Source organism: Cajanus cajan, chromosome 7, assembly GCF_000230855.2.
Source record: "Cajanus cajan strain Asha chromosome 7, NIPB_CcT2T_4, whole genome shotgun sequence".
Classification (NCBI taxonomy): Eukaryota; Viridiplantae; Streptophyta; class Magnoliopsida; order Fabales; family Fabaceae; genus Cajanus; species Cajanus cajan.
Window position 1 is genome coordinate 3386500 of NC_138523.1, and position 72089 is coordinate 3458588.

A 72089-nucleotide genomic window follows, 5' to 3' on the forward strand; every position below is an offset into this window, starting at 1 on the left:
TTTAATTGAATTGCAAAAGGGATCCGTTGATAAATTTTTAAAAATAAACAAAAGAAAAATAGAAAGTCTAGGTGAGTGCTCCTTGAATGAACAAATTAGCAATGTAGATGCAATGAAAATGGAAGTAGAGAAGAAATATTACTTAATGAAATGGGTGAACAAGTTAGCAATGCAGACACAAATGAAAATGAAAATAGAGAAGAAGTATTGCTTAATGAAATGGGTGAACAAATTAACAATGTAGACACAAATAAAAATAAAAAATACAGAAGAAGTATTACTTAATGAAATGGGTGAAAAACTTAGCAAAGTAGACACAAATGAAAATCAAAATAGAGAAGAAGTTTTTCTCAATGAAATGGATGGTATCAGTTCTCAAACTCAAGAAGAAGAAGAAGAAATTAATAAATTAGATGATTCCACTTCTAAAAATATTTATGATCCAAGTCAATGGACAAATATTGATACAAATTTGAGAAATTTATTAGTAGAAAAAAGGTCCTATCAAAGTTACAAATATAGATTTTCCCAAGGGTAAATACTCAATACACTTTTCTTTATCATGCTACATTCAAAATTTGACCAACGGGGAAAAAATATCAAAAAAGATGACTAATTTATTATAAAGACTTGGATAAAGTATTTTATTTTTGTTGTAAGTTGTTTAATACCATTCCTAGTATAAGTAAATTAACTAATGAAGGCAATCTGGATTAGAGAAATCTTAGTGCAAAGTTGAAGAGTCATGAGATAAGTAATGAATATATTACAAACATGAGTTCGTGAATTGATTTAGAAATGAGATTATTAAAAAAATAAAACAATTGATAAGCATGTTTAAGAACGAATAAATAAAGATACAGAACATTGGAGAAATGTATTGTTAAGGATTATTGCAATTGTTAAAACTCTTGGTAATGGAAAATTTTTTGGCCTAATTGAAATGATTGTAGAATTTGATCCAATAATGCAAGAACATATTCGTCAAATTAAAGTTAATGAAATTCATAATCATTATCTTGGACATATAATACAAAAATGAATTGATAAATTTATTAGTGGGTGAAATTAAAACAAAAATTGTCAAAAAAATTATAGAAGCAAAATATTTTTCAATCATACTTGATTGTACACCCAACATAAGTCATCAAGGAAAAATATCTTTTGTATTACGGTGTGTGGATATTTCATCAACTCCAATTCAAGACTGAATATCCTTTAGAATTTTTAAAAGTAGATGATACAACAGGAAAAAGTCTTTTTGATGCTATCATGAATGAAATAAATATTGTTGGACTTGATATTAGAAACCTAAGAGGGCAAGGTGATGATAATGGGTCTAATATGAAAGGAAAACATTAAGGAGTTCAAAAATTTTATAGATATTAATCCTAGATCATTTTATGCTTCATGTGGTTGTCAGTCTTAATTTGGTACTTTGTGATATGGCAAATTCTTGTCCTAAAGCTATATCTTTTTTTTGGAGTGCTACAACGTATATATTCATTATTTTCTTTTTCTACTAAAAGATGGAAAATTTTACAAGATCATATACCTAGCCTAACTCTTAAATCATTGTCACAAACACGTTGGGAAAGTTGTACTAAAAGCGTAAAAGTCCTAAGATTTCAAACTTCACACATTAGAGATTCTTTATTGAAAATAGTTGAAGTTAGTGATGATCCTAAAATTAAAAGTGAAGCTAAATGTTTAGCAACTTATGTACTTGAAAATTTTGAGTTTTTGTTAGGCATGACTATTTAGTATGATATATTATTTGCAGTTAACTCAGTTAGTAAGAATTTTCAATTCAAATATGTATATAGATGTTGTTATATATTAATTAATTAAAAGGTCTTGTTTCATTTTTTGAAAAATATAAGGAAAAAGGATTTGAAGATGTTATGATATATGCTAAAGAAATTGCTATTGAAATGTCTATAGAACCTAAATTTTGTGAAAAATGTATCATTCATAGAAAGAAACAATTTGATGAGATTAATGTTAACGAAGTTGTAAAATCTCCTCAAGAATCATTTAGGATTGTTTATTTCTTATAGATAATAAACCAAACAACTGTTATATTTCAAACTAGATTTGAACAATTTAAATTGTACGAAAATATTTTTGATTTTTTATTTAGTGGTGAAAAATTAAAGTCACTAGACAATGAGATTATGAAAAAAAATTGTCTTAATCTTGAAAAATCAGCAAAACATAATGATTGCTCTGATATTGAAGAATTAGATTTATTTTCAGAATTAAGAATTTTAAAAGAAATTATAAAAGTAAAAAATGACACACCAATTGATATACTTAATTATGTAAAAACACTTGATTATTTTCCAAATGCATATACTACTTATAGAACCATGTTCACAATTCCAGTAACTATTGTTTTAGTGAAAATAAGTTTTTCAAAATTAAAATTAATAAAATCTTATTTAAGATCAACAATGTCCCAAGAAAAATTGAATGGATTAGTTTTATTATCAATTAAAAAAAATGTTAAACAAAATTAATTATAACAATTTAATAAATAATTTTAAATTTCAAAAGACTAAAAAAATAAATTTTAAATAAAATTATAATATTTGAATAGATATTTTTATTAATTTAGGAAATGTCCCATTTGCTTTAAGCCTAGAAAAGTGTTTAGCCGGCTCTAGCTCCCCTTCCTGTTGTTGAGTGCCATAATTAATGGCATGCCTTCGAGAGGAATTATATGCGATGAATGAGTAAGAGAAAGAAATTAATTATGAAAGATAAGAGAATAATAATAAGTAAAATAGGAGAGAGAAATTTTACTTCAAATACCATACTGAATTACCATAATATCTTTAAAATAAATTTATTAAAATAAAGAATGAAATGAGTCTTTTTATCCAAAATACTTTATGTAAATTATTAACATATTCCAACTAAAAATAAAGTGAGAGTATGTTAATAATTCCATATATATATATATATATATAAATAAACTTATTTTTATTTTTAAAGTAAATAAATTTCTTTATATTTATATATTTATATATATATATATATTATGTTAATAGTTACAAAATATTTGTAATCTTTTCCGTCTTGGGATGAGACCACCAAGCAATACCTCTATTATAATTTTTCCCATTGATAAAAAACATAACCAATCCTGAATCTAATTCAGAGTTCACAAAGATGAAGAAGAAAATCTAAATCTGACTGAAAAGAGCTTGCGGGCGAACCATATATATATATAAACAAATTATGTTTCTTACATCTTGGACAAAAGAGAATGGACTCGAATTTCCATGGCAGTTAAAGAGACATAAGTAGTGTGTTGTCGTGGCCGTGGCCCTACTGATACAGGTGGTCGCCATGCAAAGGAGATGTTATTAAGAACCCATTTATTTAGTCAAGCCACTTTCTGTCATGCTGTGTGTTACTTGCAGACACTGACACCAATAAAAGTTGGAGGAAGTTGCATGCAGTTTAATTCACAGTTTACACCTCACCAATACTACATTTCATGCATATATACGCGTACGTATCAATAATTAAGGATATGTTAAGTATAGCAATTGAGGAGAAAAGAGAAATAGATGGATCTAAACACCAAGTAATTAATACAAACAATACTTTTATTTTTCTGCTATATAATAAGAAATTACTCTAGTATTTGTAAATTATATATGATATAAAATGATAAGAAGGTTGATTCTCATGTTTGAATTTTATTAAGTATAATAAACAAGATTATAAAACTTTATTTAGCCGTTTAAAAAACATATTTAAATTGAATTAATTATATTAATGTGACTTTTTTTTATAATTTTTTTGACACCTGATAAAAAAAACTTATTCCATTTCATGCATTGATAATATCATAAATACAAATTAGAATACGAATAATATCATAAAGATATTGTGACTCTTAAATACCGATTATAATATTGAAAATTTCTTTAGAATTATATATATATATATATATATATATACATACATACATATATATATATATATATATATATATATATATATATATATATATATATATATATGTTGATCAAGATCAATTTGACAGGATATATATTTAGATTCTAACTTATATATATATTTTTAAACAGATTGACATGAATGATCGATAGCTGAATATGTATAATTTAATGTTCAACTTAATAGATTTAAATTCTATAATTAAAAAAATACTAAGAAGCTGACGCGTACATACAAAACAAGAATACCGCCTAATTTCGACCATTTAATGTTGTATGAAATCAAGAATGTCAATTAGTTTGCATTATTGTTAAAAGAAGTCACTCAACTTTAACTTATAATATTCACTATATATTGATATTTTAATGGTTAGAATTTGTTACTCTCACACTTTAGTGCTTAACTATATATTTTTTTTTCATTGAAAAAAAATCCTAGCTTTTTTAATTTCTAATTTTAAGAAAATAATTAGCTTTTATAAATTTCTACTTGTTACACTTTTGTGCATTATAAAATTGCTCCTATTTTAAAAGAAATCTAAAATTATATTTAGCCTATTACTTCTCCTTTTGAGAATAGAGAGAGAGAGAGAGAAGACCTAAACAGCAGTTATAATAAACCACTACTACTCTCTTTCAGGTTTAATTTTGTTAAGTTAATTATTGGTGAAAAAGTAATCATCCATTATTAATGAGTATTAAACCATTTGGTTTTGCTGAGTTATGCTTTGTGTGTACTTCAACATAAAAGAATGCTAATAAGTCGCAAAATATTTAATGATTTTCGAATTAAAAACTGAAAATATTCAATACTAATTTTTTTAAAAAATAGTTAAAATTATTTAATTAAACATATTAAATATTTTCTAATTAATGTTTTTGAAAAAAAAAGGCCCATGTATATACCCCTGTTTAATCCATATTTAAGTTTAGACTTAATATTGTTCTTCGTAAATGTTATTAACTATTTATAATCTCAATCAGATGTACTTTGTAATGACACATGTTCAAAAAGGCAATAAATAAACAAGTATAATCTTCAATCGTGTGAATTGTGATATTGTATTTTTTTTGGTACAGTTAATTGTATTTTTTTGTAGTTTTCTAATTAAAGGCTATAGAAAATGTTTTAATTATGAGTTAAAATGTATATTTTTTTTAATCCCTCATCTATCCATTTTAAGATATGGGCCTAACTTAATTTCTTTTTTTTTTTTTAAATTGTATTTTATAATAAGTTTTTAAAAAAAAAATAGGTTAAAGAAAATTTAGACGTCATCAGTTGGATCTTAGACTCTCAGTGCGTTTTTAAATAGACTAACAAATATATAACATCAAAATATCATAATAAAGTACATTATTGTTATAGTCAAACTTATCTACCAGGTATAACTTTTTTAAAATTACTTAGATTTTGACTTTATTTTTCAATTCAATAATTTTTAAAATTAAGAGTTTGTACCTAATAATTTATATAGTAAACAAGTATAATTTATTTTAACTTCGATGTGTTTCTTTCAATTTGTAGGAATTACTATGATAGTAACAGAAATTATTTGGACTTTGTGTTCGATTCAATTAAATCACAAATTTAATTGGTTCTAAAGATCGGTTTGTCATATTTTTATTGCATGAGAAATTGAATTTCTTACTTTCAAAAAGTAATTGATGAAAGTAGTAATTGAATTTACCTCAACCGATAAAAGTCAGTTAAAAAATCAACTATACTATAATTGTTGCCCTAAAAATATTTAGGACATTCGATGAATATTGAACATAATTAAGTTTTACAAATCATCAATCATAAGTATATGATAGATATATCCTTAATTTTATATTTGAAAGATTTGAATCTCGTTTCAAGACATAAAAATCTTTATTTTTTATTTTTAAATTTTTTTAACCAATTTAATCTCATTTTAATATCAAAATAAACTTTTAATATTTTATCTTTTTTAAAAGAAAAATAATAACAATTGTTATATTTCAAAAGCTATGGTGACCAAACTGAAATCGTGAGGGCTAAAATTAAAACATTGTTATATTTTCTTTTATTATGGTGTATGCTGACAATTCGAAGGAATGTACCCAGATTAAACATGAACACTTGCATTAGAAAGAAAGAAACACAACTTCAAATAATAACATTGAATCTTCAAATGGTAGAACTACAAGAATACGGAATTAACAATAACGCCAGTGACATGAATCATCCATGCATGCAGCCTTTATTAACCAAAAACCTCAACCTAAATTATGCAGAAAATATTAACGACAAGAAGCTGAAAATAACATTACATGCAAAACATAATACCAAGATTATCAAACTTAAAACAATATTGGCAGCCCTAGATTCGCAAGAACATCCATGCAATAAAGAACCAGATCACAATGATATCAAGGATCATTACAAGGGTGAATGACACCAACACCAGCACCACAACCCAAAGCCCCCACAACACCACCCCCAGCTCCACCTAATCCACCACCACCACCACCCAAACCACCACCGCCACCACCACCACCACCACCACCACCCAAACCAGCTACACCTCCCACACCACCTACACCTCCAACACCACCCAAGCCTCCAGCACCACCTAAACCTCCCCCACCTCCACCCAAACCTCCAACACCACCAACACCACCTAAACCTCCAACTCCACCACCAGCACCACCTAAACCACCACCAGCACCACCTAAGCCGCCACCACCACCGCCACCACCTCCAACTCCACCCCCAATGCCATGAAATCCACCAACTCCACCACCAATACCATGGAAACCACCAACTCCACCACCAATACCATGGAAACCACCAACTCCAGCACCACCACCAATACCCCCAAACTTTCCAATCCCTCCACCAACCCCACCACCAATACCCCCAAACTTTCCAATCCCTCCACCAATCCCACCACCGACTCCACCAAACTTCCCTATACCCCCAACACCAGCAAAACCACCCATCGCAGCAAAACCACCAGCCCCACCATACAAAAAGTTCTTTTTGTCACCCACACCTTTGCTTAATGACAACTCTTTATGTGGTGCATTTGCATGCACACCCAGCGTTTGTTCTCCATGGTCACCATCCCCAGGAACCTCACGTGCACTTGCATGCACAGTGGCTAGTACAAGCAACACAACCAGGGTACTCCATTTTCCCATCTCTCTCTCACTCACTCACAAATTCACTCACACACTAAGGTTACTTGATGGGTTGGATGGCATGCATGCAAAAGAGGGGTGTCTTATACTAGAAATGGTATAGAGGACAGTTGAGAGTCATAAAAGAATGCAATTGAAAATAGTTATGACTTGTGAGTTCTCGAGAAGGGGAATCTTTAATATTTTGGGATCTGAAGGTTAGGTAGAATCAAAAGAAGTGAAAATTTAAGAAAGTCATGTGCAACGCTGTAGTTATTTCCAAAATGGCATCTTCCAAATGAAAATTGTCAACCAATATTCTGAATACCCCTCTCACCTAGTAAACCGGCCTGTTGAGTCTCATATTCACTGAGTAAAATATTAAAAACTATATTTAATAGATTCTGAATAAAGGTTTAAGTTTTATTTCTACAAATTATGAATCTATAAGGCCATTATTATATTTTTGTGTATACAAATTTTAAGATATTTTATCTTTTATTTATTATAATAATTGTATACTTTTTTATTTTAGTGGAGGATAATTAAGTTATTTTATTTTATTAATTTACATAAAACTTATTTTTTTTAAAAAATAAACTATAACATAATTATTTTGTAACTTTCACATCCCACAATACTAACAAAATATAAAGTGCTTTTTTATTAGTATTAATAATAAAATTATTTAAATTAATATATAATATTTTTATAATATTATATATTATATTTATAATATTATTATTTATTTTAAATATATTTATTTAAAAATATTTTAATTTAAAATTTTGTATATTTTTTATGAGAAAGTAAGAAATAGTATAAAATGTGTTTTCATCCTATATATATCATTTAGCTTTAATGATTATTTATAACAAATTTATTGAGTTTGAGAATATGTTTTCATTTCTAATTAATCTATAAAATAAGAGGATAGATATATGTATTCTAGAAGTAGGTTTATCTAATCTTACTCTATTTAATAACTTATGTTGTACATCAAATTTTAACGGTTTAATTGTTGAATTTAATGCATAAATATGTCTCTCCTATTATTTTTTTATTTAATTTATATATTATTTTACTTTTCGTAAATATCTAACTAATTAATAATCACATTTTTATTTTTTAAATAATAAAAATACATAATAATAAAAACATGTCGGGCCTTAAATAAGAGTTTATACTCTAACTTATCTAAACTCTAACCAAACCTAACTTATTTAATAAAAAGATCATTATGTTTAGGCATTTAAAAAAAAACCTATGTATCTATATAATATAATAAAAAATAATATACATATTATATTATTATCAACATAATTAAATAAATAAATTTAGAATATAAATAATAAAATTATTAATATTTTTGACATTTTTACTAAATTAAATATTTTATATTTTTTATTCATATGAAATCAAGAAATAGAAAATAAAAATTTAGCAGTGACATCTCTATTTGCTCTTTCCCTTCATCTTTATGGTGGTTCATTTAAAATATTTAAAATAGAATATAAAAAATATTTTTAAAGAAAATTGTGGATTAAATCATCTTCTTCCATTAAATTTGTACGTGACTATTAACTGTACATAATATACATTAATTATCCCTTTTAAGTTAATTTTTTATTTTTACTTTAAATTCTAAATTTTAATATTAATAGAATGAACCTTTTTATCAAAAAAGAAACATATGTCTATATAAAAATAGATTTGTTAACTTATATAAAATTAAATTTGATAGTTTATTTAACATTATTAATGTAAAATAGATTTTTAAATAGACTAATAGATCAGATTAAGCTGGGAAAAAAAGTTTGTAATAAATAATAAATCAAACTTAACTTAAATTTTAATTTTATAAAATAAATCTAACTTATATTTTTAAAATCTAGTCTAATAAGATCTATTCTTTTTCCTACACATTGTGACTCTCTCTCACCAGTTGATATAAACCTCATTATTAGTATTTTGCATTGAGTAAACCCAAAATTTTCAAATACTTCACTGACGCATCAAATTTATTTTTATCATATTAACCTACTGCGTCTATTAATAATCTCTTTCCTTATTTGTCTATATCAAATTTATTTTTATCATATTAACCTACTATGTCTATTAATAATCTTCTTATTTGTCTATATCTAGATGTGCAATAAATACTTTCTTTTTACATATTTCATGAAAAAATTTGTTAAAAACTTTTGATGCTAAAAACTTTTTGTGGTTGGGGATTCCGAGGTTATTCTTATTAGGTTAAGATATTCTTTAATTTAATTTCGTATCTTAAGTTTATTATTTTTTGTACTTAATTTTGATAGTTACTTCTTTTCATTAATGAGTATGTAAAATGTAATGATTTTTGTTAATTATTACATTTTAACAATAATTGTTGTTTGTAAGGTGAGATATTGAGAGACTCTAGGAGTTAAGAAGTTTCCGAGGAGTCTTTAGTTGATTTAAAGGATTTCTTTGGGGTAGAGATTCAATTTGACACTGAGAATATAATTAGTATATATATATAAGGTTTCTATTAAGAACTATGTAACATCCCAAAATTTTATTTTTATGTATTGAAATTCTTAGTAGTTATATCATATTTTTATATACATATTTTACTATTTATATACGTATTTTACTATTCATGTATACGTATTTTACTATTTATGTATACGTATTTTACTATTTACGTATACGTATGTATGAATAGTATTTCACTATGCAATTGCACAGTGAAGGGCGGCTGCACGAGGGATGCGGGTTTCAAATTTTTAATAAATTTGAATATAATAATGAATAGTGCATAGTAATTTATAATATTATTTTAATGAATAGTGCATAGTGCATAGTAATTTATAATATTATTTTAATGAATAGTGCATAGTGCATAGTAACTTAAAAAATTCTATAAATAGGGGCCTAAGGTTTTGAAAATTTAGAATTCTAGAGAGAAGGAAATTCTGGAGAAATAGAGAGAGAAAGTAAGAGAGAGAGAAGGAGAAAGAAAAGGAGGTTCTGCTCTAGTGCCTTGTTTAAGGAGAAAGAGGAAGAAATTCTGCCCTAATTCCGATTCCTTTTAAGGAAAGAAGAGAGGAGTTTCTGCCCAAATTTCTGTAAACCCAGGTAAGGGGGGGAGTGAGAAACCTCGCTTGGGGGTGTTGGAGTAATCGTTAAATAGTTGTTTGTTAGATTGGCTCCCGATCTTATGCCTGTTGTTTGTTTGTATGAAATATTGTTATTAATGTGCTTTGCTTTTTGCATTACTTGATTTCTTGTCCGTAGTAAATAATAACTATACTATTTTTATAAAAGAAAAAAATGAATAAATTGTTTATTAATAAAGATATGGAAGGCTAAGCCTCCTATTAATTAATAAATATGTAATTGATGTTAAAAAAAAAAAAATAAGTTTTAGAATAAAAATACCTATGCGAACTTATGAAGATCTTATTATGACTTGAGTATATGAAGTATATATGAGACCTATGCGGACCTATGAGGATATGACTGTATGAAATATGTACTCATGACTTGTGACCTACGATCCATGAATGGACCGTTGAACTATTGAACTATTGAACCGTTGGACTATTGGACTGATTGGACTATTGGACTGTTGGACTATTGGACTATTAAAGTTGGATTAATAAAATAAATCATAATTATGAAATATGAATCTTATATGTGTAATATGTTAAATGTTGAGTCTATGAATGTATGACATGCATCATATGCATATATTATTCCAGGTGTGCCGCTGAGGCCGCATACCAGTGATGCTAACAAGGTGTATGATCACCAGTGATAGGTGTGCCTTCGGGACACCAGTGATGTAACATGCTAACGAGGTGTATGAACACCAGTGATAGGTGTACCTTTGGGTCACCAGTGATAAATTATGAAACTTCCGTATGGCGCCATATGCATACATTAGTGAGTCAAGTCAAGAAAATCATTATACATAAGCATATATGTGAGATTGATTATATATGTGAATTATATTGCGTGTGTGTGTGCTATTTAACTTTTATTTCTATACCTGCAACTAAGTGAGAAGTTTCTCACTCCTCTTGTTATTCTTGTATATGTTTAAATTTATGTTGCAGGTAATCTTAATCATGAGGATGTTGGTAATGAAGTCTAGAGGCTTAAGTGGGCATGCTCTGATAGGATGTGACATCGGGCTTAGCTAGGCTTCTTTCTGGGATAATAATGTTTTATTTTCTTTCTTTTGAAATTTAAATATATTTGTATAAAAAAATTATAAATTGATTCCTAACTAGGAGGCACTGCCACCTTTACTGGGATTAATTTATAATCTTTGTTTTATTATGACTTCTTGAGTTTGGTATAAATGTTAATTACGAATGTGCATCTTCTACCTTATGATATTTATTATTTTATATCACTCTAATATACTTTTTAAATATAGTTAATGTTTATTAAGTAATTGTGTTGGGGTAGAGGGTGTCACATTTAGTGGTATCAGAGCAGGTCGATTCTATCGGCCGTGAGTTATGTGTCTACTATGTTTATTGATTGTAAATATATTATGTTATAGTTGTCTGTGTTTATTAAAAGTTCTATATATCCAGATTATGGCTGGTAGAAATGATCGTGCGATTGCTGATGCTCTCCAAGCATTAGCCCAAGCTATGAACAACAACAATATGGCTGGAGTTGTTCCTAACTGGTTGGAGCAATTTCAGAAGAATAACCCGCCGACCTTTAAAGGAGGATATGACCCAGATGTTGCAATAAATTGGCTAATGGAGATCGAAAAGATCTTCAATGCTATGGAATGTCCCTTTCCTCAGAAAGTGAGGTTGGCTACCTTTATGTTTACTGCTGATGCCCATTTTTTGTGGGAAGGAGCACTTCAAAGGATAATAGATGGAGGAATGCAATTAAATTGGGAAAACTTCAAAAGAGTTTTTCTTGAGAAGTATTTCCCGGATGATGTGAGAAGCCAGAAGGAAGCTGAATTTCTCGAGTTAAAGCAAGGAAATGATACGGTGGCACACTATGCTGAAAAATTTGATGCCGTGGTCTGTTATTGTACCCATTATCATGGTGAGGGTGGCGAACGGGCTAAATGTATTAAGTTTGTGAATGGCCTTCGTCCTGAGATAAAAACCGCAATTAATTATCAAGAGATTTATCACTACCCAACGCTTGTCAACAAGAGTAGAATCTATGACCGTGATAATCGTGCACGTTCTGTCTTTTACAAGGGAGCTGGAGGTCCTATTCGTGCAGTGAATTCAAATACTTCTGGTAAGAGTAAGCCTTATTCTGCTTTTACCAGATCTCAGGGAAATATGGCTGCTGCCAATAGAACTAAATCGTCCACTGTGAACACTACTGGTAGTGTTGGAGGGTCTGTGTCTATTTCTTCAGGAAGATGTGGAAAGTGTGGACGGATCGGTCATATTAAATCAGAGTGTCGTGACAAGGAGGTTACTTGCTTCAACTGCAATGGTAAAGGACACATCAGTACTCAATGTCCTGAACCACCAAGAACACGTGTCATTGGATCAGGATCACAAACCGAACGACCAAAGACTATAGGGAGAGTATTTGCTCTTAGTGGTGTTGAAGCTGCTCGGTCAGAAAATTTGATACAAGGTACTTGTTTCATAGCTGAGACTCCTTTTGTTGTACTATTTGATTCTGGTGCAACTCATTCCTTTATTTCCATCTCTTGTGTCCAAAAACTGAAATTGCCTGTGTCTTTGTTAAATTTTGATTTAGTTGTTGAAACCCCTACTAATGGTCCTGTAACTACATCCCTAGTGTGTTTAAAATGCCCTTTGACAATTTCTGATAAACAGTTTCTAGTTGACTTAATCTGTTTGCCTCTTAGGTAATTAGATGTAATCCTTGGTATGGATTGGCTATCTTCTCACCATGTTCTTTTGAATTGCTTTGATAAATCCATTTCATTTGGTGAATGTAAGAGTACGGAATTTCTTAGTGCTTCTGAGATTAAAACTTGTTTAAAGGAAAATGAAAGGGTATACATGATCTTATCTTCATTGACAATTGAGACTGAGAGTAAGCTAGATGAGATTCCCTTAGTGAGAGAATTTCCTGAAGTATTTCCTAAGGATGTGTCTAGTTTACCACCCGAGAGAGAGATTGAGTTCAGTATAGACTTAGTGCCAGGTACCGCACCTATATCTATAGCACCCTATAGGATGTCTCCTAAAGAGTTAGTTGAGCTTAAGAAACAAATAGAGGAACTACAAGAGAAACAATTCATTAGGCCTAGTGTTTCACCTTGGGGAGCGCCTGTTTTATTGGTCAAAAAGAAAGATGGAAGTATGAGATTGTGTGTGGATTATAGACAATTGAATAAGGTGACCATTAAGAATAAGTATCCCTTGCCTAGAATAGATGATCTTATGGATCAACTAGTTGGAGCTTGTGTGTTTAGTAAGATAGATTTGAGATCAGGTTACCATCAAATCCGAGTGAAATCCGAGGATATCCCAAAGACTGCTTTTAGGACTCGTTATGGGCACTATGAGTATCTAGTTATGCCTTTTGGTGTAACTAATGCACCTGGAGTATTCATGGATTATATGAATAGGATCTTTCATCCTTACTAGGATAAATTTGTAGTAGTCTTCATAGATGATATCCTAGTGTATTCCAAGACCAGGGAGGAGCATGCTGAGCACCTTAGGATTGTCCTTCAAACCCTTAAGGAGAAACAGTTGTATGCTAAATTGGCAAAATGTGAATTTTGGTTGGAGAGTGTAAATTTTCTAAGGCATGTGATATCCAAGGATGGAATAGCTGTAGATCCCTCTAAGGTAGAAGCGGTTCTTGAATGGAAAGCACCTAAGTCAGTTTTTGAGATTAGAAGTTTTCTAGGATTAGCTGGGTATTATAGGAGGTTTATAGAGGGTTTTTCTAGATTAGCTTTACCTTTAACCAAGTTAACTAGGAAGAACCAACCTTTTGTGTGGAACTCTAAGTGTGAAGAGAGTTTTCAAGAACTTAAGAAGAGACTAACTAGTGCACCTGTGTTAGTATTACCTGACCCTAGCAAGACTTTTGAGGTATTTTGTGATGCTTCCAAAATGGGATTAGGTGGAGTACTTATGCAGGAAAGTAGGGTAGTAGCTTATGCGTCTAGACAACTTAAGATCCATGAACAAAACTATCCTACCCATGACCTTGAGTTAGCTGCAATAGTATTCGTGCTTAAGTTGTGGAGGCACTACTTGTTTGGATCTAGATTTGAGGTGTTTAGTGATCACAAAAGCCTTAAGTACTTGTTTGACCAAAAAGAATTAAATATGAGACAGAGAAGATGGTTAGAATTTCTTAAGGACTATGACTTTCAATTGAACTATCACCCCGGCAAAGCTAATGTTGTGGCTGACGCTTTGAGTAGGAAATCTCTGAGAGTGTCTTCCTTGATGATTATGGAATTGCGTATGATTGAAGAATTTAGGGATATGAGTTTAGGGTGTGAACTAACCCCTAAGAGTATTAGGTTGGGAACCTTGAAGGTGACTAATAACTTGATAGATGAAATTAGAAAAGGTCAGAAGATAGACCCTTTCCTATTGAGTCAAGTTGAGAAATTGAATCAAGGTGTGAAAAGTGAATTTAGAATTGGAATAGATGGAGTATTGAGATTTAGGGATAGGTTGTGTATTCCTAGGGTGCCTGAACTTAAGAAAGCAATACTTGAAGAAGGACATAGGAGTAGCCTTAGTATTCATCCAGGAGCCACTAAGATGTACCAAGACCTTAAGAAGATGTTCTGGTGGCCTAAGATGAAAAAGGAAGTGGAGGAATTTGTGTATGCCTGCCTGGTATGTCAGAAAGCTAAGGTAGAACACCAAAAACCTTCAGGTTTCCTGCAACCTTTGGATGTGCCTGTGTGGAAATGGGATAGTATCTCTATGGATTTCGTAGTGGGGTTACCTAAAGCTGCGAAAAACTTAGATGCTATATGGGTCATTGTGGATAGATTGACTAAGTCTGCCCATTTTATTCCAATTAACATTAAATATTCTTTGGAAAGACTAACCAAGTTGTACATAAGTGAGATTGTAAGATTACATGGGGTTCCTACTAGTATAATGTCTGATAGAGATCCTAGATTTACTTCTAGATTTTGGGAGAGTTTGCATAAGGCTTTAGGCACTAAGCTTAGATTGAGTTCAGCCTACCATCCCCAAACAGATGGTCAAACCGAAAGAACTATTCAATCTTTGGAAGACTTGTTGAGAGCTTGCATCTTAGAACATGGGGGTAGTTGGGATAGTTTCCTACCTTTGATAGAGTTTACCTACAACAATAGCTACCATTCCAGTATTGGGATGGCACCTTATGAAGCTCTATATGGTAGGAGATGTAGAACACCTTTGTGTTGGGTAGAACCTGGAGAGAATGCTATCTTAGGACCTGAGATAGTTCAACAAACTACTGAACAAGTTAAGATGATCCAGGATAGAATGAGAGCAACTCAGAGTAGGCAGAAAAGTTACAGTGATAAGAGGAGAAAGGATCTTGAGTTTAATGAAGGTGATCATGTATTCCTTAAAGTTACTCCTTGGACAGGAGTGGGCAGAGCACTGAAGTCCCGTAAACTTACTCCACGTTTTATTGGTCCTTATCAAATCCTTAAAAGAATTGGTGAAGTAGCCTATCAAATTGCCTTACCCCCATCTCTTTCAAATCTTCATAATGTCTTTCATGTTTCCCAACTCAGAAAGTATGTCCATGATCCTTCCCATATCATTGAGTCTGACAACATTCAGTTGAAAGATAATCTTAACTATGAAACAGTTCCTCTAAGAATTGATGATACGAGGGTAAAACAACTAAGAGGAAAGGAAATTCCTTTGGTTAAGGTCGTTTGGGGAGGAAATTTTGAAGAAAGTGCTACTTGGGAATTAGAAAGCAAGATGCGTGAAGCTTATCCATTCCTATTTTCAGGTAAATTTCGAGGACGAAATTTCTAAAAGGAGGGGAGAAATGTAACATCCCAAAATTTTATTTTTATGTATTGAAATTCTTAGTAGTTATATCATATTTTTATATACATATTTTACTATTTATATACGTATTTTACTATTCATGTATACGTATTTTACTATTTATGTATACGTATTTTACTATTTACGTATACGTATGTATGAATAGTATTTCACTATGCAATTGCACAGTGAAGGGCGGCTGCACGAGGGATGCGGGTTTCAAATTTTTAATAAATTTGAATATAATAATGAATAGTGCATAGTAATTTATAATATTATTTTAATGAATAGTGCATAGTGCATAGTAATTTATAATATTATTTTAATGAATAGTGCATAGTGCATAGTAACTTCAAAAACTCTATAAATAGGGGCCTAAGGTTTTGAAAATTTAGAATTCTAGAGAGAAGGAAATTCTGGAGAAATAGAGAGAGAAAGTAAGAGAGAGAGAAGGAGAAAGAAAAGAAGGTTCTGCTCTAGTGCCTTGTTTAAGGAGAAAGAGGAAGAGATTCTGCCCTAATTCCGATTCCTTTTAAGGAAAGAAGAGAGGAGTTTCTGCCCAAATTTCTGTAAACCCAGGTAAGGGGGGGAGTGGGAAACCTCGCTTGGGGGTGTTGGAGTAATCGTTAAATAGTTGTTTGTTAGATTGGCTCCCGATCTTATGCCTGTTGTTTGTTTGTATGAAATATTGTTATTAATGTGCTTTGCTTTTTGCATTACTTGATTTCTTGTCCGTAGTAAATAATAACTATACTATTTTTATAAAAGAAAAAAAATGAATAAATTGTTTATTAATAAAGATATGGAAGGCTAAGCCTCCTATTAATTAATAAATATGTAATTGATGTTAAAAAAAAAAATAAGTTTTAGAATAAAAATACCTATGCGAACTTATAAAGATCTTATTATGACTTGAGTATATGAAGTATATATGAGACCTATGCGGACCTATGAGGATATGACTGTATGAAATATGTACTCATGACTTGTGACCTACGATCCATGAATGGATCGTTGAACTGTTGAACTATTGAACCGTTGGACTATTGGACTGATTGGACTATTGGACTGTTGGACTATTGGACTATTAAAGTTGGATTAATAAAATAAATCATAATTATGAAATATGAATCTTATATGTGTAATATGTTAAATGTTGAGTCTATGAATGTATGACATGCATCATATGCATATATTATTCCAGGTGTGCCGCTGAGGCCGCATACCAGTGATGCTAACAAGGTGTATGATCACCAGTGATAGGTGTGCCTTCGGGACACCAGTGATGTAACATGCTAACGAGGTGTATGAACACCAGTGATAGGTGTACCTTTGGGTCACCAGTGATAAATTATGAAACTTCCGTATGGCGCCATATGCATACATTAGTGAGTCAAGTCAAGAAAATCATTATACATAAGCATATATGTGAGATTGATTATATATGTGAATTATATTGCGTGTGTGTGTGCTATTTAACTTTTATTTCTATACCTGCAACTAAGTGAGAAGTTTCTCACTCCTCTTGTTATTCTTGTATATGTTTAAATTTATGTTGCAGGTAATCTTAATCATGAGGATGTTGGTAATGAAGTCTAGAGGCTTAAGTGGGCATGCTCTGATAGGATGTGACATCGGGCTTAGCTAGGCTTCTTTCTGGGATAATAATGTTTTATTTTCTTTCTTTTGAAATTTAAATATATTTGTATAAAAAAATTATAAATTGATTCCTAACTAGGAGGCACTGCCACCTTTACTGGGATTAATTTATAATCTTTGTTTTATTATGACTTCTTGAGTTTGGTATAAATGTTAATTACGAATGTGCATCTTCTACCTTATGATATTTATTATTTTATATCACTCTAATATACTTTTTAAATATAGTTAATGTTTATTAAGTAATTGTGTTGGGGTAGAGGGTGTCACAAACTAAGTCTCCTGAGTTCATGTTCTTTAGAACCTTAGAGAGAGACTCTGATTACTGATTCTTCTTTTTATTCTTCTAGCTTTCCAAGAGTTCTATAAAGGTGATTCTAGTAGCTAGTTGTTGATTCAAGGTAAATATGTTTGGGTAGCTAAAAGTGTAACAGCCCAAATTTTCGCGGGACTGTGGGCCTAATTCGTTGCCTGGAACGGGCCGTTTCCAAAGTGAAACAGGTCGTTCCGGAATAAAGAATTTGCCTAAAAAACGTAGTTGAGAACGGGCCGTTCCGGTTGGAGAACGGGCCGTTCTGGTTTGGAGCACGGGCCGTTCTGAAAGTAGAACGGGCCGTTCTGCTAGGTTTTGGAACGGGCCGTTCCGGTTTTGGAACGGGCCGTTCCGATTTTGGAACGGGCCGTTCTAGTTGAGATTTTTGCTTGTTTCTGGAGGGTCTAGAACGGCCGTTCCACTTTTGGAACGGGCCGTTCCGGATTAGCTAAGGCGGATTCTTATAAATAGGAGGTCTTACCTCTCATTTTCTCACATCTTTCATTCTCTCTTCCTATTCTCTTCTGTTCTTTCTTCTTCCCCTCTTCTTCTCTCTGAAGACCATGGGGCACTTAGAGGAGGAGACCAAGAGATCCCTGTTGTAGTTTCAACTGCTGTTTATCCAGGTACGGAAAAAAAGGGAATTATTTATATGTAGAGTTACATGAGGGAATTGGATAGAGGAAGAATCCTTTAGGATTATGAGCAATTTTATAATTATTTCTGTTTGGAGAATTATTGGTCTTATTTGATTCTGTATGAATTTAGGATTATGAATATATGATTTATTTGTAAAAATGATGCTCTGGGAAAGAGAACAAAATTATAGAAAAGTGCCTGTAGGCTAGGTTTTGGAAAAATTGAAATATTTCTGTTTGAAGAATTAATGATACCATTAGATTCTGTATGTGTTGAGGATTAGAAATATATATTTAATTTGTAAGAATGATGACCTGAGAGGGAGAACGAAACTGTAGAAAAGTGTCTGTAAGTTAGGTTTTGAAAGAATTAGGGGTTTTATTGTTTATGTTAAAGTTATATGAAATTGATAATTCCATTGTTTATAATATTAATTTATGAATGTTATTATTGTATTGATTGATAAGAATGAATGATCTTGATGTGAATTACTTGAGGGGTGTGTAAACCCTTATTTTGTTGGGCTTATCTGTTGTGTATGTGAGGTGAAATTGTGTACGTGATGTGAATTTGAATTATGAGATGAGATGTTGTATGGATGTGATTATGATTGTGATTGTGGTGCCTCACATCAGTGACTAGGGATGGCACGACCCCTGGGTAAGTGGTGCTACACGGAGGGTGTGACCCTAGCATGGTGTGGGATGAGTAAGACAGTTAACACACACCACTTATGTCGATTATGGCAGCCCTGGCATAGGGTTAACTGCAAGAGACTGTATGGATTGTAATTTGATTGTGGTTCCTCACACTAAAGGATCAAGGATGATACGAACCCTGGTAGTTGATGCTTCAGGGACGAGCGTACTCCTGGATGATCAGGGATGATACGAACCCTAGGTAGTTGATGTTTCAGGGACGAGCGTACTCCCGGATGATCAGGGATGATACGAACCCTGGGTAGGTGATGCTTCAGGGACGAGCGTACTCCTTAATGACTAGGGATGGCACGATCCCTGGGTAAGTGATGCTACAGGGAGGGCGTGACCCTGATTTGGTGTGGGAGGCAATTAACCTGTATCACTTGTGTCAGATGTGGCGAGGTCTTGGCATAGTGTTAAATTGTAAGATTGGTGTGAATTATGGATGTGGAAATGATATTGTTAATTGTAAGATTGACATTGATGGAGGTGAGTAGTAGGAGTGAAACTCAAACTCTTCCTAAACTCCTCCTAGGCTCGGATCTTCTTCAATGGAGATAGAAGCACACTTGAAGAACTCGTGAAGATGAAGAACACTTGCTGAAATGAAAGAAGGAAGCACCCAAGCTCAAGAACTCAAGGGATTGCACACTTCAAAGTGAAGGAAACTAGGTTTTCCTAAGGTTTTTGAAGGCATTCTCTTAGGTTTTCTCTCTTGGATATTTCGGTGACTCTTGAGGGAATTAGCTGAAGGTAATGTTCAGAAATTCTCATATATTCAAAAGTGATTACAATAGGTGAAGGACAAGCTTAAGTAGGCACGGTTTTGAGACACTTAGGCGCCTAAACCAAACTACACAAAATGGCGCCTAAAATTTGAATTCAAATTGGAAATTTGAATTCAAATTTTGATGCACATGGGTGTGGCCGTGAGTTTAGGTGATCCTTTGCATCTAGGTCTGATTTGAGAGTCATTTAGGGTTAATTTGAGTGTCACATGTTCAGCCACCCATTGGTGCAAAACATGTGACTCAAATGTAACTTAAATGGCTTCCAAATTAAACTCAATGTAACCTAGTTAGCCTACTTTAGTTTTTCTTGTATTTTCCTAATCTAATGACCTAAATATAATGGTCAATCAAATACAATGGAAAGGAAAAATTACAAGAATTAAAATGAGCCCAATATTGGGTACTAAAAGCCCAAAGGCCCATGAAGCCCAAAACTAGGCCCAACTAGCCTACAACCTAAAATGCTACTCTATGTGGTCCAAAATACAAGACCAAAATATATTCAAACTATGCTAACAAAATGTAATAAGATTGTTCATAACAAGATAGGCCCATGTTGAAAACTTGGTTTGGGCCTTCAAAGCCCATAGGGCCCATTGGGCCTAGACTGGCCCAATCTTCCATGTCTAGCCCACTCCTCTTGGATCTTTGAGTATGTCACCTCTTGCACTCCAAAGCATGATTCCATCAGACATGAATTATGGATATGGAAATGATGTTGTAAATTGTATAATTGGTGTGGATTATGATGGATTGAGATATGTATGTGAAATGAGATATGTTAAATGTGAATTGAGATGTGAAGATGATGAATGATTGATATATATATATATATATATATATATATATATATATATATATATATATTTTATTAAATAATAAATTATGATGAGATTATATTGTGATGTGTTTGTATGTACTTTGCATATAGATATTTTCTTTTCTCACCATATAAACTGTGGATATTTTAGGTGAAGAAGATCCGGTTACGAGTGGCATCTAGAATGCCAACAGTTAAATTATGGGAATGCTCTGATAGTGTGACATCGGGGCAGAGGATTTCTAGGACAGATTATTTATATGGATTTGGTATTGTAATAAATGATTTTAAAATTGTAAACTCTTAAATTTTACCTTTCAAGTTTTATTTTTCAGTCATTTTCTTATATTGAAGAAAGAACAGTTTTGAAGTTTTATGTGAACCCTTTTACGAACCCTTTGAAAGTTTATTCTTCTTAATTAAATTATATTATATATGTGTTGGGGTAGTAAGGGTGTCACAAAAAGCCAAGGGTTGAGTACTAACATGCAAGGACCCAACACATGGGTACCTAAATTTGGTTCTTAAATGTTGTTGTAGAAACGCTTGAGAGTTAAAAGTTTAATGTGATACTTGCATAGTGATTGCTCAATGAATATGACCGAAGATCCTTCTAAGTTCTCAAGCCTCAAGATGAAGCATGAAAACTTTGCAACTTATGAGGATAACAACAAGGGCAATATACTTGGTTGTTGTAATATTGATAACACTTCTACTCTAATTGAAACTTTTATGCTTATTGAAAGACTTAAACATAATTTGTTAAGTACAAGTCAGTTTGTGTGATAAAAGTTTTAAGATTATGTTTGACAATAATTATTGTTTGATAAGTGATAATTCTACAAATGAATCGGTAGAAGAATAAAAAAATATTTATATGCTTGACTTGGATTTTGCATCTACTACACACACATTAAATGTTTGCTATAGGGAATATAATACATGGTTATGGCATAGGAGGGCTGCACATATACACATGAAACATTTAAACAAACTTGTGAAAAAGGAATTAGTAATCAAGTTCTATAAGGACAAACTATATGATGCTTGTAAAAAAAGGAAAGCAAGTAAAGACTAGTTTTAAAAGTAAAAATATAGTTTTAACCTCAAGGACTTTACAATTAATTCACATGACCTTTTTAAACTATCGATATAGGTGATAACTATTACGGTTTTCTTGGTAATGGTTGATGATTACTCTGGATTCACTTGGATTGTCTTTTAGTCTTAAAGAGTGATGCATTCAATTTAAGAAATTTATTAAAGTTGTTTAAAATGATAAAAACACATAGGTTGCATCTATAAGAAGTGATCATGAAGGAGAATTTCAAAATGACTTGTTTCAAATCTTTTTGTGAAAAACATGACATTGATCATAATTTTTCAACTCCAAGAACCCCCAACAAAGTGGAGTAGTTGAAGGGTAAAATAGATCAATAGAAGAATTGGCTAGAAAAATGTTAAATGAGAACAACTTGCCAAAATATTTTTGGGTTGATAAGGAGTAGTTTAAAATGATAAACACTGCATGTTATGTTTTGAATAAAGTGTTTATGTAAAGAATTTGCTAAAACAATGTAAGGTGAATTTGAAATGTCTATGATGGGAGAATTGACATTCTTTTTGGGACTATAAATAAAACAACTCAACAATGGAATATTTGTAAGTCAGTCTAAGTATTGCATTGAGTTCTTGAAGAAATTTGGTATGGAAAGTTGCAAAGAAGTTGCAACACCAATTTCAACTTCAAGTAATCTTGATTTGGATGAAAAAGGTACAACAATAGACACATCAAAATATAGAGGTATAATTAGATTTCTATTATATTTTACAGCTAGTAAACCCAATATAATGTTTATTATATATTTATGTGCTAGATTTTAAGCTAATCCAAAAGATTCACATATGACTGTTGTTAAGAGAATTCTAAAATATCTTAGAGGAACTATTGATGTTGGATTATGGTTTCCTAAAGGTGTATCTCTAAGCCTAGTAAGATATTCTAATTCTAATTATGCAGGGTGTAGATTAGATAGAAAGACTACTAGCGATACTTGTCATCTTTTAGAAAGTGCATTAGTTTCATGACATAGTAAGAAACAAGCTTATGTTGCTTTAAGTACAGTTGAGGCTAAGTACATAATTACTGAAATTTGTTGTGCTCAACTTCTTTGGATGAAACAACAACTAATGGACTATGGTGTAAGACTACATAACATTCCTCTAAGGTGTGATAATACTAGTGCTATAAATCTAATAACTAAGAATCCTATCTTGCATTCTAGGACTAAACATATAGAGATAAGACATCACTTTCTTAAAGCTCATGTTCAAAAAGGTGATTACATAATGGAGTTTATAGAGACAAGTAAGCAATTAGTTGATGTATTCGCTAAGCCTCTACCTAGATATAGATTTAATTTTCTTCGAAGTAAACTATAGGAATCTTGAGTGTGACCTATGCTTATATTGATAAATGAATTGATTGAAATATGCTTATGTTGTTCGTATCTTGATATGCAAAATGATTGAGTTGAATGTTTGATGTGAGTATGTTTCACTAAAAAAAATCAAGTAATTATTGGCGGTTTTTTTTTTTGCGATTTATAAAAACTGCCAAAAAATGTTATAATTAATTTTAGCAGTTATTTTAACCGTCACAAATAGCTAATTTTTTTGGAGGTTTCAAACCGCCACAATATTTAAGCACCTGATTTTTAACATTACTAACTTATTAAAATATTTTTTAAATAAAAGAATAAAATAAAAAAATTTACAATTTTAGTTTAAAATAATCGACTTAAACGAGAATCTGCAATCTCAAGCTCCTTCGTGTGCGTCACTAATGGTTACTCTTTCATTTTTGTGAGCGTAACTGATGGTTAAGGCGAATTGATTCTCAACATACAAATGAACAGATAAAACCAAAAAAATTTTCAAAACAAAATGATAAACCACTTCTTAATTCATCTACTATAGTTATATATTATTATTATATTATTAATATATTAATATAATTTTTGTTTTTAATTTATTTTTCAATTCAATCAATTATCCATTAATAATTCAAAAAATTACCTTTTAATGAATAAATAATTTCTTGTTTGTATCACAAAAAATCCAACGAACCTACCATTTGATGAAGTAAAAAAATCTATTTACTCTTTCATTTTTTAATTACCCACGAATTTTATAGCTATCCAGCCCACTAAAGCTCAGTAGCTAGGCATTAAATTAAAGTTGCCCAATGGGCTCATTCACGCATCATTTTAGGCGAGATGAGCCTCCAGAGAAAATGGGCCTTCAACTTTGCGGACAGTTTCACAATCTCTCTCTCTCTCTCGGTTATGACTTCTCAATATTAAAAAAATATTAACCCTTATTTTGTAGAGATAGTCCAACAAAAATATTTAATTCAAAGATAATACTTAAGAGCTGAATTTTTTTATTTGAATTTATATGATGCAATATATGTTTTTTGAAGCATCCTTGAAAAGTTTTATGTGTTTTAAAGTTGATTTAGTATGTCTAATAATTTTTATGCATGCAATTTGGTATATGTAAAATTATGAAATTTGATTGGATTAATTACCTTTAGAGCATTATTTGATTATTTCATCACATGATTAATTTATTGTTCCTTAGATTGAGACCTATAGATATTATTATGAATTGTTCAATTTTTGTGATTTAATTTTATTTAATTAGCAAGTTTGAACCTTAGAATGTGATCCTCAAGCAATTTGTGTGTTGGGAACTCAAAAGTGTATGAAGAAGTGGTGGAAAAAGATTTGGGTTTAGGACTTCATAAGATACTTATATACACTACGTCAAAAACATCAATAGATGACGCTTATTTTAATGATAGACAGCGCTTAAAAAGCGCTCTCTATTTGAACGATGTCTATTAATAGATAGCGCTTCTAAAAAAGCGCTATCTATGTATATGCAAATAGAAAACACTTTCTTTTAAGTGCGCTAATTATGTATATGCAAATAGAAAGCACTTCCTTTTAAGTGTGCTATCTATATCTAAGTACCTACATGACGCTTTTAAAAAGAAGTGCTCTCTATCTTTGAATGTATAGACAACACTTTATGTTAAAGTGATGGAAGAGCATGGGCTAAAGGCCCAACCACTAGAGCTATGGCCAGGAGATTACTTGAAGATTTGACTGCTTCAGAGCTTAGTGGGCCCAATGGGCTTGGTGGGCCTAGGGTGCTTCTCACATGGACCTTACTTGATTAAACACCATGTTTTATTGCATTTTATTAGTATAGGAAATTACTTTGCTTTTGGTCTTGTATTTTGACCATAGATTAGGGTTTATGCTCTTGGGCTTGTAATTGGGCTTCTTAGGCTTTGGGCTTTTGATACCCAATATTAGGCTCATTCTTCTTCTTATAATTTTTCCTTTTCATTGTATTTCATGGACCATTGTATTTTGGTCATTAGATTAGGATTTAAGGAGGAATTATTAAATGTAAGGATTAGGCAACATTAGGTTAAATTTAACTTGCATTTAAGTTGAATTTGGAGTCACATTGTTTGCGCCACCTTGGCTAAACAAGTGTGACACAAATTCAACCCTAAATGCCAATTAAATTCAACCCAAATGTGCACTTAACACAATGTGACCGGTCCTTGAAAGTGTGAGTTGAGTTTTTGAATTCAAATTCAAATTTGAATTCAAAAACTTGGCGCCACTTGAGGTTAGCACATTGGCGCCAAGTGTGAGCCAATCCGGATGCTATATATGCTTCCTCCTCTCCTATTTTGTACACTTTTGAACATATATGAAATTTGTGAGCCCTTGGCCGAGTTTCTCCTCTCAAAAGTCTCCAACCTCTCACCTCAAAACCTTAGGATAGTTTCCTTCTTTCCTACTTTTGAAGTGAGAATCCATTGATGCTTGAGCTTGGATGCTTCCATCCAAGACTAGACCTAATTCCATCCGTGTTCCTTCTTCATTCAAGAGCCAATCCATTCGGTGATATTTCCTTGAAGAAGATCCGTGCCTAGGAGGAGCTTAGGAGGAGTTCATTCATCACCTCTCCTACTTCCTTCTATCATAAAGCGTTGTCTTTGGTTTATCTTATAGAAAGTGCATGTTGCATGTAGCAAAAGCGCTTTCTATATTCTAGCCAATAGAAAGCGCTTCCTTATATAAACGCTATCTATATGTTTAAATTTTTTTTAATAATTTTTTTACATCATTGACACTTGTTGATTTTGCTATGCATGCAAAAATAAATCCCAAGACATAGAACTATAACAATCAATCAACAATGTAGCCAAATTTGATTCAAAAATATAATGTATAATGTAATACATTAAAATTAAAAGATTAGTTTATATAAACCTAACATGTATTACATTTAGTTTGTTGCAATAATAGTTACATATATCTAAACACAATCAATGCTTGTCCATTACCATGCAACTCCTAGTCTTAGACTCAAATAAAAAAAAAGGAAATGTATATAGACCTAACATATTACATTTAGTTATTTGACATTAACTCGACAGTAACATATAATCAATGCTTGTCCAATATCATGTAGTTCTCTCTCTTAGAATATTCCACAGCCCATTGGTTCTACAAAGAAAAGAAAAATTATAAGTCACCAACTAGATACAATATAAGAAAATGTATAAAGATTAAAAAAATAGCATAAAAGAAAAGTGGCATGGCCTAAAAATGCTATAACAGAACATACTAACCTACAAGCATTTTTTAATGACATATAAACACCAATCTTCTCTAACTTCTGTGATTTGATCATTAGAATATCGTTGCACGCTGCATCTAGGGAAGTACTGAAAAAAAAAAAAATAAACCAACTGAGATTATACATAAAAGGAATTATAAGGAACCAATATATTTTATACATCTTTTGGAATTGTCCCCCCTTCACAATAGGTGATAATTTCCTTCATATACCGACAAATGTAATATCCACAATCGTTGCCATTTGATTGCTTCGGACACTATAACCAAAAGGCAAAAATATCAATATAATTAAAATTATCATCAGTGATTGATTTTCAAATAACAATTATAATTTACCTTAATTGTTATCCAATTGATGTTACTTGACTTAGACTTTGAAACCATAGCTCCTCTTTGAGCTCGGTAGGCTTGTATAACCCTAGTTAATAAAGATAATAATATATATATATATATACATATAAGTAAAAATCATAGTACAACAAAACACACGAAATGTCAACCATGTCTATATTCTTACATGTCAAACAAATTCTTCAAATCTTGCCACATACTTATGTCATTCTCCAATGGATCAAGATAATGAATTATCTCCATTTTAAGATTGATTCCAAGCAACACCCAATGTTGGCTAAAAAAAATAAAGTGAATCAACAAATCTAATTTTTTTATAACTTTCAAAATAATTATTGCTAATAAAGTTCTGAATAAAAAAAGTCTTACCCTATATTGATTAGTGCAAGAACAAACTTATCAAGCACCCCATTATCAACAAAAATACTAACTATTTTTTGCATTCGTTCTTTAACATGTAATTCATGTGTTGTTAACTGAGGGGATAAGAAGAACACCATATGATTTGGCTTAACAATTGTGTGACACAGGTACCTTATGAATGAAAAACAATATAATAATGAATTAGTAATATCATAAACGAGCTAATTAAAGTTTAAAAGTTAATGATGCAAAGTTTTATGAAGTACCCAATATATATAGAAATTGCAGCAGCACCCAACCATCCATGATCAATAACTTCTCCAATAACTTCTCCATTTACTATTTCTTTATGTCCATCAAGTCCAAATATACCTTTCTCCATTTCCATAAGGGTTTGGAAAGAAAATTTCTACCTCCACCATATTGGAGATGCTTACCTGCAGGTTGGAGAAAATTTTGGATTGTAGTATAACTTGCTCAATGTGGTAAGCGCAAGTTTAAGGTTTTAAGTTTTAACTTATGCTATGGGATGTTATTCGCTTAGGAAAAAGCTATGTTTACGAGTGTATTGAATGTAATTGAATCCAGTTTTCCAATTTTTGTCTTTGCATTGCACTTTATTATAGCCATCCATGTGATGTCTTTTCTATGTACAATATTTAATCTTATTACACGTGCGTAGACAAGATTGGATCTCATATTTGTGTGTTGTGCATTGACTTTAGCATGTCACGCTCCTATAAATTTCACAAAAAGATGGTAATTGAAAGTAATGCTCTTAGATAAAATTGGAAAAAAACACTACCTTAAAAATCTGCACCTTCTTCTCATGTTTTCTACATATATGTATTGTTTCCTATATTCATTTCTTGAACCTATGTTGAGTTGCATAACGCATAATCTGAGTTTAGCTCGATATTCTCATATTTTACTTGTTTGAAATTAGAGCATGCATGTGTCACATTTTAAGGTTTATTCGTTATGTGGGGTTGATATTATGAAGATCAAGCCTAATGTTAATTTTCAGGGAGTAGATTGATCACTTTATTGAAGGTCTTGCTATGAATAAAGATCCTTTAGTTTTAGATAAAAGAGAAAAAGCAGCATCGATATAAAAAAAAAGGTCATATATATATAAGGATGTGTCTTTGGAAAGAAATTTGGTTTTTGTGCAACAAAGTCATGTATTCTTGAGAAGTGGAAAAAAATAGTAAGAGTTATGTTCATATTATTGGGCTTTCCCCTGCAACAAACTATACAATGATATTATTTTTTTTAGTTTATCAAACTATATCAACTTACACAGGGCAGGTAATAAAATTTGTTTCATACCCATTTGTTTTCTGTTTTCATTAGTGTGGTTTGCATCATGTGCTGATATGTTCAGGCTAAAAGAGTACTTCTATACCACAAAAACAGGGAATGCTTTTCTTAGACTCTAAATAATCAGACTGAAAACACCATTTTAACTATTTGTGAGAACTAATTCTTTTAATCGAAGACAACACCATTTCACAATTAATGATTTCACAAATTTTTGTTATAATATTTCATAATCTTATTATGAGTGGTGTTGTAAAAATAGTAAAATAGGGACACTGATTACAAAATTCAAAATACAATATATATTAGGCAATTCACACACTCAACCAATATTTTGTAATTGTAAAATTCATTTCCAAGCATATTAGATAATCTTGTTTAATTATTAAAATTTCAAAACAACAAAAATCATCATACATCATTTGCAACAAAAGATAAAAATACTAAATATAAAAATAAAAAATAAATACAATATTTGACTAAAAGAAGGTAATCACATATATGAGAATTCACCTTTTTTTTGTTTCTTATAAGAAGAAAAGAACGTAACTTTTCAAGGATGAATCTTGCAAAAAAAAAGCCCTAGATTTCTCAACGGAAGAGATTAACATCTTCGTCACAAAATTTCTTCATCACGAAATTTGTCGCAGTTGTCACAGTGCTTTCTTCTATTGATCAAAGAAAAAGTAAAAGAAAAGGAATTTAATATTTGTTTCTTGAATCAAAGTTAAGCATTAATGGAAAAAAATATTCAATAAAGAACAAAAAAAAGAAACACCTAATAATAAAAACCTGGAATACGAGTTAATAATGTGAATGCTGAGCGGAGGTAACTTGAGATACACTTTACGAACAACGATATAAATGTTGTGAATGATGGTAAAGGAAGATTTCAAAGGATGACTACGGGCCGGGAGTGATAAGGAGTGGGAGTGATAGAATACTAAATGTTAACGTGGGTGTGAAGGAAAACAAAGAACCGTGGGTTATGAGGACAATGAATACACAAATGCATGAAGTGAATCGGCCTATTAAACAAAAGACCAATAGAAAGCATTTTTTTAATAAGCGTTTTGCAATTATTTTTCTGAAAATATTATTTTTCAATGAGTGCCATAAAAATTCTTTTAAAAAAATAATTTATAAAATTTTATAAATGATGCTTCTATTTACACGCATTGTTTATTTATATTATTTAAAAAGCACTTTTTTAGAAAAGTTCTATAACATATTTTTTTTATAAAAGACCAATAGAAAACGTTTTTTTAATAAGTACTTGATGAGGGTTTTTGCAAACACACCACTTGGCAAGTGAACCAATAAGTTTCGAAGTAGTATTCAAATATCGTCCTCAGGGATTTGAGTGTTTAGTAATTCTTGCTCAAATGATTTAAAAGAGAATGATGTTAAAATTGCAAATGGGTAAAGATGGAATAAATCAACACAATAAAATAAAAGTAGTAAAGACAATGGTTAAGAGACAAGGATTGGTTCAGAAGTACTTGCTAACTCGTAGATCTTCTTAAAATAAATGCGATTCTAATTTCATTATTTCCACGTTCATTAAGTAATCCAACAAGATTCCTCAAGGTTGAATCCTAAAGTCATTAAGCTCAAAACATGATTCCTCTATGTTTTGAGTTTAACACTTCGCATTATGAACAATGACTTGAACAATGTGACTAACCAAATCAAGTCTATTCCTAGAACAAGAAATGATTAGGTGCAAGATTCAGTTCGAGTTTTCAAAAACGTTTTCCAACTAGATTCAAAAACCAAATATTCATACAACGGGTGATCAAGCCGATATAAGCTTTAAGAGAAGAATCAAGCACAAATAATGAGATCAAAATACATATATTTAAGAAGAAGAAGAGTTAGTAGTTACATCCAACCAATCCTAATGAGTTTAGCTACACATGGCCATTACAGGATCAAAGAGTGAAAAGAAGAAATTACAAAGTAAAGGATGAAGAAATGGAGTTGATCTTCGTTCCCAAAGGATTCAGCTTCCAAATCTTGGTTCTCCCTTCGTTCTTCCCTCTTCCTGTGCTCCTCAATCCGTTTTCTTCTCTCTTGTTTCGTGATCTCCTTTTTGTGCCTTTCCCCCCTTTTATATGAGCTTTAAAACAGGACACAAAGTGAGTTTTTTAACTCCACCGCTGTGGCTGTAGAACCACAGCTATGGCTGTGGAGAGTCCTTCAAGATGAAGCAACTCCTGGCGCTGCAGTTGTAGCTCCACAGCCATGGCTGTGGAAACTCCTTCATGATTAAGCAACTCCCTGAGCTGTAGCTGTGAAACCACAACTATGGTTGTGAGTCTCTGTGGCTTTCCTTGATCTCCCAAGCCTCAACGCTCAAGCTTTGGACCTGCAGCTTTAGCTTCAAGTCTCTGGAACCACAAATGAGCATTCTAGATTTCCACAGCTATAGCTGCAAAACCACAGCTATAGCTGCAAGTTTCTGGCCTTCAAAATTTCTCCCCAGATTTCCACAGCTATAGCTCCAGAACCACAGCTATGGCTGTGGAAATCTGTCCTCTCAATTTTCCTACAAAAAATGGAGGGAAAATATTAGGATTTTGCTACTACTCTTCTACCCTTTTAGTATACTTTGATTCTTCCAATTTAAGGGCAAATTAACATATATAAATATCTACAAATACCAAAAAAGTACCAAATAGTTGAGTGCAAATCATACATAAAAGACACTCAACAGTACTTCGCAGTTATTTTTTTTTAAAATGTTATTTTTCAATGAGTGTCATAATAATTTTTTAAAAAAATAATCAATTCATAAAATTTTATAAATGGCGCTTCTATTTACACACGCTGTCTATTTGTTTTCTTTTAGAAAGCACTTTTTTAGAAAAGCACTATAACATTATTTTTTATAAATAAAATAAAATAAAGATAGCATTTTTTTTATTAAGCGCTCTCTATATAAAACCTTATTATAGCTCTTATTTAATTAAGCGTTCTTTTAACATTTCATGTTTTAAAACACAGCACTTATTAATTAAGCGCTAACTAAATAGTGCTATCTATTACCACTTTTAGAAAGCACTTTTTAATAAAAGCGCTATAACATATTTTTTTATAAAAAAAAAATAACACAAAGATAGCATTTTTTTATTAAGCGCTCTCTATATAAAACTATATTATAGCGCTTATTTAATTAAGTGCTTTTTTAAAGTTTCATGTTTTAAAACACAGCACTTATTAATTAAGTGCTATCTAAATAGTGCTATCTATTGCCACTTTTAGAAATCACTTTTTAATAAAAGCGCTATAACATATTTTTTTATAAATAAAATAACACAAAGATAACATTTTTTTTATTAAGCGCTCTCTATATAAAACTATATTATAACGCTTATTTAATTAAGCGCTTTTTTAACGTTTAATGTTTTGAAACACAACACTTATTAATTAAGTGTTATCTAAATAGTGCTATCTATTGCCACTTTTAGAAAGCACTTTTTAATAAAAGCGCTATAACATATTTTTTTATAAATAAAATAACACAAATATAGTATTTTTTTTATTAAGCGCTCTCTATATAAAACTATATTATAGCGCTTATTTAATTAAGCGCTTATTTAATTAAGCGCTTTTTTAATGTTTCATGTTTTAAAACACAACACTTATTAATTAAGCGCTATCTAAATAGTGCTATCTATTGCCACTTTTAGTGTAGTGATATAGTAGCGTAACTAAGGGAACTATGGTATAAAACTTATGAATTTAGAGAAACTTAATGAAAGAAATTGTGAGTAAAAGTTAAAGTTGAGATGGTGAGAACTTCATAAAAAGTAATAAGACATTGTAAGTTAAATAGTTGGAAAGGTGCTCCATTATGGTGACTCACGATGAATTGTTGATGTGCATTAGTACAAATATGTGATTGTTTGTCATGAATTGTTATGTAACATTGTGGATGCAATAACGTTGAAAGAAAAAATAGAAAATTTCATTCACCTATATTCAAAAAGTATGATGGGTAATATAGTTTGTTTGTAATGCACTTGGTGTGCTATTGTGGAAAAGAAAGAAGTAACTGTGCAAGCGTATTCATCTTTGGACCCTAGTTAAGGAGACAAGAATTATGGGTGGGACTAAGAGGCATGTATGTTATAGCCGCAAATTGAAGTTATGTTCTTTGATTTATTTATTTTGGGAGATGAAGTTGTGAGCTTTCGCTCATGTACGCATGACCTCTAGTTGTCCTCATGTACCTTTGGAGAACATAGCTTCGCATGAGTCTTAAAAGAATAACATGTGTGATGATGCCCTCGAAAGGATGATGTGGATGACCATAGAAGGTACCTAAGGTATGCTCATTAGTAAGGCGCCCGATTGTGGAGACTTAGTACAACTAAAAAATTCACGTATGTCAACTTGACAAATCTTGACAAATGTGAGGCACAATCATGATTGGTGAGAGCATCTATGCTAAGTACAAGGGTATAATGTATGCTCCCAATGATCATCCATAAAGAAACTTGTAAGACCACTAGGTTTAACTGGTGTGGTGGGCCCAATTGATGAGATTTCTACTATATACATTAGGATGTGTGTAACGACCCGGCAGGTCACTACACTCACCATCACAATACACCGGAAACTCGAGCCAGGATAGAACGAGTATATAAATATAGTGTCTAGAATATAAGTATATACAATGTCCTACATCCGACTAGAGTTAGAGTGTAGAATACAAAATACATCCAAAACCACTATATCGAGTAGCCGTAACAAAACAAAACAAAACATCCATAGGAGTCAGCTCCGCCTACCAGCTACAGACTCACCACTATCCATCACCTATCCCTGCTCTGCTCCCATACATAGTATGATCATTGTAGTCCAACTACATGGAAACAACAAAAGGGTAAGCTAGCATAAAAAGAAACAACATGTAGAAAGATTTAAGTAATATAAACAACTACAACTATCAACACTTCATCAACATACATCCCATCGGTTTTTCAACATGATCATCAATAAGCATACAATGCGTCGTCACGCATATCAACTCGGAGATCTCCTACAACAACTCAGCCTTTCGGCCTACGTCAACTCAGCCTTACGGCCTACAACAACTCAGCCTTGCGGCCTACAACAACTCAGCCTTACGGCCTACAACAACTCACATCAATATTCCAGCACAACATAACTTATACATCTCAACATATTAACTCACAGTTCAACAAATCAGCCACAACATAACCTCACTTCTCAACACATTCATCAGATATAATTTAATATCAAAAATAACTTTATCTGCTATACATCATTTAATAACCTTCTATTTCAATTCAACTCAGCACAAAATTTCATACATAAACATCCCTTCTCCGCGCCCGGTGCACACGTGGCTGCGCCCAGCGCAGCGCAACCAGAGAGCATCAGGGGGCCAGCGCGCCCAGCGCATGTATGCCCGCGCCCAGCGGGACTCAACCAGAGAACCCAAGACTATCTCGCGCTTAGCGCAATAGTCTTTGCGCCCAGCGCTGGCCGGGCAGAGACTCAAGGAGTCTCATGCGCCCGGCGCACCAAAACCCGCGCCCAGCGCGGGGAAGGCAGAGACCTCCCTTGGTCTCGCGCCCAACGCAATTTAAATTGCGCTCAGCGCCCACAAGGCAGAGACTCCTGAGGAGTCTCACGCCCAGCGCGACAAGGGGCACGCTCAGCGCCCAAAAGAAGAACCAAAACCTGCCACAACTGGTATCGCGCCCAACGCGGTCCAAGTCACGCCCAACGCGGGCCAGCTAGAGACCCACATTCTCAAGCACGCTCAGCGCACTCATCATTGCGCTCAGCGAGCTTGGCCAAATGGGATCTCCTGGTGGCCACGCGCCCAGGCGCGAAGAACCGCGCTCAGCGCGAAGCTCAGCAGCAGCCAACCATTTTCGAAAAACTCTTCAAACAATCTGCAAAACAACTAGAAACTTCACATGCAATCGGTTCGAATCACTACAATTTCATCCAAGAGTCCAAAAATACCATCTTTTTCAACATGCAACAACAAATCAAGGATTTTCCCCAAAATTTCTCAACAACCCCCGAAACCCCAAAGAAAACAAGCTTTCTTTCAAATCCAACCATGAATCAGACACCAACAAGCATCGAACGAGTTTATAGAACTCGTCCACAGTCAAGAACAGCGAAAAAGAAACAAAATTACTAGCTTCCTTTACCTCGGCCTAAGATTCCGAGCTTCGGGTGGAAAAGAATGAAGGAGAAGAGAAGCTTGGAAGTGAACGGAGAAGAAATCAGCTGGAGGAATCAGTTCACACCCTCTAAGCACCTTCAGCTGCCAAGAATCGCCACCAGCAAAGAGAGAAAAGGAGAAGTGAGTATTTGGAGAGAAAATGAGTTGTGCGGGGAAGGGTGAGTGAGGCTGAGAAAAAAAAATGTAAGGGTGAAAATGGGAAAATGAAAGAAAATAAGGTCCTCACAATGTGCATTATTACTTTTAAATGACAACCTTAGAAAACCATAACGTGGTGGTATATAAGATTGTTGTGAAATTTTTATGTTCATTTTGTGTGACATTGTCAAGTTCATTTTTACTCCATATATTTATTTTTTAGAAGGCGATGGATTGTAGCCAACTAACTTGCTAAGATATTTAACGATTTGATGGTAAAACAAGCTAGAGACTATTGTAGATGAGAAAATTAATAAAGATCCTTCAAAGGGGTCAACTTAGGTGTTTAGAGGTTCAAATATAACATTCTTGAGTATGTTGTACATAGGTGACTACTCCAAATCTTAGGTTTTTATTTATTTATTTATTTGTTTGATAAGAGTAGTATAGGATCTCAATATTTTCAGTATTAGTCATTAGTGTATTTCACAAAATACTTATGTTCCTTACGTTGGTTTGTATATATATAATGATGAGATCTAGATGTTCTTAAGTCACATATTACATTTTATGACTTCAATGTATTTATTATTTCTATGTATAAGATATTTTATACTTGTGTTGTTGGCACAATATACAACTTGAAAATAAATTAATAGCAATGTTTAATTGATGTAAATTAACACCGTTATTAATAAGAGTGCTTGATGAATATATATAAAAAGGAGATAGAGAGAGAACTGTTTGTACATGTTGACAAAAGTACGTAATTGAAGAATGTTTTCATTAAATGGAAGGCTTTAAATTTTTATGTAAAAACAAAATTTTCAACTTTGAAAAATATAAGTCTCGGGAAATGCTTTAATTAAATATGAATTGAAAATATTGATGGTATGTAATAAAAACATACATGTACATTTTAGATTAGGATGTCACATTCATTACACTTTGTTGACTCTAGTGGTTCATCAACCAATTCTTTTAAACAATGATAAAAATACATTTTTAATGTATTAAGACGTATATTTCACTTATTAAATTTAATGAATATATTATATTTAATAAATATCATAATTAATATATTAAAAGTAGAATGGACTTCTCGATAATATTAAATACAATATTTATTAAATATAATATATGTAGTCAAATTAGTAAGCTTAGAAATTAGGAGATAAATTAGTATATGTATTATATATTTATCAATTTATTAATATTACATTAAGATATATTTAATTTTTTTCATAAACCATTTTCCCATAAAATTAACAAAAATAATACTTTTTAATATAAATATATTGGTATTAATATTCTCCTATAAAAAATAATATGGTTGATCAATGGAAGTCACATTCCATGAGTAGTGATGACAATGAGATTACATAGCAGTGAGTAGTAGAATACTCTCCCGCGTCCCATGGGATATTCTGCTTCATACTTATTCCATACACGCACAAGTATATGATAAACAAGTAGCCTACAAATTTTATAAATATTTAAAAATATCTATGAATAGTCATGGATTTTTAAAAATAAATTAAAATTTTAAGAAAATATTATAAATAAATTTAAGTTTGTATTTAATGTTAATTCTATTAAAATATAAAGATAAATAATTGCTGTTAATTTTTAAATTTGCATCTGACATTAATTTTATTGAAATGTTAAAAATAATTTTAAAAAGTGTAAGATAAGCAAATAGATATTTAAATAATTTTATTTAAGGGCTACCTACGAATATAAATACTATTATATCTATCTCCATCCCATTTATAAAATGATAGAAAATACTTGAAGCTATTACTCGTTAGTATCTATTTACATTACCCGTTTATTATTTGTAATAAATTCATAAATGCATATTAGTCCTCAGCTTTGTGCACCATATCCATGGACAAAAGAAAGGTGTTAAATGTTAATATTCTTAATAATGAGTGTTATTGAATAATATATTTTTAATATATAGAATATTCAACTTAATTATATTATATTTAATAAGTACTTTAATAAATGTCAAAGTAATAAGTATGGTTATATGTTATTTGCAGTACTTTAACATACTTATTACTTATTACAAAATAAAGTAATAAGTATGTTAATTATAATAATTAATTTATGATTTTTTAATGCAATAGTCTATATATTTATAGAGAAATATAAATAGATGGATTATACAAAATATATACATCCAAAGTCCATTGAGCTTGCCTTCTTCTTTTGTCTCAATGATTTCGTTGAAAGTTATCCTTGCAGCCATGGTTATTGTTCTATTTTCACTAGGTATACTCAAATAAATTTCTAAACAGAGATTTTATTTTGTAATGTTTTTTTTTGGGGGTTAATTTATACGTACTTTTGTTTACTATATATTGTTCATATTTTCAATTTAATTTCAAGTTCCATAAAATGCAGGAGTAAGTAGCGAACAGTGCTGTCCAGGAACTTGCCATGATTTTCCTAACTGTGATGCCGCATGCAAAAGTCTAGGCTATAAGATCGGAGAATGCATTCCACCTCAAAATTACTTCTGTTGTTGTGCCGAGCCAACGCTTCAAACCACCTGCAAAGGTCTAGACTTGAATGATACCAAATAGAGTTTTGATCAATGATCATACAGAAAGCAATGTGTGTGTGTGTTATTTTTAATAAATATTAGCTTCGTTACTGGAAATAAAAAGCAGTACGAATGTGAGTTAGTATTTTAATTCAAGTAATGTCAAATTAGTTTTTGAGATTTAAAGTATATTTTTGAAATTACTAAGATTTATTTTTTATATTTTCAAATATTAAAAAATGATATAATTTAGAAATGTAAAAAATGAAGAATACCGTTATTCAGTAATTTTAATATATAACTAAAATAATAATTTGAAACATTGATCATGATATTTATAATTTTAAGAAATAATTAATTTAGTGTATATTATTCCACCCCCCCCCCCCCCCTGTTACTCAAATTTGTAGAAATTAAATATATTTTTTGATCCATATGAAAAATTAAAAATGACGATGATGAAAATCAAACCTAAATTTTCTTCGAGTATTTACTTTAATTCCTTTTCCTCATCTACTAAGTTAACTTTGGTGGTTTTGTAGAAATAAATATATAGCGTAGTCTATTATTTAGTTTAAAAATAATCGGTCAACAATAAAAATAATTCATCCATGTTAAACAATTGGTAATAATAATAATGATGAGTTAATTATAATTGTCAGAATAAATCTTTAATTTGTTTTTTGATACATATGAAAAGGGGAAAAAACAAAAAGAAAGTTAACTACGAAGAATAGAAACTCCCATTACATATCCTAAACAGGTATGGGAAAGAAAAGGTGGACTAACATTCCAAATCATTAAGTTGGCAGTAGAATGAGCACCATGTTTTGCAAACTAACCCGCACCTTGATTGCTTTTGAAAACTGTTACAATAAATCCTTAATTTAATAAAGTATCGTATTATTTTTAAAATAAATAAATGATACCTTAAAGATTAAATATTAAATATATTATTATATATAAAGATTGTTTTACATTCATTTATTTGACTGGTATTACAATTGATTCTCAAACTTATTGAGTTCAAGTTTTAGGGTTGATTAAAAGAAGAAAAAAAAACGATGTTGAGAGGGATAACCTTAGTGTAATTAATAATTTTGAAAGAGAATATTTATTCCAATAATAAGTCTATCTAGACTTATTCCACTCGATAAATTATGTTATACATCAAATTTCAACAACCTAATTGTTGAGTTAAAAATTCTTAATGCATAGTCAACAAATTGTTAATGTCTCATTAATTCAAATTGATGGGTGAAAATTATTTAATAATTTATTTCATTAATTTAAATCAAAGTATAAAATATTTTTATGATTATTCATCAATTTAAATTAATGAAACAAAGTATTAAATAATTTTTAAATGTTTTAAAATTTAGAAACTTGATCTATACATATTAAAAGCTTTTAATTTAATGTTTAATGGTTAAATCGTTAAAATTTGATATAAAATATTATTAAGTGAAGTAAGTTTAAATAAAATTACTCTTAGGGAACGTTTGGTACGTAGAATGTTTTTACATTCGTGAGAATATTTGATAGCTATTTAAAAAGAAAAAGGAAATACTATGTGATTTTTCATAAACCATTTTTATCTCACTTTTTCACAAAAAATTCTCATGGGACTAGGAATTCAACTTTCTCGAATTAAGAATAAAGTTTCATCTATATATATAAAAAAATCACAAAACTCCTTTTTAAAACAAAAATTATATCTTTCTCTCTCTTTTTATTTATCTTTCTCCCTCTCTTTCTCACTCTCCCTCTCTTTTCCTCTCTCTCTCTCTCCCTGCATCTCTCTCCTTCTCTCTCTCTCTATCCTTATATTTCTTTCTCTCTCTCTTTCTCACTCGCTATTTCTATCTTTGTCTCTCTCACTCTCACTCCTCCTCTCTTCCTCTCTCCCTCTCCCTCTCTCTCCTTTTCCCCCTCCCATATCTTTATTTCTCTCTCTCTCTCTTTCTTGTATCTCATTATTTCTTGACATTATCAATTTTAATAATATTATTAAAGTTTATTTTGTTTTTATATTTTAATGGAATTTGTTAACACTTTATTTATTTATTTTTTAGTTTTTATATATTTGAGTAAAATGAAATAATATATTTTTGTTCTTCTTAATCATAATGTAGCATTTTTGTTTTTATTTTTTGTTGAATTCTACATTTGAATAATTTTAATAAATTTTCAACTTTTTATAATTATGTAATATCATATTTATAATAAAATTTGAGTAAATAAATATTTCTAGTAAGTTTATTTTAATTAAGGATATTTTTGTAGAAAATTTTATAAGTAACCAAATATATTTTTGTTATTCTCGGAAATCATGATTCCTATGTATTAAAAAACTTCTTCCCTACCAAACATTCTTTTAGAGTAAGCGGATCCCTCTTCACACAATCGACAACCAACAAAGGATGAACAAGCTAATGACTAACATCAACAACATTCACCTGGATATTCAGATTATTAGACATTATGTTATAATTTTACTGATCGTACTATATGTTGCTTTTAAATTTGAACTCCTAAACTTTTTTTGTTATGTATGACATTTTATTTTGTATGAATGAACTTGTTTTGATTTACATAATTATGATTGATTTAATATCTTTAAATAGGATAATTATTTAATACAATTTTGAATTTTTTTTAAAAAAATATAATTTCCCATAGAATTTCCCACGAAAATTTCCCACGGACTTATCCATGGGAAATTACCGACAGATAAAGCCGTAGGTTCCCACGGATAAATCCGTGGGAAAATATGTCAGAAAGTTACTCACAGATAAAAATCCATCGGTAAATATTTCAGACAAGCAATTTACCGATGGATTGGTGTCCGTCGGTAATCCGTCGGAAATGCACTATTACCCACGGATTTTTGGGATTATCCACGGATTCTGGCCGTCTGTAATCTCGGATTTTCTTGTAGTGTTTAATGTGTATGATAAGAAATAATTTACTCCATTATTATTAAAATTTAGAATTTAAAATAAAAAATAAAAAACTAATTGAGGAACAATTCATGCATAAATTGTAATAAAGAAGATAATCTTATTATTAAGCAAAAAATTTTTCTAAATATTTCCTATATCACATTTGAAGTATTATAAATAATCAACTATGAAAATAAAGAAAAAAGAAAACGAAAATATAAAATGTTTAAGTGTTGTAAAAATATAAAAACTATTAATTATTTAAATTTTTATATTAAATTTTTTTATTTAATTATATTGTTAATAATGTTATATACATACATATTATTTTTTTATTATATCATAGATAAATTGATAGGGCTAACAGAGTTTTTATAACTCTAAACTCAATATTTTTAAATAAATAAGATTTTGAAAATATTTAAATTTAATCTTTTTATTAAATAGGTTAGACGAAATTTTAAATAAATTAAATTATGGATATGTATTTAAGTTCTAGTCTATTATAAAAAAAATAATAAAAAGTAAAATTAAGAGCCAAATTCTGGTTAATTTGGTGGTACGAGCACAATTTTCAAAGTTTAATATGAATTAAACGAAGAAAAAAAAATACTGATACTCAAATAAATTCTCGCAAAGGAGTACGATTTGAGAAGAGCAATGTCTAGTACCATCTTGATATCCTTTATTGAAAAGCTATTTGTACCAGTCTCATATACCTACGCAGACAGTAATACATATCATCACTATGTCTGCTTGTTATGTATATATTAATCACATTGGCACTCGTTACTCACGATTAATTACTTGAAGTTTATAAAAATCAATAAAAAAAATTAATTAAACAATGCTACAATTGAATTCAAAAATCATTCATCAATCACACAAACATCATTCCTTATTTATTCATACGGTGTTTGTTCTTTGCTTGTTTTTTTAGTAACATTATATTTCGATTCATCTTATTTTTTCAAGAGGTTAATAATTAGACATTAAACTCATTTCATATTATGGGAGTTGTCGGAGTTGGGCGTTGCACTATTCATCACTGGTGCAAAATGAGTAGTAGAGCATGTTCTAGTCTCACCCCTTTTGGTTCTCTTACCTGCTCGGAGTTTCATTGACTTCTACTATTGGTTGAAGTAACTGTTGAGAATACCAAGCTCTCCATTGCCGAAATCTGGTGCTTCATGATTTGGTTTTGTGTCCATGTGTACTTGTCTGATGGGCACACTAAGTCTTCTCGTACTCCTGAGGCCGAATCGAGAGCTCCGATCGCGTATTCTGGTGAGAGGGTTGGTACCTGCAAAAGACACTCCAACGCTCAAGTCAGGACAAATACAGATATCGATAGTAATTAATGAACAGTGATGTTACCTCGTGACATGAACTATTTATACTAACATTTATGGACCCTGATCCTCTTGGGCCCTGCAACATGTTTACCGTATTAGGTAATACGTCCTAATCGGTTTATCGGCGTAATTAACCCTTAATTACTGATTAACAGTAATATATGAGTGCAGGCCAATCCAGGTGGCTGATCGGGTGTCGACCGCCAGGTTCGGCCATTTGGTTGCCGATAGAGTGTTGGCTATACGGTGGCCGAACGCCTTTACCCGTACACTTGCCCCCCAGCCTTGGAGAAGGGCTAGTCCTCTTCAAGGGTAAATGGATTGTTGGCAAAGGGTAAGGCGAACGGTTTTCGTAATCTGAACCATTGGATTTTGAAAATCGGATGGTTACATTTTTTTTAAATTTGAAATTTCCCACCATTTTCCTTGGCTATATATAGCTGAGTGGTAGGGCCTCTCATGCGTATTGCTTTCAACCGAGGTGTGCCGGCCGAACCACCGTGACCTCGAATCAAGCGTGCCGAGCGACCTTACGTAGATCTTTGAATATTTTGGTAAGTTCTTACTACCATGGCTGATGTTTCCAACAGCTCTTCGGCTAGCAGTTCTCGATCATCCTCGTCCGAGGGGTCGTTGTCCAGTGATTCTAGCCGCCCCTGCGCAGAGTCTCCAGTGCATGCCGAGAGGTCTGATGGGAGTGCATCATCTTTGGGGGAAACTTCTACTAGCGGGAGTCTCGAGGTTCAACCCAAAAACGAAGCGTGTGTCGAATCGGCAAATGTATGGGCCGTCCGAGCTACCTAGCTACGAGTGGGTGAATGGGGAGGTGACATCATACTACTCGCGCTACCAAGACACGACCATGATCACCAACCTCCTGGAATATACAAATTGCTTAAACTTCGATGCTAAGGAGGATCCGTATCCGATCGGTGTTCGGTCCTGTCGTAACAACGCCTTCCCGAACCCCGACACGGTCTGCCTTGACCAGCATGGTGCAAAAATGGAGTCATTTTACATGTATGATTGTGTCGTTCGGGATCTAAAGGTGAAGTTTCCTTTTGATGACTTCACAATGGGTGTGTTGAGGGTTCTGAATGTTGCCCCGACTCAGTTTCATCCGAACAGTTGGGCCCAATTGCAAGGTTTTAAGCACCTATGCTGATGCATTTTCATTAAGCCATCACCACTCCTGTTTCTTTACTTCTACTCGTCCAGGCCTTCCATATTGGCCAAGTGGTTGTCGTTGAGCCAAGTGGGAGACCGACAGTTATTGGATAGCTTTACTTCCTCCTATAAGAATCTCAAAGCTAGGTTTTTCTGAGTGACCATCCGTCCGAACGGGAGACGTTTCTTCTTTGGCGAGGACGATAGAAGCCTGTTTCCTTTGTACTGGACACGTGCCCCTCGGCCCTACGATGTAGTACCGAAGAAAATGCTTTCGGCCGAAGAGCGGAAGGACTTGAAGTTGTTACTTCGTCTTCCTCGGCGTTTGCCGACTAGATCTCTGATTAACTTAGTTGAATCTCCGTAGTGGGAGAACGATTTGATAGGTATGCTATCTGTCCTGTTTCGGTTGTACGCTAAATTCCTATTGATGTTTATTTACCCATTTTTTGCAGGAATAATGGTTTCCAGTGGTGCTGATGAGTTCAACATCTGAAACCTGCTTGTCGAGCGAGTAAAGCAAGTCAAGCAGGCCGGGGGCGTTGGCACCTCCACCATTGCGCGCACTCGCCGACCTGATCAGGATTACCGAGTGCCTCCATCCCCGGAACGCAAGAAGCGAAAGGGAAAAAAGGGGAAAGATGCCGACAGGGGGAGTCAAAAAAGGAAAGGGCCTGAGGAGCGTCGAGAGAATCCAAAGAAGGCGAAGCATGTTGCCGAGTCATCACCCAATCGGATAGTGATTGTGGTGCCTCTGCCTTTGATGTCTCGGGCCTTTCTAGGTGATGATGTTTCGGCCGATGCACTAATTCGATCCGATGTAGTGTCGGCCTTTGGGAAAGAATTCCTGGCCAACTTGGATACCATAACCAAGTGGAAGTATTTCTGCAAGGTGCAAGCTCGTTCGTTGGCTTTGGCCCATCATCTGGCGATGGAGCCTATCGGCAAAGTGATGCACTTGAAACAAAAGGTTGAGGAGGCCGATAAGGCGATGGCTGAAGCTCTTTCGGCCACTCAAGAGGTGACGGCGAAGAATCGGGATCTTGTAGCCAAGCTAAATATGCTTAGGCATGAAAACGATATGCTTCGACTGGATCTTCAGAAGGCGTCCAATGAAGAGCGTTGCCGATTAGAGGAAGCTCAGGCCGAGTACAATCGCTTGAAAGAGCAAGCAAAAGAAAAAATTGTTGCTCAACATGAGGCTGGGTTCAAACACGCCGTTCGACAAGCCAAACATTTCGTCCAGTTCCGGGAATACTTTGAGTTTGACATGACCTGCGATTTTTATCAAGGGTCTTTTATGTCGTTCGGAGAGATGCCCGAGGGGGCGAACCCTGATGCCACTGAGCCAAATCCTGCCCCCCAGCCAGAAGAGGATACTCATGTTTCGTCCGAAGATGATGTTGACGACGAGCAAGAGAACCCCATTCCCGAACAAGAGGATGACCCCGAGGTCAACGCTCAAGGGAACCCGGTTGATAATCCTGATGAGTAGGGTAGGTTTTAGAGGGCATGTATGCCTTAGTTTTTATTTTGCTTTTGGTGTTGCAATGTATCAAGGGGGCCGATAGAGCCTCCAGAATTGTAATGAAATGATTTGCCTTTTTGAATTGCGTTACTTCTTGAAGTGAAAACTAAATAACTCGTTCTCGCTGTTTACTTCGAACGAAAAACGTGTAGCTGTTCGGATAGGTTAATTCTTGGAAATAAAACTTGAGAGCTAGCTCGGTAATGTACACTTTTTTGAGTGAAGTACGATTCACACCGTTCGGTATGTTTTGTATTCGAAGGCAAACCGAATGCATGCTTTCGGTACTGCTTCATTTTAGAAGAAGACCGAATGATCGCGTTCGGCATTAGGCACCTTTTAAGTGAAAACCGAGAGAGCTACTCGGTAAGGTATGGGATGATTTTGCCCGAAAGCTCTTCAAGCTTGTATGCCCCGTTGTCGAGGTTGTGTCGTATTCAGAATGGGCCGTCCCAATTAGCTGCCAACTTGCCTTCCCGCGGATTACGTCTTGTCGAACCCTGCACTCTCCACACTAAATCTCCCTCCTTGAAGTTTCTTTTAGTGAGGTTAGAATTGAACCTCTGGGTCATCCTCTGTTTGCATGCTTCGGCTACAATTCGAGCTCGATCTCATACTTCATCAACCAAATCAATCTCCGCCCGAAGGGATGCATCGTTGGAAGCCTCGTCGAAATGTGTTCGGCGAAAGGAGGGCTCTCCCACTTCAACTGGGATCATTGCATCGGTGCCGTATGTTAATCGAAAGGGGGTCTCTTGAGCTGTGGATTGTGGTGTGCAACGATATGCCCACAACACTTCTGAAAGTTCCTCGGCCCATGCGCCCTTGGCTTCCCCCAAGCATTTCTTCAACTCCGAGAGGATGACTTTGTTAGCGGCCTCGGCTTGGCCATTTGTTTGCGGGTGTTCGACTGACGTGAACCGATGCTTGATCCCTAAGTCCTGAATAAATTTGTTGAGCTTCTGATCTGTGAACTGAAGTCCATTGTCAGTGACGATGGCATTAGGGATTCCGAAACGCGTAATGATATTTTTCCAAAGAAACTTTTGAACATTACTCGCTGTGATGGTGGCGAGTGGTTTGGCCTCGATCCATTTGGTAAAATAATCTACTGCGACCAGCAAGAACTTGCACTGCCCTTTGGCAATAGGAAAAGGTCCCAGTATATCCATTCCCCATAGGGCAAACGGCCACAGCGAACTGATGTTGTGTAGCTGTTCGGCTGATGCGTGTATTAAGTTGCCATGCCTTTGGCATTGAATGCACTTTTTGACAAACTCCATGCAATCAGTTTTGAGTGTCGACCAATAATATCCGGCCCGAAGTACCTTTGCTGCTAATGTTCTTCCACCCGAATGAGAGCCGCAGATCCCTTCATGAACTTCCCTAAAGACATAATTGGCTTGCTCGGAGTCGAGACACTTGAGTAGTAGAGATGAAAACCCTCTCCGATAGAGTTCTCCTCCCACCATTGAATATCTCGCAGCTTGGGTTCTCAGCTTTCTGGCTGCCGAATGGCATGTTGGTTCGATGCCTTCCATGAGAAAGCGTATTATGTTGGTCATCCACGTTTCTGGCGGTTCGAAAATTGCTAAACAGTCGGTGGTATCAACACTTGGTTTGGAGAGCTCAAAATGAAGGGTGGTTCGTAGTTGCCCTGGTTTGCGATTGCTGGTTGCCAACCGGGCTAACTAATCGGCCCTTTCATTGTTTTCCCGGGGGGTGTGCTTCACAATTACTTCATCAAAATGTTGACACATATCTCGGAAAGTATGATAATACTTTAACAAGTGGGCATCTTTAACCTGAAAGTTCTCATTTACTTGTTCTGAGACGACTTTCGAATCGGTCCAACAGATAAGCTTCCGAACTCCTACCTCCCGGGCTAGCCTTAATCCTACTAGCAAAGCTTCGTACTTGGCCTGATTATTTGAGGCTTTGAATGCGAAACGAAGGGATTGCTCTAGCGCAAGCCTGTCAGTCCTTCGAGGATTATTCCGGCCCCACTACCTTGATTGTTAGACGAACCATCAACACGGATCGTCCATTGATCACTCTCGAAGTGTCTGATTGGTTGCAACTCATTGATGAAATCGACCAGGCATTGTGACTTGATCGAACCTCTAGGTTCAAATGATATATCAAACTCAGATAATTTGATTGACCAAGCCATCATGCGTCCCGCCAACTTGGGTTTTCCCAAAACCTTGGCGATTGGACAATCAGTATGCACAATAACCCTATGGCTATGAAAGTATTGTCGGAGACGCCGTGCCGTGTGGACCAAACCGAGGGCTGCTTTTTCTAGGAGTTGGTATCTCCTTTCGGCATCTTGCAACATTCGACTCACGAAATAAACAAGCTTTTGCGAAACTTTTTCTTGTACTGACATTTATGGGCCCTAATCCTCTTAGGCCCTGCAACATGTTTACCGTATTAGGTAGTACGTCCTAATCGGTTTATCAGCGTAATTAACCCTTAATTACTGATTAACAGTAATATATGAGTGCAGGCTGATCCAGGTGGCTGATCGGGTGTCGGCCGCCAGGTTCGGCCATTTGGTGGCCGATAGAGTGTCGGCTATACGATGGCCGAATGCCTTTACCCGTACACCATGCTTTTTAATTTGGTTTTTATTTCTATTGCTATTAATTTTGTTACTGTTGATTTTGATGTGATCGTGGTGTTATGTGGTTCATTTGTGAGGTTTCTAAAAGATGGAAGCAGCACAAACCGGAATGGGGATGATTGAATGTAATGAGAAATTTGATTTCTAGAAAAGTACAATCTCAACACTTATGGCTTTTTTTCCCAGAAATTTGTTCTTGTTTCTTGTTTCTTTTTTTCTCTCACAATGATCACTCTTCTGGTGCACTAGTATGCTAATAAACTTGATAGTAGTGTGGCAATCACCACAAACATGCAAGTTCTTCATTACTCTGATACCGAAGAGAAAGTAACCGTGAGGTTTGACTAGAGAGAGGATTCTAAATAGAAGGTCTCTGATCCGTAAGTGTTATTGTTTCTCTCAATCTTCTTCTCTTCGTCTTCCTAATTCTTTTCTAAATGGTGTTGGTTGTGATTCAGGTGGTGGAAACCTCGAATCAAACTATTGAATTCGTCAGGAGCTGGTTGTTCTTCTTTTACCTTGGAGTTTTTCAGTTTCACTCTATGTCGAGGTAAGGAAAGCTGGAATCTTTGAGTCTTGATGGTTACATGTTGTTTCTATAACTTGAATTGAGCTATTTTTGGTGCATGGGTGCTATTTTTTCATTGCATGTTGAGTTTGTCTGAGTTTCAAGTGTAGAGCTTCAAAAATGGTGAAGAATAAGGATGCCTTCTATCACCACAAGGCTGAGCCGTTTGGAAACAACTGAGGGCTTTGGGGGCTACGTGACAAGAGGGGTCTTTGGAGGTAAAGGATTGAGTCATTTGGAAACGACTGAGCACTTTGGAGACTGTGTGACAGAGGAGGTCTCTAGAGGCAAAGGTCTAAGCCATTTGGAAACGGCTAAGCAGTTTTGAAAGTGCTGAGCACTTTGGTGCTTTCTGAATTAGACTTTGTCGTTTGTATAAAAGTTGTAATCTTAGACGTTAGCTTTCCAATGGCGTTGGAATCCTCAAAAGGAGGTCTAGAACTCCAGTTATGACCTTTTTAATGAGTAAAGGTCAAACTGTCAATATTTAGGCAAACTGTTGTGGTTTTACAAATTTTAACATGGTAGATGAGGGAATTAGAACCTAAGTTCTGTAAGAAATTTGTAAAAAATATTCTTATCTTTCATATGAGATAAGGATGAGCATGATAGGAGTAGTAGAACTCCCTATGAGTTGTTTTATGTGAAGGTTGTCAGTGTAGGATAAGAGACTTTGATAAGTTGGATATTGATACATTTTGTATGATAGGTGAATTTGATGAACATGAATAGAATACTTGTGTCTATTGCATGTTGTATGACGTAGGATGATGATAATAAGCATAGGTATGTTATTTTTGTGTATTTGAAATGATAATAAGCATTGTATGTTATCTTTGTATAGTTGAAATGGTGATGAGCATTGATATGCTCTGTATGATTGGCATTCTATCCTTGAATGAATGATGGTGCATTGATATGCTATTATTGTATGAATTGTTAAGCATTGGTATGCTATACATGATTGATATTATTGATCTCTATATATGCACTGACTAGATGTGATGTATATAGTAGATGCATGGTGAGGTGTTGATGTTAAGAATGCGATGTGGCATTAAAGCATGATGGCTAACTTAGAATTTGAGGAGAGAAAATTATTTTGAAAACTGAAGATCTCACATAGGATATCTTGGATGGTGCTCAAATAGACCACTATTTGGAAAGAAAGAAAAAACAAATCTCCTTGATTAGGCGAGTCTCTTAGAATAGGTTTTGAGGTGTGTTGAGTCTCCTTCAAGTTCTTAGTTAGTGGTTGAGTAAGGTAGAAGGTCAAAGGCTACAACCCTTAACCAAGTACCTGAAAAGGTTGTGTGGTTCCTTGAGGATAATTAGTGGGTGAATTCCATATATGGCTTGGTAATGCATGCCAAGGTTCTGGTAAGCATATACTTAGTTGAATTGCTCTTGACAGTGGAATCAGACTTTCCTAGTGTAAGTGATGAGTCCCTAAAAAATAGAGGAGGGATTGATATCCCAATTTTATATGATTGAGCCAACGTTTTGGACGTGAAAACGATTGAGTTGGTTTAGTAGAGAGGAAATCACTTAGATTGCTTATGTTGTTAGGAGATCTCTGTAGGTGAATGCGCATTGGTTAATCTGTTTGCATATGATGTATGTTGAGGTGTGTTTGTGTACATGTTTGATGTCTTTTGAGATATGATTGGATGAGGTATATGCTTGCTTTGTACGTGATTAGCTTTCATGTATGATATATGGTGTGTTGTTGTATATTATAGACTTGTTTTCTATATGTGCAATTTTTTGAACTCTAGCTTACCCCTTTCGATTTCCATGGTGGTTTAGACTACGATGATCATACATTGTGTGAGAGCAGATCAAGGCTAGGCTTGAAAAGCTGATGTGAGCAAGTGTTGTGACTTTTTTGATGGCGGTACTACTAATGTGCCTTATATAGGTGTGCTTGACCGACACTAGGACGTATGATTAATTTGGGATTACTGTATATATGTATATATCCTATTTATATTAGTTTGGTTGTTTTACTTATATACTCTTGTTATATATATGTATAATATGTTTCTTCCATTAATCATGTACCTTTTAGTAACTTAATTTTAGTTACTAGTAGTAGTAATTCCACACAGTATGACAATCATAGCGAGTTGTTATAGTAACAAGGCCAAATGCTATGTATGTTGCATTATGCTATAAGTTTTAGGATTTATATACTTTTAAGATGGTTATTTATAACTAATTATACAAAATCAATTATAAATAACCAATTTTAATCGATTTTAAAAGTAAGTTTTTAAAATTGAATCTCATTTCATTTTAAAAGTTCTTACATACTAAATTGAATATTTTGAAATCAGATAAACAATTGATTTCAAAAGGTTAATTTTAACCAATTTTAAAACCCTCTGTTCCACTAATGCATGGTGTGACCCTATAAAATACTTTATTTGAAGATGGTGAAAGTGCAAATACATTTTGTGCTTTTTACCTAATCGAGGTTGAAGAAACTTATCCAATGTTTTCTACTAATTGCTTTTAGTCTTAAATATTTAGGGTTGTTTTTTGGTAATATTTATGTTATTTGTACCAATAACTTGTTTATGGACGAGTGCTCAGAGTAGTCGCTCTAATCTTCAACCTATATGCCAATGACTTTGTTTCTCAAGAAATTTGCATAGGAGAAGATCCTGAATTTCAAACTTTCTAGTTTTTTTACCAAAAATATTTTCTTAAACAAAGGTTTTCATGCGTGCACTGGGGCTCAAAATTTGTCTTGTTAAATCCTTATATTCTCCGAGGTTCTACTATATGTATAAATACTCTAATAAAACTTTAAATTTAATTGATTGTGACCAAGAAATTACCGGCTTCGTTTAGTGGGTCAAAAATGTTGAACTTATCAATTTATCCAATAAATTATTAGGGGACATCCAATGACAATGAGATCATAGGTAATGTTAAGGTTGGGCATTGAGACGCTAAACTCTTATCTAAAGACATTGTAATAGTGAATGGGGACAAGGAGAAAATTGGTGAATTTTCAACAACTAAAGGGAAAAAAAAGGTAAATGGGAAGCCCAATGACTTCAAAGGTATTATATAAAGCAAAGTGTCAAAAAAAGTTAATTTTAAAGTATTTGATAATTAAAAAATAAAATTATATCAAAATACTATTTTTTTAACAAATTAATATAAATTAGATATTTACTTTGATAATATCATGATTTTTTAATTTGTTAATATAGATAATATATAATTATTAATTAGTATTTTAACTTGTGTTGTAACACTTCGTAGATTTGACATGTTAACGACTGCGTTACATCATACTTCACACGGTGACACTTTTTTCAACTTCTCGTTAATCATAACCCTTTACTAGTTAGAACCACTCTAAGAGTAGTCCTTTATGTGATGTTCATCTGCCTTTAGGAGTAACAACTATCCCCACAAACCAACACCTAACCATAATCGACATAAGTTTCAACTAGTAAAGCATGGAGTTGGGGGCCACAATCCCTAATTGAGTGTGATAAAGGTGCATAGTATTTGAATGGTAAGCGACAAACTAATTTCATTTAAGGTTTGGTTAATACATACTAATATCATAGTAGCTCACATCCAAGTTGTTCTATTCCTAATAGTAGTATTGGACCTTCCTAGTTTAAGTGGTGATACCTAAGAAACCATCCTAAGTTGCTTATTGTGTTGTTGTAGACCTCCGGAGTTGATAAATGTGGGGGGATGCACATAGTTGTTGAGTTTTGTATATGTGTTGTTAAAGTTATTAAGTTGTAACACTATGTTAGTACCTTATATATGTTGCATATTGTGTGGTAAATATGTTGTTTCGTGTTGCTATGTTGTTTTATGGCTTTCAAAACTCTAAGGATTTATCAATTCTTATGACTTTAGTTGTTTAGAAGTGTTTGGTGTTGAGGTCAAAGTTAAAGAAGAATAAGGGATATTATATTAGGTGATGGAAACACCATGGTGAATTGGAGTCCAAGGAAGCCTCCAAGCTCTTCAATCTTCTTCCATGGTTCAAAACATCAAAGAAGTAAGCTAAAAATGGAGATACAAGAGAGTAAAGGGCACACCACTTCTCAAGAGAGAAGATGAGCAAGAAAGGTTGCACTAGGCACAAGGAGAATTTCCTTGATGGAAATGCTTAAGGAAAAAATTATACCAAGAGACTCTGAGAGAGATTTGAGAAAGAACTCTAAAATCTAATTCTCATATCATCAAAAAAAAATGACGGATTACAAAGGGTAAAGTACTTATATAGAGCTAGGAAGCTTATGAAGCAATCTAGGCAACCAAGGTTAAGAAATAACCATGGTTGCATCACAAAGGGTAAGTTTAGGAGCCAAATTCAAGATTCAAATTTGGATGTCCAACTTTCACCATGTGCTTCTAGACCTAAAATGCAAAATAGCCAATGAGAATAGGCCATGTGGCAAGCAAGTTAAGTATGACTTAATTTTTGATGCCATGTGATTAACCAATTGAATTTGAATTTTAGCTACACCATGTGTGCCTACTTGGATGGCCATGTGTGTATTCAAATTCAAATCAATTGTAATCATAAGCCCAAAATTAAATTACACTACACTAGGCTTATCCAGTACACTTAAAGGAAAAATTACAATAAACTCTCTATTCTACTTGGTTCAAAATATAAGGCAAATTAAAGAAACTATATACAAACATATAGTAGGCATTGGACTTACATATTTAGTAACCTTTAAAAAAAACAAACAACATTATATAAGATGGAAACATATGGATTAAATAATTTAGAAAAACAGAAAAGTAAAACATCTAAAAAGAAATATAAATAATACAAAAGGTGTGTCTCATCCCTACATTATCATGAACACTATTAAAAAACAAACAACATTATATAAGATGGAAACAAATGGATTAAATAATTTAGAAAAATAAAAAAGTAAAACTTCTAAAAAGAAATAAAAATAATACAAAAGGTAGAAAAGTTGAAAAGTAAAACATCTAAAAAGAAATAGAAATAATACAAATGGTATGTCTCACCCCTAATTTATCATGAATACTATTAAAAAACAAACAACATTATATAAGATGGAAACAGATGGATTGAATAATTTAGAAAAATAAAAAAGTAAAATATCTAAAAGAAATAGAAATAATACAAAAGGTGGAAAAATAGAAAAGTAAAACATATCTAAAAGGAAATAGAAATATTACAAAAGGTATGTCTCATCCCTAATTTATCATGAATACTATTATAAGAAAACAAAAAATATTATATAAGATGGAAACATTTGGATTAAATAATTTAGAAAAATAGAAAAGTAAAACATCTAAAAGAAATAGAAATAATACAAAAGATAGAAAAATAGAAAAGTTAAACATCTAAAAAGAAATAGAAATAATACAAAAGATAGAAAAATAGAAAAGTAAAACATCTATAAAAAAATAGAAATAATACAAAAGGTATGTCTCATCCCTAATTTATCATGAATATTATTAAAAAAAACAACATTATATAAGATGGAAACATATGGAATTAAATAATTTAGAAAAATAGAAAAATAAAACATCTAAAAAGAAATAAAAATAATACAAAAGATATGTCTCATCCCTAATTTATCATGAATACTATTAAAAAAAACAAACAACATTATATAAGATGGAAACAAATGGATTAAATAATTTAGAAAAATAGAAAAGTAAAACATCTAAAAAAAAATAGAAATAATTCAAAAGGTAGAAAAATAGAAAAGTAAACTATCTAAAAAGAAATAGAAATAATACAAAGGGTATGTTTCATCCCTAATTTATCATGAATACTATTAAAAAAAACACAAACAACATTATGTAAGATGGAAACATATGGATTAAATAATTTAGAAAAATAGAAAAGTAAAACATATCTAAAAAGAAATAAAAATAATACAAAAGTATGTCTCATCCCTAATTTATCATGAATACTATTAAAAAACAAACAACATTATATAAGATGGAAACAGATAAAATAAATAATTTAAATAAAATAGAAAAGTAAAATATCTAAAGAGAAATAGAAATATTACAAAAGGTAGAAAAATAGAAAAGTAAAACATCTAAAAAGAAATAGAAATAATATAAAACGTATGTCTCATCCCTAATTTATCGTGAATACTATTAAAAAAAATAAACAAATTTATATAATATGGAAACATATAGATTAAATAATTTAAAAAAAAATAGAAAAGTAAAACATCTAAAAAAAATAGAAATAATATAAAAGGTATGTCTCATCCCTAATTCATCATGAATACTATTAAAAAACAAATAACATTATATAAGATGGAAACAAATGAATTAAATAATTTAGAAAAATAGAAAAGAAAAACATCTAAAAAAATAGAAATAATATAAAAGGTAGAAAAATAAAAAAGTAAAACATCTATAAAAAAAATAGAAACAATACAAAAGGTATGTCTAATCTCTAATTTATCATGAATACTATTAAATAATAATTAATATTATATAAGATAAAAGTAGATAGATTAAATAATTTAGAAAAAAAATAAAAAAGTAAGGCATCTAAGAAAAATTAGAAATAATACAAAAGTTATGAAATAATAAAAGTATTTTTTCACAGGACAGATTCTTGTCTCACTTCTTTTGATTTAATTAATCAAATCCTTTTTCCTATGTACAACCAAATCACTAAATAGGAAATGATTATTATCTATTTCAGCTGGTTCCAGATTGGAAATTGAATCTGAAATTGATTTTTCATGCGAAACTGTCATTTCAGGATTAATTATGGTCGATTTGTTTTTTTTTTCTTTTTTCTTTTTTGGGTGAAAATTAATTGTGTCTGTAGTCGCATGCTTCACTGTTGGTGGTGTGTGCCAAGCATATAAATAAATAGAGTATAGAAAATATAAACCAGCCACCACAAACAGTATCTAAAGTGCCACAAGCCCATACGAACATAAGAATGGCTCGTTCCCTTGTCTCAATGATTTTGATCAAAGCTATCTTTGCAGCCATGATTATTGTTCTATTTTCTCAAGGTATGTACACAAATAAGTTTCTACTATGTGAAGTTGAGTTTCATCTATTTTATTATATTTATTTTAGATAATATATATGAAAGTGGTTTATGAAATTATAACAATATTTGTGAAACAACAAAGCGTCAACTATTTTAGTGTTTTACTTTTATAATTTTAAAATTAAAAACATATCATTCAGGAACAGGAGAAATCAAAACAATTCTTATCAAAGGTGTATATTAGATTAAGATTTGTTGGTCTGAAATTTTTTTTAGTATTGTGTCGGCTAGCACAACAGTTATTTCTACTTCAGCAATTTAATGAAGGAATTCTGTCCATTGATTAGGTCCTTAGTTTACTCTAAAGAACTTCTTAATAGTTGTAATTAACTCAAGACTGATAGAAGGAAGGTTTTTGAAAGTAAAATTTGAATGTAATAAACAACTAAAAATAGGTGATAAAATTGTAAATTAAAGCTTTAAAGAAAAGCTAGCTAGTAAATTAAAGGAAGCATAAAAATGACAGAAAAATATGTAAATTGATAGATTTGGTTGTGGACCTCGCATACACCAATTGTCATTGCATCATTGTAATTGTTCAGATTTATAACAGTCGACCAGTTTCTCATAATGGGTTCTTTCATTTTGGGTTAAGTATAATAAAATAGGTTACTTCAGTTCGTTTAAGTTTGTCCAGCTGTCAGCCTGACCACAAAAATTGGTTTTGTGGATTGGACATCTTAATCTTCTTTGCCTAAGGATTATTTTACAATTATATTATAAATTAAATAAAATTTTATTACATTCATAATATGTATAATTAATTTTATAAACAATATTTTAAATATTTTTTATAGATTAATAAAATGTTATTGGAAGTATGAATGACAAGATGTCTCGTGTTTTATATTAGTATCGTTAATCTATGTCCCGTCACTTAGGATTAATGTTCTAGCTTAAAGTACCAAATTTTCAAACTTTAAATATGGATAATAATATTTTACTTCTAATTTATAAATATGGTTGATTAAATATTGTATTAAATAAAAATATTCTAAGTTGGGCCAACACTTACCTTACAAGTTGATTTATATAGTTGAGTGTTAGGCTTATAATCTACAATCTTAGAATTTAAAAGATTATGTATCACATGTTGGAGGCATGGAAACAAATGTTTCGGATGAATTCATTGTGAGCATTTGAAAGTTGAAAAATTATTGATAGAATTTATAGTAATTTCTTTAATTTTTTTCGCAAAAAATATTCTTGCAAATTTCTTGCGAAAAAATTCGCAGAAAACTTTCCAGCGAATTTTATTTTTTGCAGAAACTTTCTTGCAAATATTTTTTTGCAGGAAACTTCCTTGTGAATTTTTTTCGCAAGAAATTTCGCAGGAAAATTTCCTGCAAATTTTAAAATTCGCAAAAAAGTATTATCCACGAAGGTATTACCTGCAGATAAAATTTCGCAAGAAAATTTGCAGGAACAACATTTCCTACGAATTTTTATGAAAAATTCGCAAGAAAAGTCGCATGTAATAAAAGAAATTCTAATAGTGTTAGTTCCGTTAATTAGCTCCAAAGCTTACATGTTTACCAACGTTAGGTCTTAAGTTTGATAGAAAAACAATTTTATAACTTTAACGCAGTCAAGGTCTCAAGGGAGACTAATTTGTAATGATTTGTCATGATCATTACACTTATAGATCAATTACTTCTAGTAGCGAAAATACAACTATTACTTAGAATTATATACTCATAATATCAGGATATGTACATTATGACAAGTATATGTGTAGGTACAACTAAAACAACAACACAAGTATATGTATAATAATTTGATAGACAGAATATAAAACTAAGTTGTTGGTCAAGCAACATCTATATAGACCAACACAAGTAGTCGACGTCGTCAACTACATCACTAACAACATGGCCTCATTGCAGCTCCAAAAGCTCTCTCCAACTAACCCTATCATACTCGCATGAAAATCATGATCATCGTAGTCCAAACCACATGGAAAACACACAAGGGTAAGTTAGATTTAAAAACATACAAGTATAGGAAGGAGCATTTATACTACTCACCAACATGTAAACCAACCAAAGATACACCCATATGGTCTACAACATTCACCATAATAATAACATACCTCAAGATATTCACATCGTGCATATGAACACTATTAACTCATGCCACATCATATGCAAACACCACATCTAATGCATCGTCACACATTCATCTATGGAGATTTCTTAACCATATGAGTAGTTTAAGTGACTCCACCCTACTGAATCAACCCAATCATTTTTGCACCAAAAGCACTATCTTGATTATAGCAAAATAGGATATCAATCCCTCCTCTAGTTTCTTGGGTTTTGTCATTCATATTAGGAAAATTCAGTTCCACCATTAGGAGTAGTACAACTTGGTATAGGCGTACCTGAAGTTAGCCCACTAGTCATCCTTAAGGAACCATGTAACCTTTCTAGGTACTTGGTTAAGGCTAGGGTTGCAGCTTTCGGCCTTCTTTCTTACTCAATCACTAACTAAGGATATAGAAGAGACATCAACATCTCAAAATCCATTCCAAGAGACACACCTACTCAAGGAGCATTTCCTAACAGTGACCTACCTGAGCACTCCTCCAAGATTCCATATGTGGGATCTTCAGTTTTACAAAATAATTTCCTCTTCTCAAGTCCTAAGTAAGCCAACATGCCTTGATGCCATACCACATTTTTATCATCAACACCTTAACATACACCATCTATATACATATTACCCCAATTCAATGCATATATAAAGATCAAGTCATACCATCATACATAGCATATCAATACTAATCAACAAGATTAGAAATAATAGCAAGATTCAGAAATGTAATTCACACCAAATTTACTTATTTGTTGTTCTTCACTACACAAATTTGGAACACCAAATAATATACTAGTTGAATTGGAATAACATATTCATCGCCAACATCAAATTAACATATACTACAAGAAATGTTACATACAGTGACATACAAAAAATGTTCGTATAAGTATAATATATATATATATATATATATATATATATATATATAATTGACATATAATTATATACAATTTTAGTGTTGACTTTGAATAAGATTTAACAACATATTTTGTGTGTCATTATATCTCATGCTCACACTTTTATAACAATATACTAACATATATTATATTTATTGGGAGTATAATTAATTTTTAATTACACATATTGTGTCATTATATAGAGTATCACACTATATGACAATTTTCTTAAAGTGACAATTTCAACACTATACCTTTTTGTTATTTCATCCTTTTTATCCTCCCTTCTCTTCTTTTTCTTCTATATAATTAAAACAGAAGAATAGGCAATGCCTTTAGCATAAAGAACCTTTGTTCCTAAATGAAATAAAATAAATGATAAAGACTTCAGATGTTATAAAAAGAAATAGTAAAAAAAATTACAAGAAATTAGAATTAAAATTGATGAAAAGTGAGAAATATGCGTTATTGATTCACGAAGAACAATATAGCTGGGTAGCGTGCAGTTACACAATGAATGAAGTGGTTTTGCATGGTTTGAAGGAAGGTAAAAACGTAAGGGTAAATGACCTAAGATTACATTTGATAATGAGAGGTGTAATGATCTAATAATTAATGAAGACCAAAAGAATTTATGAACTAAAGACGTAAGGTTAGATTTGATATCTATAAATATATCGTTATAGATAAAAACTCATGATACCTATTCGAAGAATAGATTGCAAGCTTGTTTCAATGATGTTTCTAAAATTTGTAATCATTTCAGCCATGGTTATTGTTCTACTCTTCTCGCTTGGTATGTAGACAAATAATTAAATATGAAAACAATGGTTTTTTTTATGTAATTTTAATTAATTTGTTTTTTTTTTATTTCTTACTCTTCTAAGTACCCATATAAAATGCAGGTGTGAGGAGCGAACAATACTGTCCAGGAACATGCCATGACTATCCTTCATGCAGTACCTTCTGCCAGTTGATAGGCTTTCAGATAGGCATGTGCATACCACCTCAAAATCAGTTCTGTTGTTGCTCCAGAAAATGATTAGTATTTTTTTTATCGAAGAGTTTTCTTCGTATGGATACAATCAAGCAATGTATTTTTTCTATTGAATGATTAATAACTTCATTGCTGGGAATAAAAAATAGTATGAAAATTGGTATCTCATCCACTTTAATATTAAATTTCAGGTGATATATACCAAATTGGTATATGAAATTATAATTATATATATAAGTGACTAGAAACTTTAGATAATGGGGTAATATTTATTTATATATTTGTAATATTAAGAATTTTACATATAACTTTTAAAAGTATAAATATATATCATAATTATTTTTACAAGTTTAATATAGACAATTCCTTTGGTGCAAGTTCTATTTAGAAGGTACTAATGTCTCCTTTGACTATGACCATTTAAATGATGTCATGTGTGATTTTAATAAGACTTATTATTTAAGCAAGTTTTAATTTTTGCAGATTAGTCTCCTAAACATGTCTCTAATATTTTGATTTCATTCTCTCTCACAAAAACATTTATCTCTCTTGTTCTCTCTAACTTTGGCAATTTTCAATAGAGAATTTTAACTCAGATTCAGATTTCGTTCTTCACTTGTTTTCGTTCTTCATTTTCTTTCTCTTACCCTCTTTCTCCATACCAATATTTGTGTTTTACATAGCCTTAGTTTTGAAATCCTAATATTCTCATTAACCACCACTATCTTCAACTTTCAACTTTGTTAGCGCAAGGTTAAATGCAAGCTTTGTTGGCACAAAGTGAAACGCAAGCTGATACAAAAAGTGTTTTCAAGGTTGTTTGTTGATGCAAGTTTCGTCGACGAAGTTGCGTTTATAACAATTATCAACTTCATCTTCAAAAGGGGATTTTGCTTCCACAGTATCAACTTCATCTTCGAAATGTGATTTCTGCTTCATTTGTATCATCTTCATCTTTCAAAGGAGGTTTATGTTTTCATTATTATCGGCTTAATCTTTGAAAGGGGGTTTCTTCTTAGGTTCATCTTCCAAAGGGGATTTTTCCAAAATGTAATATGTGACACCCTCTACCCCAACATCAATACACAATAAATGTAAACAATAATTTTTTTTTCTTTTTGAGTACATAAAATCTTTCATAGTTGACAACCTCTTTAATGGATAAAATAATTGTCTCAATTATCATAAGGTAAAAGATTCACATTCATAACTCATAAATCATAAAAAGGTCAACACGTAAGTATCAAAACTCAAGAAATCATATAAAGGAAAATATAGATTAATTCCAGCAAAGGTGACAGTGCCTCCTAGTTAGGAATTAATTTAATTATAACTTTTAAATCATGTAATAAAATAGTATGACAAAGATGTACATTTTTTGGTCTTTTCTCAAGAACGTTCAAAATTACAAAAGAAGAGAAAATTAAAGCTTTTAAAAACAATAACATCCCAAAAATAAGCTTAGCTATGCCCGATGTCACATCCTATCAGAGCATGCCCAATTGAAGCCTTAAGCCTCATCACCAACATCCTCATGATGCTGATTACCTGCATCATAATTTAAACATATACAAGAATAACAAGGGAGTGAGAAACATCTCACTCAGTTTCAGGTGTAGAAATAAAGGTTAGATAGCACACACACACAACAAATATAAGTCACATGTAAATAATACACATACATAATCAATATCACATATATACTCATTTATCATGCAATGATGTCATGGACTCGACTCATAAATGCATGCATGTGGCGCCATAGGAAGTTTCACAATTCATCATCACTGGTGACCCTAAGGCACACCTGGTTACATCACTGGTGACCCTAAGGTACACCTTGTTAGCATGTTATATCACCGGTGACCCTAAGGTACACCTTGTTAGCATGTTACATCACCGGTGACCCTAAGGTACACCTTGTTAGCTTGTTACATCACCGGTGACCCTAAGGTACACCTTATTAGCATCACTGGTATGCGACCTCAGCGGCACACCTGGAGTAATATATGCATATGATGCATGTCATACATTCATAATTTCATTGACTCAACATTTAACTTATTACAGAATTTCATTTAGTACATCATGTCATCATTTTTCGTAGTCTCATAATCACAACTTGTCTCAAAAGTCCATTCTTAGGTCTCATGTCATTTGTCCATATTCACATGGTCATGTCATAAATACTCCTCATAAGGTCCGCACAGGAATTTACAGAGATCCACAGAAAGCATTCTTATTTATATTAAAACTCATTTATTTTTACCATTAATTACATATTCCTTTATTACTTTCAAGGAACAAAGTAACAAAGAACAAAGTAACAAGGAACAAAATAGAGCAAACAGAAAATAAAACAAAACAACAGGCAAGGGATTGGGGGCCAATCCGACAATCAAACTATCCAACAATTATCTCCACACCCCCGAGCGAGGTTTCTCACTTCTCCCCCTTACCTGGATAAGCAAGAGCTGGAACTTGGGCAGGACCTCCTCCTCTGAATTCCCTCTTTCTTTCCCTCTCTTTCTTTCTCTTTCTCTCTCTCTCTTTCTTTCTTTCTCTCTCTCTCTCTCTCTCTCTCTCTCTCTCTCTCTCTCTCTCTCTCTCTCTCTCTCTCTCTCTCTCTCTCTCTCTCTCTCTCTCTCTCTCTTTCTTTCTTTCTTTCTTTCTCTAAAATTTTTCACCCTTCTCAGTTATAATTTTTCACCCCCCATGCCTCTTATTTATAGGCATCCTGGTGTACCTGGAACGGCCCGTTCTGGATCCTTCAAATATAGGCAAATTTTTCAACTGGAACGGCCCGTTCTAAAATCAGAACGGCCCGTTTCCAAAAATCAAAACGACCCGTTCTAATATTAGAACGGCCCGTTCTGGGGTTCCTTTTAACACAAACTGACCATAAGTGGAACGGCCCGTTCTCAACACCAGAACGGCCCGTTCTTAAATCAAAATGTCCCGTTCTGGGGATGATTTTAACCCACATTGACCATACTTGAAACGACCCGTTTCCAACTAATAATTTTAGGCCATTTTATTACCCTGGAATGGCCCGTTCCACTTTTTGGAACGCCCGTTCTGTGTTTTGGGAACAGGCTGTTCCGCTTTTTGGAACAGTCCGTTCTAGGCCTAAAAAAACAGAAATCATTTTTTAATAAATAATTAAATTATTACAAACTCTTAAAATATTCTATAAAACTCCTTTAATTAACTAAAATAACTATAAGAACATAATCTTCATAAATATACAAATAAATAATAATTAATAGTCTATTAGTAGAAAATTCGAAGTGTTACATAATAAATTAATAAAGGATTCATCTGCAAAAATTGAAACTTGCTTATAAAATAATAAATCTAATAAAAATCATATATAACATCATTTAAATGGTCCTAATCAAAGAGAGCATTAAAGACCTTTAAATAAAACTTGCACCAAAGAAATTGTCATATATCATTATGAATACTTCACTTAGTTTAGCAATAAAACAATATCTTCCTTTAGTAGCCTATTATATATATAACCACCATAGACCACCTTGAGGAAGCCATCACCTCACTCACCCAAACTCAAACAAGCCTCTCAACAGATCATCGAACCCTCTCAAGTCTCAACTAAAGTGGACACCATCCATGATCGTATACCTACAATCACCTCCAGCACCACCCAACAACAACATTCCCCACCATGAGTTCTAAGTAGTTTCATTCCCAGTCTTTCCACGGAGATCCGTCGAGAATTACCAACACCACAATTAACTTGTCTCACTTCATCATGAGATGCCCTTGGAAAAGCTTCAGGAAGTTAAGATTAATGATAGTCACCACTATTTCTATAGTTCAACATTGTCATCTGTTCTTGATACACCTATGTCTACGACCCATGCCCTTCCATCATCTTAGAAAGCCTAGCCAAACAACTATCCTTAGTAGAAATCACATTTTCTCGCGAAAAAGGGCTTTGTTACCATTATGATGAGAAATTCACAACTGATTATTGCTGTAAAGGGCTTATCTTCCTCCTTGTTCCGAGTACAGTTTTATTCCTTTAGCCTTTGCAATGTACCTTCCACCTTTAGGCTAGGATAAACAAACTTTTGAAGCCCTTTCTTCACATCGCGGTATTCTTCGACAACATCCTTGCTTACGGTCCATCATTTAACTCACTACTTCACCACTTGGAATTTGTTTCTTCATCTCTTTTGCAAGGTGATTTTTTCTAAGGCCCACCAAGTGCTTGTTTGCCAAATGACAGTGTTAACAATGAGGGTGCATGAAGAAGAGATTGAAAATTGAAAAATGTGTTTTAGCTTTGTAAAATACATAGTACTAAAATATTTTACAAGAAAAGCTATAATTAGTTCTGTTTTAATTGGTTACAAATAATCAATATTCGATGACACTTTGATTTTGCTTACAAAAATATGTAAGACGTTGTTGTTTTAATCTATTACAACAAAAAAGTAATTGATTACAAAGGCTTTATCTATTTTAGAAATTTTATGATTTTTTCTATTTTAGGGTTTAAAACTTTATAGTAATTAACTATAACTTTTAGAGTTTTATCAACAATCATGATATTTTATTTTAATCCATTACATATTAATGGTAATCAATTATGTAGCATACTTGAAAAAATAAATTCATATTTTAATTTATTTATTATCTATCAAAATTATAATGATCATACTAAAATCTTATATATATATATATATTAAATTAATTCTAATGATTCATTTATTTTAATTGATTACAAATATGTCATAATCGATTGCCACGCATGTTTTACAAGTTTTTTTTTAAGAAAAACTCATGGTAATCAATTACCATAATTGTAATTGATTACATGTTACAAAATTTTTCTTATAAATACCTTTTCACCTTTCATTTTTAAAATAAGTTAAATAAACGTTTATTCAAAGAATCAGTTTTGTAGATATGAATAGAGTATATTTTGTGACACTATTTCATCATCTACCTTAATTTTACTAAGAAAAACGGATGCACCTCCACTATCACAACTTATTTTATATTATATATTAAATATTTAGTTATTATTGTATCAATTATTTATTTTATAAATAAAAATAGTATGATACGTTATTATTCATTGGCATTCATTCCAAATAAAAATTAGAATATATTAAAAGTTATACCAGATTCAATTTTAACCAGTATTTCATTATGTAACTAGAATTTATAATAAATTATATATAAATATATATTATATTTAAATATTTATTATATTTAAAATTTGTATAAATAAATACTTTTAAATATATAAATTATGGATTTACCTCCTCTAAAGTGAGAAACATTTACTTTAAAAATAAAATGTAATAATAACCGTCGATTAAAAAGTTAGCAAATTAATAATATAATTAATTTTAAATTTTATTATACATGTATACGATTTTATCACAATTCTTCATTGTTGATTGTTTAATAAATGGTTATTATTATATTTTATCATTTAAAGTGCACTCTTCAGGACTTAAATTTATAAATTATATTTTATATTTATGGTAAATAATTTATATTGTAGTATAATATTATTTTTTATTTATTGATATTTTTAAAAATATTAAAATTTAATAAATAAATAAATAATTATAATAAATAAAAATTGAATTAGATAAAAAAAATAAAAAATCTCTTATCCAATAAAAATCTCTAAAAATGCATTCGTGCAAAATAGAAATTGACATTTAATATACAGAAGTTAGTTATCGGAATGTTGAACATAATGATTAATTATTATTTTTTATATTGGCAGGTTATCATTTAATTGCAGATTTCAATATATTTCTACAATTTTAAGTAAAAGAGGGGGAAATAATAAATTAATACACAGTTATATTCTCAATTATATATAAGTACTGCGATTTTGAATTTGAAAAAAGAAATCGAATTTAGCCTGAAAATGATTAAATCATGACCATTTGATTTCTCAAGTTTCAACAATATGATTTTAATCTTTAAAATTATGAAGAAAAAAAAAGTAAAATAGTTGACGTTTATTTGATATAACTATTGAAATAGAATAGTGAAATGGAAGAAAGTGAAGTAATAATGGGTTTTATTTCCAGCAATGAAACTGTTAGGAATAGGGATAGAATTTCCTAACAGGTCTTGCTTTGAGATAGACTAAAACTCCCTACTATATGTTATCTAATTTTTGGAATAATTTCTCTGCCTCTTCATTCATTTCAAGTTAGAATAAATATAACCAGTTGTAAAGGAAACCTTACTGGGTTGAGTTCGTAGGCCCAATTACAAGATTTCATTCTAACACTATTATTTGTGAAAACAAAGATTGCTACGGTGCTATTGTTGGAGGCATAAAAATCATCCTTTTTTTTTCTTAAAACACATAGTCATTGTGACATGTGGGCCTTTTTGAAACTCTTTTGGCCCGCTTTTCTTCATTTTCTTCAACTTTTGTTTGTAGGTTTGGGCTCCCATCAATACTGGCCCCATTTGAGATGACTTTGCCCACAAAGTCCTCAGGATCACGTGTGGCTGATGCATTATGAGAAGTAGGGTCGTGGGAGATTTGAATGGATGATGCGGATGTGGGTTGGTGGATGTTGTTACGGATCACAAGGGAATCAAATAGTGCATAATGATGTGTCTGTTGAGTAGATGGGGTGTTACCAAGGCTGGGTAATGGTTGAAGGAGACCTTGCATTTTAACTGGGTAATATTTGTTTTGTTGGCAGGTGAGGCACAACTGGACGAGCTATTTCGTATCCTTGTAGATACCAGGCCAGAAAAAGGAGGTGCTGAGCCGCGCGAGGGAGGCTTTAAAACCTAAATGACCTACGTGGGGTGAGCTGTGGAATTCATTGATCAAGGAACGACGGAGGTCATGAAGATCATGTACAAAAATTTTGTTTTTGAACATGAGTAGAACTTGTTGAAGGCGAAAATGAATCTTTGCATTTGTGTCTGAGGTGCATTTGTCCACAAGAGCAATGCCAACGGGATCAGAACTATAGTAACTCCGAAGAGTATCGAGAATGTGTGGCACTAGTGACATAAGAGCTATGAATGCGGAGGGTGCTTCCGAGTGGCAACGGGAAAGAGCATCTGCAATGACATTTTCACGGCCAGGCCGATATATGATATCGAAGGTATACCCTTGCAGCTTAATCATCCAATTATGTTGTTCTTGTGTTTGCACTGCTTGAGTTAAAAGATATTTGAGAGTCCTTTAATCTGTAATGATTCTGAAGGACTTACCTAATAGATATTGTCTCCATTTTTTTACAGATTCCGTGATGGAAAACATCTCTCGGACATAGACTGAGGCAACCTGCATACGAGGGCATAACTTCTTGTTGAAGAAGGCTATCAGATGGTCGGACTGGGAAAGAACTGCACCAATAGCTATTAAGGATGCATCAGTTTATATGTCAAAGGGGGCATCAAAGTTGGGTAGAGTTAAGACCGGGGAGTGGGAAATGGCATGTTGTAATTCAGTAAAAGCCTTATTTGTATTTGTATTCCAAGAGAAAGAAGAAGGTAATAAATCTGTGAGAGGCGCCGCGATAGTTGCATAATGGCGAATAAAATGCATGTAGAACCTGGTGAGGCCGAGAAAAGCTCGAAGAGTGGTGAGGTCACGCGGTCGCAGCCATTCCTGGATGGCTTGGATCTTCTCAAGGTTCGGCTGGACACCTTGGGCTGAAATGAGGTGCCCTAAATAAGCAATTGATTTTTCTGCAAAAGCACATTTAGAATACTTGGCAAAGAACTGATTAGTAGTTAATAACTCTAAAATCGACTTAAGGTGAATTATGTGGTCCTATAAATTAGAGCTAAAAACTAATATATCATTAAAGAAAACTAGGAAAAATTGGGCAAGTAAAGATGAAACAAATCATTCATGGCTGCCTGAAAGGAAGATGGAGCATTTGTGAGTCCGAAAGGCATGATTAAAAATTTGTAATGACCATCAAAAGTTCTGAAGGCTGTTTGGTGAGTGTCTGGGGGATGAACTCTTATTTGATGATAGCCAGAGCGGAGGTCGATCTTAGAAAAAATCGAAGCTTTACCTAGTTCATCCGATAACTCATCAATAGTGGGAATAGGAAATTTGTCTTTGATCGTGATAGCATTTAGGGCCCGATTATCCACACAAAATCTCCAACACCTATCCTTTTTCTTAAAAAGAATGACAAGGGAAGAGTAGGGGAGAGTAGGGGCTGCAATTGGGTTTAATGAGACCCGCATTCAACATATATGAAATTATAGATGACATATCCTCCTTGTGAGCATGAGGGTAACGGTAAGGCTTCAGGTTGATAGGAGAAACATTAGGTAAGAAGGGAATATGGTGATTATGAGGGCGGTCAGGAGGTAGACTCGTGGGAGTAGTAAACACATGGGAGAAGGTTTGAAGTAAGTGATGAAAATCAGGAATAGGGTAGGTGATAAAAAAAGTTTTGAAAGTAGTAGAGGTCGTATGGGTATCAATTGAGTGAAAGGATAGGAGGTGAAAAGAAGCTATGGATTGGGTGCGGAGGAGGTGGCAAAGCTGTTGGTATGTAGTAGGGGTAGGGGTGAATTTAGTGTCACCATGGAGTGTAATGGTAGTGTCAGATAGGTAAATGACATACTAGGGATGGAAAAGTCTTAGATAATTGGGCCTAAGATACGCAGCCACTCAATACCCAAAACGACATCAGCTCCTTAAATGGGTAAAAGGTAGAAAGGGATGGTGAATGAGTGTGAATGTAAGGATAAGGGAATTTGAGAGCACAACCCAGCACAATAAATATGAGAACCGTTACCAACCATATATGGAAATTGAGGGGTGGGCCTTAAATGGGTAAAAGGTAGAAAGGGATGGTGAATGAGTGTGAATGTAAGGATAAGGGAACTTGAGAGCAAACCCAGCACAATAAATATGAGAACCGTTACCAACCATATATGGAAATTGAGGGGTGGGTGTTATAAATAGGTGAAGGTGTTGAGCAATTTGGGGTTGAAGAATGTTATGTGAGCTGCTAGTGTCAATAAGGACAGAAACTGGTAGTCCCAATATGGAACCTTTAAAACGAAGGGTTTGAAGGGAGAGTAATCCTGAAATTGCTTGAGAAGATAATTGGAAAAGGACAGCCGGTGAAGTTTCTGGGGCAAGGTCTATAGGTGTGGGGTCAGTGGAGGAGATAAGATAGAGGGCTAGGACCAGAAGGGTTTGGGTCTTCTGAATGGTCATCAGTCATAAGGAGAAGGAATTTAGGGTTTTGGCATTTGTGACCAGGGTGGTATTTCGCATCATAGTTAAAATACAGGCCTTGGGTACGTCTTTTTTGTAGTTGGGTTGGAGAAAGTCATTTGATAGGTAAGGGAGTAGGGTTAAGAGAGGGTGGTGATGGTGAAGGTGGTGGTAAACGAATGAATGAAGTTTTTGGCTTCAATAATTTTGGCTAAACCAATGGCTTGTGAGATAGAGGTTGGTTTTAGAATGGCTAGCTCGGATTTCCAGTAACAAACCAGAAAAAAAATTAAAAAAAAAAACAATCAACAAGAGCATCCGGGGGAAGGCCAAAAACCATATTGGAAATCTTCTCAAAACGTTGTTGATACTTAATGACTGTAGTATGTTGATGGAGTTTAAAAAGCTCAGCTCGAAAATTTTCAAATTTCATAGGACCAAAATGCAACTCTAATCCTCTTTCAAATGATAACCAATCCGTAAGTGGATGGTTATGGACCATCCATTTAAACCATGTCAAAGCATCTCCTTTCATGTAGAAAGCCACCATGGATAAGCGACGATCAGGTGGTATTTGGTGGAAAGCAAAAAACTGGTCAGCTTGAAATGACCAATCAAGGGGTTTGGAGCCATCAAATGGAAAAAGTTGTAATTTGGGTGGGTGAATGGGTGTAGTAGTAATAGATGAGGGAGTGTGACGGGAAATGTGAGGGAAGGGTGGAGGGTGTAAGGTAGAAAAAGGGTTAGGAGAAAAATTAGGAAAAGGCGTGACAATGGGTGGGGGAGTGTGATTGTGAAGGACAAAACCATTAGGGGTATGATGGGAATGTGGGAAAGGATTTTGGGGAGGTGAAACATCAATAGTGGAGGATGAAGGCTGGAGGGTAGCTAGTTTCTCAACAACGGTTGTAAGAATGGTGTTGATAGAGTCATACCTAGCATTCATTAAGGATTGGAAGTTCTCAAACTGAGTGTCTTGTTGCTATTGGAGAACTTGAATACGGTCATAGGGCTGCCAAGGACTCATCAACATCCTTGCGAGAAGGCATGAGGAGATATGAAAGCACCAATTTGTTAAGAATAGGGATAGAATTTCCTAACAGGTCTTGCTTTGAGATAGACCAAATCTCCCTACTACTATGGCTATCTAATTTTTGAAATAATTTCTCTACCTTTTCATTCATTTCAAGTTAGAAAAAATACAACTAGTTGTAAAAGAAACCCTATTGGGTTGAGTTCGTAGGCCCAATTACAAGATTTCATTCTAACACTATTATTTGTGAAAACAAAGATTGCTACGGTGCTATTGCTGGAGGCATAAAAATCATCTTTTTTTCTTCTTAAAACACATAGTCATTGTGCCATGTGGGCCTTTTTGAAACTCTTTTAGCCCGCTTTTCTTCATTTTCTTCAGCTTTTGTTTGTGGGTTTGGGCTCCCATCAGAAACTAACTATTATTGGTAAATATGAAGAAAAATCCTAATTAAGAAATTAACCATCTAGCACAACAACAGAAGTGATTTTGAGGTGGGATGCATTCGCCTATCTGATAGTGTAGACTTTTGCATGTGGCATCACAGTTTGGATACTGAGCACATGTTCCAGGACAGTACTGTTTGCTGTTCACACCTGCATAATTTTATGCATATTTCATATTTCAAATTATCAACAAACGAAACCAAATATTACATAAATAAATAATTAAATCTCTCTTTAATCGTAGTGTCCATACCAAGGGAAATTATAACTATAATCATTGCCAAAAGCATAACTTTAAGCAAAATCGTTGAGACAGCTGAGCGACCCATTCTTCTGTTCCTACTTCAATTCGTATTTACTTTCTTCTATTACAGTATGTGCTACCTATATATACATATATATACTAGAACGCAGCATCTCACAAAAAGAATCACACATTCATTAACATTTTCTACTATATTTTAACGACATATCCTTAATTAAGATCCTTTAATTTTATATGATAACCACCGATTATTCTTCGCCTGATTTTATTATTCGAACATTTAATACCAAAAAAACGGATATTTGATAATTTCGATAATATTTTAGTACCCACCCTTTAATTAATGATATACGGTAATAAGGTAAATATCTCTATAAAAAAAATTCTCATATACTTATATATTCTATAGTGACATAATATCTGTTATTAAAAATTACTTTTATCTACATTATAAATATAATATATATTAACATATTATTCAAAAATGTAAGTAAAGGTTATAATAATATACAATATATGTTATTAAATCTTTTAAAATTAACACTAAATTTGTGTATAACTATATTTTAAATATATATATATATATATATATATATTGTATTTATAGTAATATTATTTTTATATATCACTGCATGTAACATGTAATATTTCTTGTAGATAATAAGTGAATATTTTTTACCAAACTTTATTTTATGAATATTTGCCAATCAATTGTGTTGTTTATTAAAAAAATCATTTATGTTTGTTGCAACTGAGGTTGCAATGCAATGATGAAAGTTAAAATAAAAATGAAGTCACCACCAATATTTATATTTAAGAAATATTGAAAATTCATTAAAAGAAAATAGTCTTTGAAAATTAAATTTTGAGTTCAAAGTCAATTTCGTATAAGGAAGATATTAGTATCCTATGATGTCTATTAAAAATAGTTACTTTTAAATGTATAAATTAATGTTTTTATGCTCTTGACTTCTCCATTTTTTTTCTCTACTAATAATATTGCATTACTGTTCATATATAATATTGTATTACTGTTCCCATTCCATTACCCTATTTGGTGAAACTTCAGTACATAAATGATAGTGTTATTAACTTGCTCTATTTTTCTCTCTGTTCTCTTTAATTGTGTGTTGCTTTTATTTTTCTCTATTTAGTTGAGTTTGTTTCTCATATATATAACAAAAAAAATGCTTGAAATTTTAACTTTTAAGTAGTAATTTTTTTTATAACACAAGTCAAGAAAAAAGAAAGGTGAAAGCTGAAATTGATATCATCATCTCTACAATCAACTGTAGATTTTCAAGACCTTGTAATCAATTTAGATTTATTAAAACAATATATTTATAAGATGAATTTGAGTTAGAGTTTCTATGAATAGAATGAGATGAGAATGAATCTTAGTTGAGAGAAAAACTCTCTTAGCACAAAAACAACGATCTCTCTTCCTCCCTTGAATTTGTTATTGTTTTCCTTCCTCCTTTTATGACTCAACAATTATTTTATTTCTTTTTTTTTACTATGAATTTTATTTTTTTTATATTTTATTTTGTGAAATTAAGATTTTTTATATTTTTAAAAGGAAATTAACATAAGACATTGTGGTATCTTAGAATTTAATATTAAAAGTATTTCTTCGCAGGGGAATAATTAAAAGTAATTAAAAATTTTAAAAATTTGTATTTGACTCTTTTTAAATTTGAATGTATGAAAAAAATCTTGAACTTTTATCGTATGTCAAAAATCCACGAAATTCTACAAAGTCCTGTAGAATCCATTAAAATCCTGATTTAAAGTCTTGTAGAATCCTACAAAGTCTTAAAAGTCATGAAAATTCTACAAAGTATTTTAAAATTCACAGGATTTTTTTCAACTAAAAAGTCCTTTAAAATCCTAATCCAATACACCTCCTAAATCTCATTTAAAATTAACACTAAATTTGTGTGTAACGATATTTCAAATAAGTTTACACACACATATATATATGTATATTTTATCTATAATGATATTTTTTTTTGACACTACATGTAACATGTAATATTTCTTCTAGGTAATAAGTGAATATTCTTTACCAAATTTTACTTTATGAATATTTACCAATCAATTGTGTT

At 32.4% G+C, this 72089-nt stretch overlaps 1 protein-coding gene and 3 long non-coding RNA genes across 4 annotated transcripts; 2 read left to right on the forward strand and 2 right to left on the reverse strand.

Annotated features, from left to right (window-relative positions):
- Nucleotides 1-6086: 6086 nt before the first annotated feature.
- LOC109794125 (uncharacterized) lies at nucleotides 6087-7266 on the reverse strand. The gene has a single exon (XM_020353600.3). It carries the CDS (start codon nucleotides 7143-7145, stop codon nucleotides 6372-6374), a length of 774 nt encoding a protein of 257 aa, XP_020209189.1. The 5' UTR covers nucleotides 7146-7266; the 3' UTR covers nucleotides 6087-6371.
- Nucleotides 7267-26386: 19120 nt separating this feature from the next.
- Nucleotides 26387-29785, reverse strand: LOC145949701 (uncharacterized). Its single transcript, XR_014428113.1, has 3 exons — nucleotides 27124-29785; nucleotides 26778-27044; nucleotides 26387-26652 (listed from the first exon to the last, which is right to left on the reverse strand). It is a non-coding gene; the product is annotated as an uncharacterized LOC145949701 (long non-coding RNA).
- Nucleotides 29786-36162: 6377 nt separating this feature from the next.
- Nucleotides 36163-37905, forward strand: LOC114916764 (uncharacterized). Its single transcript, XR_003805371.2, has 2 exons — nucleotides 36163-37480; nucleotides 37613-37905. It is a non-coding gene; the product is annotated as an uncharacterized LOC114916764 (long non-coding RNA).
- A 16806-nt stretch (nucleotides 37906-54711) lies between these two features.
- On the forward strand, nucleotides 54712-59179 carry LOC109812374 (uncharacterized). Its single transcript, XR_002240918.3, has 2 exons — nucleotides 54712-54977; nucleotides 58920-59179. It is a non-coding gene; the product is annotated as an uncharacterized LOC109812374 (long non-coding RNA).
- The last annotated feature ends 12910 nt before the right edge of the window (nucleotides 59180-72089 follow it).

Bases quoted from the DNA above. Each gene is read 5' to 3' on its own strand.
- LOC109794125 (XM_020353600.3), bottom strand. From the start codon at position 7,145: ATGGGAAAATGGAGTACCCTGGTTGTGTTGCTTGTACTAGCCACTGTG.